This window comes from Scyliorhinus canicula, chromosome 20 (assembly GCF_902713615.1).
Source record: "Scyliorhinus canicula chromosome 20, sScyCan1.1, whole genome shotgun sequence".
Taxonomy (NCBI): domain Eukaryota; kingdom Metazoa; phylum Chordata; class Chondrichthyes; order Carcharhiniformes; family Scyliorhinidae; genus Scyliorhinus; species Scyliorhinus canicula.
In genome coordinates, this window is record NC_052165.1 from 40098062 (window position 1) to 40161880 (window position 63819).

The following is a 63819-nucleotide window of genomic DNA, read 5'->3' on the forward strand; positions in this document are numbered from 1 at the left end:
AAACTAGTAGGGTAACACAAAGGAGAGGGATTGAGAGAGGAAGAAAATGATAAGATGGGATAGGGGAGAAGGACTGGGAGGGCAGAATTGACAGGTGGACTCCGGGGGAAGAATGAGGGAGAAATTATGGGGAATTAGGTATGTATGGGGAGGAAGAGGAAGGTAGGGGAAGGGGAATGAGGGGACAGGGAGAATCAGGGGTAAGGCAGGGGGGATGATGAGGCGATCAGGGGCTGTGGAGTGAGGGGTTACGAGGAGAAACAGGGGAGTGGGAGGACAGGGGAGTTGGGGGGGTGGAGGGGTGAGGGTGGAGAAGGTGGGGCGAAGTGATGGGCGCTATGGGCTGATGTCTGGGAGGACTGCAGGCTGATATCTGGGAGGACTGTGGGCAGAATGTCTGGGAGGACTGTGGGCTGATGTCTGGGAGGACTATTGCCTGACATCTGGGAGGACTGTGGGCAGAATGTCTGGGAGGACTGCGGGTAGATGTCTGGGAGGACTGTGGGCAGATGTCTGGGAGGACTGTGGGCAGAATATCTGGGAGGACTGTTGGCTGATATCGGAGGACTCCGGGCTGATGGCTGGGAGGACTGTGAGTGAATATCTGCCACCACAAGCCTCATTTTGCCCAGGTTGACTCTTCCAAAGGCCTCCAGGACGGTGCAGCTCTCCGGGCTTCAGTCAGCAATGACCAATCGGAGGCGGTGTCTGTGGAAAAGGGCGGGGCCAGATGGGCAAGCCACCTGTGCTGAGCCACCTGAGGAGCCAGTCACGTGTCCCTGGCATAGCCAATGGCGGGTTCGTGCGTCTGAAGGGGCGGGGCTGTGTCTGAAGGGGCGGGGCTGTCACGCGGCAGTCCGCGCGAGCGCCCTGACAGCTGGAGCGAGCGGGCAGCGGGTTTGACATTTTAGCTATTTAACGGTTGCCAGCTGCAGGCGGCAGGTGTCGAACTTGAGCCGCGGGCCCAGTTTGATTTCTGATCGGGGTCCATGGGGGGCCACTCGATCCACTGGTTTCGGAAGGGGCTCCGGCTCCACGACAACCCCGCACTGCTGGACGCGTTGTTGGGCTCGGACACCATCCGCTGTGTGTACATCGTGGACCCCTGGTTCGCAGGCTCCTCCAGTGTCGGCATTAACCGGTGGAGGTGAGTGAGTGGGGGTGGTGGGGAAAGAACAACAACGTCGCAGCCGAATCTGGACACCATGGCAACAGGGATGGCTCTGGTCACTGGCTACTATGGCAACAGCGACGTCACCGGCACGCGCAGACGTCGACCGGTGGCGGCGCGTTGCCATGGAGACAGACCCATTTCTTGTGGATCTGACCCGACCCGCACCATTGGAGCCATTCACATGAGTTTATCAATAAATCTTCCACACCGCAGACTTGGACATAATACTCCAGCTGAGGCTAAACCAGTGTTTTATAAAAGTTCACAACTTTCTTTCTATTTTATGACCTATTTATGAAGCTCTTTTCCTTTAGCATCTTTCTCAGTTTGCCAATCTTGTGATTAAATGTATTCTTGGAGGTTTCACCACACAATCTAATCACACTACAGCCATAGTCGCCCAACACATCCATCCTTATGATGCGCTGCCATCCTACACCAATTGGAAAGCAAAAAATACTCTATCCAATTGGATGATGCTTGACTGCTGGCCAAAAGGTACCCACACCCCAATCCATGCCACCTTCAATATCGTTGATTTGGTAAAGAGAAATGGTCAAGTATTGTAAAACTTTTTAAATGTCATAATGATTTTACTGCAGGGTTCCCCACAAAGGTGCCCTGGGGATTGATCTTCAATTCCTGGACACCAGGCCAATCCTGGAGAGTTGGCATCCCTATTGTCTCAACTTGTCCTGCCATCTTCAAAGATTTATGCGCATACTCCCCTAAGTATCTCCCTGTTCCTGTATCCCCATTAAAATCACACCATTTAATTTGGATTATCTGTTTTCTGCCCCCAAAATGCAGCACATCGTACTTCTTATGGTGTTGAACTGCATATGTCTGCCCATTTTGCCATCCCATGTTTTGTTACAATCTGCCCTTTATTAACTACATTTCCAAGTTTCTTACCATCCAAAAGCTTTGGAATTGTGCCCTGTAAACCCAAATCTAGGTTTTTAGTGTCAGTGTATTAGTGCCTTCAACACTGACCCCTGGGGTGCATAATTTCCACTGGTCTGTATAACATCATTCAGTATGTCCCTCAGCCACTATCTATGCTGTCATTGCTGCTTACTCCCATAAACTTCAATTGTGCAAAAAGGTCTATTACATGGTACTTTATTAAACACCTTTGACAGCTCACATACACAACATAAACTGTCCATTTATTTAATGAGATCTCGATTTGTAGGACATTATTTTCCTTTATCAAATCTGTGTTGGCTATAATTTATTAAACTTGTGCTGTCATGTAACAACTAATTTTGTTCCTGATGTTTTCTCAAAGTCTCCCTACCACATAATTTGTTACCTGGTTTATATTATGTTCTTTCTGTTCTCTTAATGTTTCAGGTCAATGATCTTTCAGTCCTGAAAGAAGATTATTAACATAAAATATTACCTTTTCATCTCCCCACAGTTGCTGTCTGCAGGGCCTGCTGAGAATTTTCACTCTTTTTTTTTGTTTTTGTTTCAGATGTATGGCATCTGCAGCATTACCTTTTAGTTTTAAATGCTACATTGATCTTGGCCTGATGATGGATCTCGTGGTTGATCTGAGCTTCCAAGAATTTAATGAATGTTCCTGGTTGCTAGTTTCTATCACTGTCATTTCGTTGAATACCCTTTTCACTGTGATATGGCTGGGATTAAGAGCCTTTTGAAGAATGAGACGACATATCACCCATTGACCTAAACTCATCATATACAGAACAAATGTTAAGAATTTGGATGATACATTTATCCCATTTATTATTGAATTGGTCAGTTGTCCAATGGTCTCAAACATGTATTAATCATTACCAGCTGCTTTATTGTACACCATGTCCATTTCCTAAAACCCATTTCAAAACTGGTTTAATATTCCATTGGAGGCTTTGAGTCCTGTAAAAACAGCAATCAACACCAGAACATGATCTCACTGGGATTGAAAACCAAATGTGAATGAATCCATGATTTCTAATCAAATGGAGCAGGAAGGAGGATTAGTTTCAAATATTGTGTAGTGGGATATGGTGTTAGTTTCAAACCTTTGTAGTGTGATCTCTTAGTTACTCAGTCATTAATGAGATATTCACATTGCTGTTTCTTTCTGCTCCCAGATTTCTGCTCCAGTGTCTTGAAGATCTTGATGCTAGTTTGCGGAAATTAAATTCTCGCTTATTTGTTGTACGTGGACAACCAGCTGATGTCTTTCCCAGATTGTTTAAGGTGTGTATTTTGCATTTTTTTTGTATCAAAATGCAAAAGGGTTTAAATGCTGCAATATCTTGTAATCATATACCCTGGTTAAAAAGCACTTGATCACTGCTGCGTCACGGCGCCGAGGTCCCAGGTTCGCTCCCGGCTTTGGGTCACTGTGTGCAGTTTGCACGTTCTCCCGTGTTTGCGTGAGTTTCATCCCCACAACCCAAAGATGTGCAGAGTAGGTGGATTGGCCACGCTAAATTGCCCCTTAATTATATATTTTTTAAGTATTTGATTTCGTATCTCTGGCTCAGGTATAAACATTGCACAATAGCCTTCATTATCTAATGATCTTGTTCCATCGAGGCATTCAAGAGGGAATTAGATGATTGAATACAAAGTGCTGGGGTATGGGGAAAAGGCATTAAGCCTTGAGGCTAGTTTGGAGAGCCGGTGCAGGCACGATGGGTCAAATTGCCTCCTTCTGCGCCGGAATGATTCTGAGATTTTTCGACCTTTATGAAACAAGCCACAGAAAAATAACACTAACACTTTAGGCGCCTCACAATTCCAAATGATGCAAAACAACCTCCAGCCAGCTCTGAATTGCCAACTTTAAGTCAATACAGAAAACTGATCCGCTTCAATTAATGGTAACTAATTGCATAAGAAATCGGAAGCCTCATTGCAAATGGGATTTAACTCACTTTATGTGATATTATGCATTTTGGGAGGACTAACAACTCATTGGAATACACAATAAACGGTAGAACGCTTCGAAGTATAGACAAGAGGGCATCTGGGTGCTTATCCATAGATCCCTGAAGGCAGTGGTACAGGTTTAACTATTTTGGGAGTTGCAACTAATTAAACTAAATTGAGGGATAAATTAAAAGGAGCTGCTCCTTAAAGGGGCACTGCCGAAACAAAAGCAAATAACAACTTAAAAACATAAAATTAAAAGGGCTGATAAAGCATCCCAGGCCCAGTAGGGCCCACCGGGCACAGAAGGCCTTTGTTGTGCCTGTGGACACTGTATGCTCCCTTTCCAGGGACACCCGGCCACAAATAAAGCAGTGAAAAGGGGCAGTCGGGTTGGACTGTGAAAATCCCCGAGTCGCCACACTCCGGCCCCTGTTCGGGTACGTTTTATAGAGCCCAATCAACTAAATAGAAGAACACAAATTAACTGGTGGATAAATTAAAAGATGCCCCTCCCATTGAACAAACAGAGCACAGTCCAAAAGGAATAAAGAGGAAATGGAAACTTAAAAACCATCAAACCAAGATGTCAAAATCTGGGTCTATAAAGCAGCCCTGCCCCTGCGGTGCCCACCGAGCAGGGAAGGCCTCGAGTGTGCCTGTGGACACCGTATGCTCCCTTTCCAGGGATACCTGGCCGCGAAGTAGGGTCAGACACTCTGGATGGATGACCCCCTCGGTCGCCCACTGCCTGGACCTATTTATGGCAAGTTTGGCCAGGCCCAGGAGTAGGTTCACGAGGGGGTCCTTCTCCTTCCCCACCCCTCTCCGCACTGGGTGTGGGACAGGTTGATAAGGTGGTTAAGAAGGCATATGGGATACTTGCCTTTATAATAATCTTTATTGTCACAAGTAAGGTTACCTTAACCCAGTGCTAACCACTCTGCTACCGTGTGTTAGCTGATGCATCGAAATATAAGAGCAGGGAGGTTATTGTGGAGCTGTATAAATCTCTTGTATCTTAATTATTGTCACAAGTAGGCTCACATTAACACTACAATGAAGTTACTGTGAAAAACCCCTAGTCACCACACTCCGGCACCTGTTTGGGTACACTGAGGGAGAATTCAGAATGTCCAATTCACCTAACAAGCATGTCTTTTGGGATTTGTGGGAGGAAACCAGAACACCTGGAGGAAACCCACATGGGGAGAACGTGCAGACTCTGTACTGACAGTGACCCAAGCTGGGAATCGAACCCGAGTCCCTGGCCCTGTGAAGTAACCATGCTAACCACTCTGCTTCTGTTAGGCTATAGCTAGAGTACTGTGTACAGTTCTGGTCACCGCACTATACAAAGAGTGTGATTTGCACTAGAGAGGGTGCAGGGGAGATTCACCAGGATCATAGAAGGGTCAATAACCAGGGGGCATAGATTTAGAATGAGAAGATTTGAGGAAACGTTTTCACCCAAAGGGTGATGGGAATCTGGAACTCACTGCTTGAAAGGATTTTGGAGGCAGGGACCCTCACAACATTTAAGAAGTATTTGGGTAAGCGCTTGAAATGCCATAGCATATATGGCTATAGACCAAGTGCTGGAAAATGGGATTAGAATAGATCGGTGCTTGATGGCCGGTGCACAAACACGATGCCAAAGGGCCTCTTTTTGTGCTGTAAAACTCCATGACTATGACTCGTTTCCATAGGAAAGATTTTAATATTGAACAATATCTTCCAAAAATTGAAAAACAATTTGTTATAGTACATTATCAGCTACAGTACCTAGACGGAGGCTTTGTAAAAGATTTAATTTTACACCTACTCTGAATTTACACTTCTTGCAAACATTTAATGTAATCATGGATCATACAAATGTTCTCTGTGCAATTGTTGCAGAGTTCTGATTTGTGCGGTAAATTCTTTTGCAAAAATGTGTTACATCACGAGACAAGAATGTTTATGGCAGTTGGATATAGTTTGCGGTAAGCGCGAGGATCACTCAACTATATAGTGTTCAGGGCAGTTAGATATGGTTTGCGGTAAGCGTGAGGATCACCCAACTATATAGTGTTCAGCTTTCAGAGAGTTGTAATCTGGTGTAAAGCGATCGTTTGAGGGACTACTTTTTGTTGCTTTTCTTAATTTTTAATGAATGATATCTGGTTTTGTTAAACAGCATGTTGAGAAATTGGCATATGATTATCGATTGCATGAATTTGAGTAAAATATTAAAAAATATTCTCCAGGCCCAGATTAACTTTTATATTTGCTGTTTAAATTAATTTGAATGGTTTATTCCTTTCTGGTTTCCAAATGCCTTTAGAAATATCAGATGCCTGGGAGTCTGGATAAATGGAATAATTTGTTCACAAACCTCTGCAAATGTTTCACCATGATCAGATACTAGTAGGTGTAAGTAGCAGCCTGGAAAGATTGTTTATTTTAAAATTTAGAGTACCCAAATATTTATTTTTTCCAATTGAGGGGCAATTTAGTCTGGCCAATCCACCTAATGGGGACACCTTTCGGTTGGTGGGGATGAAACCTACGCAGACACGGGGAGAATGTGCAAACTCCACATGGACAGTGACCCAGGGCCGAGATTCGAACCCGGGTCTTCAGTGCCATAGGCTGTGGTGCTAACCACTGTGCCACGTGCCGCCCTACCTGGAAAGATTGTTATTGCCTGTTTTCCCAACTCCTAGAAATTTCTACTCCGGCTCTGTCAACATGAAGGATCATATATGTGAATCGTGGATGCAATCCATAGTCGATTGGTATCTGTTAAACTAACAATTCTTGTTTATTGAAATTTGCTCTAGGAATGGAAAATTTCCCGTATTACCTTTGAATATGACTCTGAGCCCTTTAGCAAGGAGCGAGATGCAGCTATCAAGAAGTTGGCCATTGAGGCAGGGGTTGAAGTGATTGTACAGATTTCACACACTTTGTACGATTTAGACATGTAAGTTTTTTTTAAAGTGTCTGAAAGTTTTTAGGAAGGTTCTGTTCATGTCAACCAACTTTGTGCAACAAACCTTTGGGGGCGGGGGGGGGGGGGGAGGGGGGGGGGGGGGGAGTCAGCATGAAAAGACCTCTTGAATATGAGAGCATACTCACTTATTGCCCTTGTCACCAGTGTTCAGAAGCTGTCAGTAACAACGATAATTAATTATGTATTTGTTGAAAGGGTTAAAAAGTTAACATTTAAAGATGACAATAGAATGTTTGATTGTAAATACTCAGTACCACTTATTTTGAAGCTGTGTTGAAGAATGTACTGGCATTCTTGCTCCATTTTGTTATTGTAATTCCTTTGCGGGCATTCCAATACTTTGAGATATAACCAGTTCGTACATTGCATTAACCTTGTATTCTTGTAATTATTTTTTTCAAAATATGTTTATTAAATTTTCAGAAACAAAATCATACAAAAAGATTAACCAAAGTTACACAATCAAAGAATGATACTAACGAACAAAAGTACGTATGAACGAACCACAAAAAACTAAACTGAACCCTCTACCAGCTGACGGTGACTAGCTTCTTAAAATGGAAATTAATAGCTGTGATCTTTGGTAGAACCCTTCTACTGACCCTCTAATACTGTACTCCATCATCTCCAAATGTAAGAAAGATATGAGGTCACCCAACCAAGCCGAAGCACTGGGCAGAATAGGGTCCCTCCACCCAAGCAGAGTTTGTCTCCGGGCTATTAACAAGGCGAAGGTGAGGACACCCACCTTCACCCCTGTCAGAAGCACCTGCAAGCCTAATAGCCCAAAAACTGCCACCAGCAGACATGGATACAACCAACATTAAGCATTTCAGAACTGATGTTGAAGAAAGAGGTCAAAAGCTTGCCAACTTGGGACAAGACTAAAACAGATGTGTGTGTGGTTAGCCGTCCCCCGAGAGCAACGCTCACTCTTGTCTTCCACCCCAGAGAAAAATTCACTCAACCTCGCTTTAGTCAGATGCGTCCTGTACACCCCCTTGAATTGAATCTGACTTAGCCGAGCACATGAAGATGTGGAGTTGACCCTGTGAAGGGCCTCACTCCATACCTCATCATTGAGAATGGGACCCAACTCCCCCTCCCATTTCACCCTCACCTCACTCAACGGAGTTGACTCTGCTGAGAGGATATGGCTGTACATGCCCTAAAGAGTCCCCACCAGATCCGGCCAAAGACATAATCCTCTTCAATAGGGAAGAGGGTGGCACCAAGGGAAAGGACGGAAAAGCCTTATGCGAAAAATCAGAAATCTGAAAAGACTGGAACCAGGCAGCTGGAATTTCTCCGTCAGCTCCTTAAAACTGGCAAACCTCCCCTCCACAAACAGTTCTCCAAACCTTCCCCTCCCATGACATAAACGTTGAGTCCAAACCCGCTGGTAGAAAAAGCTGATTATTGCAGATGGGTCGAGAAAAGAAACCAAAGAGAAAATGCTGGAAAATCTCAGCAGGTCTGGCAGTATCTGTAGGGAGAGCTTTGTTTTGAGCCCAGATGACTACTGTGGAGTGAGAATGAAAGATGAGTCATAGCCACAGAAACCCAGGGAAATGGGGTGCTAAAACCATAGAAACCAAGGGGAAAGAGTGCTGATGGCAGTCCCCAGAGATAATAAATGGTGTGAAAGGCCAAACAGCAGAGAAACTAACATCCGAGGGTAAACTGTGACAAATGTAGATGTGGGGGGAGGGCAAGGGGAAGCAAAGGGGAGAAAGGGTAAGGAAAGGTGGATAAGATGGGGGGGGGGTAAATATAATATATATATATATATAGTGGATAAGATGGGGGGAGGTGGGGTAGCGCTAATCATCTGAAGTTGTGGAATTCGATGTTGAGACCGGAATGCTGTAGCGTGCCTAACCGGAAGATGAGATGGTGTTCCTCCAGTTTGCATTGAGCTTCACTGGAATATTGCAGCAGGCTAAGGACAGGCATGGGAGCAGGGTCTTGTGTTAAAATGGCAAGCAAAGGGAAAGTCAGGGTCCTAAATGCGCAAAGACCAAAGGTGCTCAGCAAAGCGATCACCCAGTCTGTGTTTGGTGTCTCGATATAGAGGAGACCACATTGGGAGCAGCAAATGTAATAGACCAGATCTGCCAAATCAACAATATGTGGGGCATTGCCTGAAATCACTATCACTGAGTAACCAGCCGCCACCACAAAGGGAGGAGAGAACTATCCACCACAAAAAAAATAAATCTGCAAGTATAGCTGATGAGCATGTAAAAAAAAAAATTGTTTATCACAGTGCCAAAAAACAAGCAACACCCCCCCCCCCCCCCCCCCCCCCTCCCTCCAATTTGTTCCATGAAAAGCAACAAAGCTCTGGCCACCGCTGTTGGAGTCAGAGATTTGGGTTTGGCCAATCCAGATTAGGGTTGGGAACAGAATTTAAATCCCCACCCAAAATAAGGTGATGCGAATCCAAATCGGGGAGGGAGGACTGCAAATTATTGCTAAAATTCGTATTGTCCCAGTTTGGGGCATAGATATTAACCAGAACTACTGGAGTGCCCACCAGAGAGCCACCTGTCTGCCATTGGGGCCGGCCGGGGCCTTAGCAGCAGAAAGCTGTAACCTTTTATTAATATTGCCGCATCCCGGGCCCTACCATCAAAGCCTGAAAGAAAGACTTGTCCCACCAACCCTTCTACAGCCTTGTCTGAACCCACAAATGAGTTTCCTTCAGAAACACCACGTTGGAATTTAAACTCTTAAGATGAGAAAATACTATCAACCTTCTCACTGGGCCATTCACCCCTCCCTAACATTCCAGGTGACCAAACGAATTGGGGACCTCCCCTGCCCCCTCCATCTGGAGTCAGCTATTTCCACCAGAGAGATTATCCACCAGGTACATAAAAGGTACAGCAACCAGGCCCACCCAAGATGGCTGCCAAACCAAATCCATTTTGTTATTGTAATTCCTTTTGCGGGCATTCATGGGACAATATATGCATACAGAACCACAGAAAGGCGAACATAAACAACTAAAATCTACTTCTAACAAACCTAAACAAAACAAGAACCCTAAGCTCAAAAACTACTGTAATGAACTGCAGTCAACCCTTCAACTCCGCTCCCATTAGCTAACTCTTAGGTTAGCAGGGCGGTTCCCAACTAGAGTGAAGACAAATGATTACAAACAACAAAATATTAAAACCACATAAACCACTGCACTCCAACAGGGAGCTATATATTTTCATAACAATCAGAACGGAACCCATGTAAAACTAAACCCCAAACCTAAGCCCAAATTGTGAAACCTCAGCCCAACAAGAACAAGAAAACACAAAAATAAACATGGAACCCCCACAATTCAACATGCCAGTCCCCAATACCCATAAAACCCATGTTTCTTTACAAAGGAGTCGCCTCTCCTGGCACACCAGATGAATTGTCCTCTCCCTTAAAGGTCACTCTTAACCGCACTGAATATACCACACAAAATCGGACTCCACTATTGTACAGGGCGGCCTTGACTTTGTTGAATGCAGCCCTCTTCTTCACCAGCTTTGCTCCCATGACTTGGTAAAACCTGATGGCGTGGTCTTCCAATTTGAAGTTATGATGCTCCCTCGCCCATTTCATAGCCCTCTCTTTCTCCTTAAAGCAATGAAACATCACTATTACCACATGCAGTGGAACCTTAGGACAAGCCCTCTGCCGGAGTGTACAGTGGGCTCAGGCCAACTCAGGAGGGGATGTGAATCGGCCCCACCCCTCCGACTATCTTATTGAATATCTCTGCAAAGTAGTCTGTGGGCGGTGGGCCTTCAATCCCCTCTGGCAACCCCACAATTCAAAGGTTCCCCTAGACCGATTCTCTAAATCATTCATCCTTTAACGATTTATTTGCTTTGGCCATTAGAGAGGAATCTGATCACTGACTCGAAAGGGCCACTTCCATGTCTTTTATCGTAGCTCCATGGGCTTTCATTGTTTTGGTGGTCTCCAGAGCCACTCTGATGGGGCTAAGGCCTGCTCCATCGATTTGCGGAGGTCCCCGAACACAACCTGCCAGTGCTTGTTGAATTTTTTCGCCAAGGTACTTGAAAGCACCTTGGCCATTAGTGAAGTGGTCCAGAGTCTGCCATCATCTTTTCTGCCGATGAGCTCTGAGAGCCCTCTAATTCGGCCACCAAACGTTTATTGTCTACCTTTCGTCCCTTGGCGTTTCTGGGCATTTCACCATATAAGATTCTTATGCCATTAATTCTGTTGGCTTTCAAAAGAAAATGTCCCCTTAAACTAAGAGAAAAGGACAAAAAGTGCAGTACTTTAGCGGGAGCTGGACAGGCGCCGGAATGTGGCGACTAGGGGCTTTTCACAGTAACTTCATTGAAGCCTACTCGTGACAATAAGCGATTTTCATTTCATTTCATTTCATGCACAGGGCTAAATCGCTGGCTTTGAAAGCAGACTAAGGCAGGCCAGCAGCATGGTTCGATTCCCGTAACAGCCTCCCAGAACAGGCGCCGGATTGTGGCGGCTAGGGGCTTTTCACAGTAACTTCATTTGAAGCCTACTTGTGACAATAAGCAATTTTCATTTCATTTCATGCATGTCTTTCCCCTATATAACGCCACTGGAATTCACCCTGTTTTTATAATCTTTATACCAGCATTAAATAGCATTTGGGTATGAATCATTTTGTCAAGTTCATTTTTAAAGAATAATGTCATGAACTTATTGTGGTTGCTGACACTAGATGCTACTGGAGGATGTATATTCCTCATTTGCAGTTTCCAGTGCAAAGCAGTAGTACAATATAGCCTTGTCTTTGACTTTGTTACTTTTCAGAAACTAGTTTGAGTAGCTCCTTTTCACTTAAGAAAATAGCAATTATGTTCCCAATTAATAACACTCATTTACTATTTACACTAATAACCCTATTGTTAGTGTTTAGCAGACTTATCTAGTCCCAAAAGTATGGTTCATGAATCAAGTAGTATGCAGGGACAGCAAATAATTGGGAAGGCAAATGGAATGTTGATGTTTATTGTAAGGGGAATGGAATATAAAAGTAGGGATTTTTTGATACAGTTATACAAGGATTGGTGAGACCAAATCTGGAGTACTGTGTACAGTTTTGTTCATCTTAAGAAAGGGCATTATTGCATTAGAAACAGTTTAGAGAAGGTCCACCTGATTCCTGAGATGAAGGATTGGGGGGTGGGGGAAGAGAGAAGAGAGAGAGAAAGGAATGTGGAGTTGAGATCACAATTAGATCAGCAATCATCTTATCAAATTGTAGATCAGGCTCAAGTTGCCAAATTTGTATGTTTGTATTATGCTTTTAAACTTCCTAGTTAGTGTATCTTAGCAGAAGTTGATCTGAATTGCCTTTTCATTAAAAGCTGATGTGGTTTAATTAGTTTCTTCGCTTAACCTGAATTGGAACAGTGGTCCAAATAATTGGGTTAATTTAGATCTATTATGGCCTTGTCTCATCAAATTGGTTTCTTTTAATAGGATCATAGATCGCAATGGTGGTCAGCCACCTCTAACTTACAAACATTTCCAGACACTTGTAAGCCGAATGGAATCTATAGACATGCCTGTGGGAACAATGACTGCGGAGACCATCGGAAAATGTATAACACCTGTCCTTGATGACCATGATGACAAGTATGGAGTCCCAACACTGGAAGAATTAGGTATGAAGCTCCCTCCCCCCGAATTTGGCACTGCTCTTACCTGTCACAGCTCCAGGGTCCCCGGTTCGATTCCTGGCTTGGGTCACTGTGTGGAATCTGCATGTTCTCCCTGTGTCTGCGCAATTTTGTTAATGCTGTGGGTTTGCCAAGATATTGATCTCCTGTAGCCATGCACGTGAGCTGCAAAGAGATCCATTTGTAGCTGATGGTTAGAAAACATGTTGTACTGATACTGTAAAACCTATTCTGCATCTTTGCCCACAATAGTGTCTGAGTTGGGGTTGAAGGGGGAACCACGGTGCAGTAGAGAATGGAGCTTATCACATTACTTCCTGCACTCATATAGTCATGCTTTTTAACCCCTACCTCCTGATATAGTGCACTATTACAGACTTTCCAGTTTACATGCCAAAACAACAAATCCTGCTTGAGTAAGTGTATATTGTATATTGGAAATTAGCAAACGTGACGCCACTGTTTAAAAAAAGGAGGTAGGCAGAAAGCAGGAAATTATAGGCCAGTGAGCTTAACTTCGGTAGTAGGGAAGATGCTGGAATCTATCATCAAGGAAGAAATTGCGAGGCATCTGGATAGAAATTGTCACATTGGGCAGACGCAGCATGGGTTCGTAAAGGGCAGGTCATGCCTAACTAATTTAGTGGAATTTTTTGAGGACATTACCAGTGCAGTAGATAACGGGGAGCCGATGGATGTGGTATATCTGGATTTCCAGAAAGCCTTTGACAAGGTGCCACACAAAAGGTTGCTGCATAAGATAAAGATGCATGGCATTAAGGGTAAAGTAGTAGCATGGATAGAGGATTGGCTAATTAATAGAAAGCAAAGAGTTGGGAGAAATGGGTGTTTCTCTGGTTGGCAATCAGTAGCTAGTGGTGTCCCTCAGGGATTCGTGTTGGGCCCACAATTGATCACAATTTACATAGATGATTTGGAGTTGGGGACCAAGGGCAATGTGTCCAAGTTTGCAGATGACACTAAGATGAGTGGTAAAGCGAAAAGTGCAGAGGATACTGGAAGTCTGCAGAGGGATTTGGATAGGTTACGTGAATGGGCTCGGGTCTGGCAGATGGAATACAATGTTGACAAATGTGAGGTTATCCATTTTGGTAGGAATAACAGCAAACGGGATTATTATTTAAACAATAAAATATTAAAGCATGCCGCTGTTCAGAGAGACTTGGGTGTGCTAGTGCATGAGTTACAGAAGGTTGGTTTACAAGTGCAACAGGTGATTAAGAAGGCAAATGGAATTTTGTCCTTCATTGCTAGAGGGATGGAGTTTAAGACTTGGGAGGTTATGTTGCAATTGTATAAGGTGTTAGTGAGGCCACACCTGGAGTATTGTGTTCAGTTTTGGTCTCCTTACTTGAGAAAGGACGTACTGGCGCTGGAGGGTGTGCAGAGGAGATTCACTAGGTTAATCCCAGAGCTGAAGGGGTTGGATTATGAGGAGAGGTTGAGTAGACTGGGACTGTACTCATTGGAATTTAGAAGGATGAGGGGGGATCTTATAGAAACATTTAAAATTATGAAGGGAATAGATAGGATAGATGCGGGCAGGTTGTTTCCACTGGCGGGTGACAGCAGAACTAGGGGACATAGCCTCAAAATAAGGGGAAGTAGATTTAGGACTGAGTTTAGGAGGAACTTCTTCACCCAAAGGGTTGTGAATCTATGGAATTCCTTGCCCAGTGAAGCAGTTGAGGCTCCTTCATTACATGTTTTTAAGGTAAAGATAGATAGTTTTTTGAAGAATAAAGGGATTAAGGGTTATGGTGTTCGGGCCGGAAAGTGGAGCTGAGTCCACAAAAGATCAGCCATGATCTAATTGAATGGAGGAGCAGGCTCGAGGGGCCAGATGGCCTACTCCTGCTCCTAGTTCTTATGTTCTTATGTATATTGTAGATTCTGATTTTCCCAATCATGTTGAAAAGTATACATTTTTTTGCTGTAAGAAAATATCCTATTTAGATCTCAAAGATTCAACAACAATTACATTTTTAGTGTAATAAATCATCCCAAGGTCCTTTACAGAGGAGCAAACATAATTTGACACCTAATTCAGATTAATTTGCATCTTGTTCTGCATAAGTCTTACTTTCAGGTGTGAGATCAGAATATATTGTCCCAAGAATTGAGAATAGTTTAATCACTGGACAAGCTGAAGTTGTAAAAACCCATCAAGTTCACTAATATCCTTTAGGGAAAGAATTTGAGGATTTTCTAAATTTGCGGATAATAAGAAACTTGGCAATATTGTGAACCATAATGAGAGGAAAAGTGACATGAAATTTACGGCAGAGAATTGTGGAGGGGGATAAATTTTGGAAGATGAACGAAGAGAGACACAATAATGGGTACAATCATAAATGGTATGCAGGAGGAGAGGGTTCATAGGTGCATAAATTATTTAGGTAACAGACGAGAGTGGTTAATAAAGCGTACAGCATTCGGGGCTTTATCAATAAGGCATAGAGCACAAAAGCATGGAAGTTATGTTATATGGTGTGGCATCAGTTTGAGTTTTGTGTGCAGTTATGCACGGTAGCACAGTGGTTAGCATGGTTGCTTCACAGCTCCAGGGTCCCAGGTTCGATTCCTGGCTTGGATCACTGTCTGTGCGGAATTTGCATGTTCTCCCTGTGTCTGCGCGGGTTTCCTCCGGGTGCTCCGGTTTCCTCCCACAAGTCCTGAAAGACGTGCGGGTCATTTGGACATTCTGAATTCTCCCTCTGTGTATCCGAACAGGTGCCGGAATGTGGCGACTGGGGGCTTTTCACAGTAACTTCATTGTAGTGTTAATGTAAGCCTACTTGTGACAATAAAAATTATTATTGTTGGCTCTTCTGGTGGAGTGGGCACGCAGGGTGGTGGTAGCAAGAAGAGCTACCGCCGGTGGCCACGAGTCGCGGCGAGTTTGGGGAAATCCCCGAGTCAACACTTACCCCGCCGACTATCGTCGGCCTCTGGGGCCGTTGCGAACAGTCAACGGGGCCAGTTTAAAAACCAGCGAAGAACCTCGCGCGGGTGTCGGGCGGCGGGGGCTGAGGTGCTGGGTACAGCGAGGCGTCGAGGCCAGAGCAGCGGGGACAGAGCTACGAGGAGGCTGAGGCGGTAGGCCCGAGACCAGGGCACAATGTAGGTGGGGTGTCCCACGTCGGATGGCTCCCACCTAGGAGGAAGAAAGAAGGCTGAAGCCTGGTCCCAGGGGAGCTCTGGGTGAATGCAGAGGAGAAAGAAAGAAGATTTAAGGAAGTTTGGTGAAGGTTTTCTTTTTCTCTCCCCTCTTCTTTTTTTCAAAAGAAAAAAGAATAATTCAGATTGTTGAAGGACGGGAGGGTGGAGCGGGGAGAGAGGAGAAGAGAAAGAAAGTAAAAAACAATAAGCCGCTAAAGGATGCGAAAAGCAGCGTCAAAGAAAGGAGGAAACGTGGATTTGCCGCTGAATGAGAAGACGAATAAAAGTGTTGACAGGATGGCGGAAGCCGAACTGCAAAGCGGGGCCGCACTACTTGCGGTGGAGAAGATGACTGAAGTGATGGCGGTGGAGCTGGAAAAACAGTTTGCGAGGCACATAGAGGCCTTGAGGAAGGAGATGGCGGTTGTATTGAAGTCATTGGTGGAGGAGGTAATCGCCCTGATGGAGGTGCCAAAGTCATTGGCCGAGATGAGTGAGCAGGGCGAGAAGATGAAGGAAGTGGAGGAGGCCGTGTCACGACACAGCGACCAGGTCACCTCGATGGGGGACAAGCTGCGGAGGGTTGTGGAGGTTAACAGAGGACTCCAAGCAAAGCTTGAAGAACCTCTCAAGGCGGCATAATTTGAGAATTGTGGGCTTGCCCGAAGGGACAGAGGGCCCAAGGCCAACGCAATACTTCGCTAAGAAGTTGGCGGAGCTGATGGGGGAGGGTGAGAACCCCTCCCGGTACGAGCTAGACCGAGCTCATCGGTCATTAAGGCCGAAGCCCAAAGTGAACGAGCCGCCAAGAGCAGTAATTATCTGCTTCCATAAGTTTTGCATGAAGGAGAAGGTATTAAGCTGGGCGAAGCAGAAGCGGGAGGTGCTATGGGATGGTACTGCGGTTCAGATCTACCAGGACTTGACGGTGGAGTTGGCAAAAAGACGAGCGGTGTTTGGGCGAGAGAAGGCGACGTTGTACAAGAAGGGGTGCGATTTGGTATGGTGTACCCAGCGAAGTTGAGGGTAACGTATAACGGCAAAGACTTTTATTTTGAGACAGCGGATGCGGCTGAGGCGTTCGTGAGGGCAGAAGGCTTGGGACAGACGTGAAGAGCGGAACTGGAAGAGAGACTGTGGACTGTGTTTGAACAGCTGGAAAATGTATAAATGTTATAACTTTCTTTTTACGGATTTGTATTGTAATTTACTTCTCTTTACATTGTTATTGAGTTCAAGTTATTGGTGGGTTGATTGGCGTTCTGTGTGGCGATGGTTAAATGTTATGTTAGTGAATGGTAGGGGTTGGATTGTTGGATTTGTTTTGTTTCTTTCTCTGGGACTGGGTGGAAGGGGATGATATGTCTTGGCGGGGGGGAGCCACCCGCACTAGCTAGTTGAAGTCAGCTAGTGAACGGAGGTGAGGTGAGAGGAGGGCTGCGGACGTTGGAGCCTGGATAGCAGGCTTCAATGGGCCTACGAGGCGAGCGAGAGGGGGGGAAGGGATGGATTTATTTCAGGGGGAAATGTGGGGGGGGGGGGGGGGGGGGGTTCCCGGGAGGGGGAGGAAGGGGTTCGATGTTAACAATGGGCAGGGGTGGGTCAGGCTTATGGGACAGGGTCCGGGGGTATGATGATGGTGGATAAGAAAGGTGGGGGGGGGATGAGAGACCCCAGTAAGGATAGTCACGTGGAACGTGAGAGGGCTAGGAGGTCCGGTCAAGGGTGCTTGCGCATCTTAAAAGTTTGAAAACCGATGTGGCAATGCTGCAGGACTCACTTGAGGGTGAAGGACCAGGTGAGACTTAAAAAGGGCTGGGTTAGCCAAGTGTTTACTCTGGATTTTATGGGAGGGCTCATGGGGTAGTGGTGTTGGTCAGCAAAAGGGTGTGCTTCCAGATGGAGAAGGTGGTGGAAGATCAGGGGGGTAGATATGTGATTGTGGCAGGGGCACTGGAGGGGGGATTAGTGGCGCTGGTAAGTGTATACAGTCCCAACTGGGACGATGTGGGATTCGGGAGGAAGGTGTTTGGGGCCATTCCCGACTTGGACACACACGAGCTGATTATGGGGGCGGATTGGAACTTGGTGCAGGAGCCAAGGTTGGACAGATCACGGCCGCGCTCGCTGGTCCCACTCGAGGGGGGGGGGGGGGGGGGGGGGAGCGAAGGCGCTGGCTGGGCTAATGGTGGAAATGAGAGGGGTAGACCCTTGGAGGTTCCTGCACCCAAGGGAACGGGAGTACTCGTTTTTCTCAGCAGTCCATTAGGTATACTCGCGGATCAACTTTTTTGTGGTGGGAAAGGCTTTGCTGGCTGGAGTCAAGGGGTCGGAACACTCTGCAATTACAGTGTCAGATCACGCTCCATATTCGGTGGATATGGTGCTGGAGAAGGGGGTAGCACAGAGGCCGGGGTGGAAACTGGATGTGGGGCTTTTGGGGAACCAAGTATTCTGTGAGAAAATTGAAAAGGTAATTAAGGAATATGTAAGTTTCAACTGTACGGGTGAGGTGTCGAAGGCAGTCGTCTGGGAGGCTCTAAAGGCGGTGGTGAGGTAATTTTGTTCAAGGCCAGGGTGGACAAAGAGGAGAGGTTGGAGCAGCAGACGGTAATAGATGAGATGTTGGAGGTAGATAAGAGTTATGCAGAGGATGGGGACCCAGCGAAGCTGGAAAAGAGGAAGGAACTACAGGCGAACTTCGACCGACTATCCACCAGGAAGGCGGTGCGCCAACTGAGACAAGCAAGGGGTGCAGTTTATGAACATGGAGATAAGGCAGGGCATATGTTAGCAGGTCAGCTCGGGAGGGAGGCAGCGGCAAGGGAAATGCTTCAGGTGAGGGATAGGGACAGGAAGTTGCTCCGGAGCTGATTAACAAGGTTTTTGTGGAGTTTTACAAGAGGTTGTACAGGTCAGAGCCACCCGGGGGAGACCGTGAGATGCAGGAATTTCTAGATGGGTTGGTGTACCTGAGGCTAGGGGAGGGGGACAGGGCTACATTAGAAGGAGCAATACTGGAGCAGGAGATAAAAGATGCGATTGGGAGGATGCAGTCTGGGAAGGTGGCAGGGCCGGATGGGTTTCCGGTGGAATATTATAAAACATTTAAGGATAAGTTGGCACCCCGATGGTGGGAAGTTTGAAGAGGTGATAGGGAAGGGAGTGCTGCCACAAACCTTGGGGCAGGCATCGATTTCGCTGTTGCTAAAAATGATAAGGATCCGACGGAGTGTGGGGCGTTTAGGCCATATCACTTCTGAATGTGGACACAAAAGTATTGGCGAAGGTACTGGTGGGTTGGCTGGAGGGGTGCCTCCCGAAGGTGATAGGTGAGGATCAGACGGGGTTCGTGAAAGGGAGGCAGTTGTTTTCGTATATTAGGAGGGTTTGGACGTCGTTATGACACCGGCGGAAGGGAAGGAAACAGAGGTGGTTGTGGCATTGGATGCCGAGAAGGCGTTTGATCGGGTAGAATGGGGGTACCTGATGGCAGTGCGGGAGCGGTATGGGATTGGACCAAGATTAAGCTATTATATAAGGAGCCGACGACTTGCTGCTGTATTTGTCGGAACCGAGTGCATCGATAGGAGGAATATTGGAGTTACTGCGGGTATACGGGTCTTTCTCGGGGTACAAGCTGAACCTGGACAACAGTGAGCATTTTGTGGTATCTCGGCCAGGGGTGGGGGGGCTGCCATTCCGTAGGGCTGGGACTCACTTTAGGTATTTGGGGGTGCAGGTTGCCCCGGGAGTGGGGAAGGCTTCGCAGGTACAACATCACTAGTTTAGTGGGGAGAGTGAAAGCCTATCTGGCAAGGTGGGATGGTCTCCCTCTGTCACTGGCGGGTCGGGTACAGGCGGTTAAAATGAATGTGTTGCCGCGATTTCTGTTTATTTTTCAATGCCTACCGATTTTCCTGCCAAAGTCTTTTTTCAGGGAGATTGAGGAAAGGATTACCTTGTTCATATGGGGAGGGAAGGTGGCCAGAGTGAGGAAGGTGCTGCTACAGAGGGGAAGGCAGGCAGGGGGTTTGGGACTTTGCCAGGAAGGAGATACAGAGCTTCCCGGAGGAACCGGCTTCCACGTTGCTGGAGGAGGTGCTGACGGCAAGGGGAATGGAGAAGGGAGCAGTGTCAGCGGTATACGGAGCTACGTTGGAAAAGGATAAGGCACCACTGGAGGGGATCAAAGCAAAGTGGCAGGAAGAGTTGGGAGAGGTTATAGAGGGTCTGGTGTGAGGTGCTCCGGAGAGTGAATGCCTCCACCTCGTGTGTGAGGTTGGAGCTGAAGGTGGTGTACACAGCACACCTCACGAGGGTGAGGATGAGCCGATTCTTTGAAGGAGTAGAAGATGTGTGTGAGCTTTGCGGGGGGGGGGGGGGGGGGGGGGGGGGGAGGCTAATCACGTTCATATGTTTTGGTCCTGTCCAAAGCTAGGGGAGTACTGGAAGGAGGTGTTTAGGGTCATTTCCAAGGTGGTGTGTGTGAAACTAGACCCGGGTCCCCAGGAGGCCATATTCGGGATGTCGGACCAGCCAGGGTTGGAAATGGATACGGAGGCAGATATTATAGCCTTCGCCTCATTGATCGCCCGAAGGCGGATCCTGCTGAGATGGAGAGCAGCCTCTCCTCCCTGTGCCCAGGTGTGGCGGGGGGACCTGTTGGAATACTTGACCCTTGAGAAGGTTAAGCTCGGAGGGGTTTTACAAGTCATGGGCACTATTTATTAAGCACTTTCAAGAACTGGATAACATCGAACATTAGTTGGGGGTGGGGTGGGTGGGTGGGTTGGGGGGAGGGGGGCTGTGTATATTAAAGATGGCTATGGGTGGGCAGCACGGTGGCGCAGTTTGTTAGCCCTGTTGCTTCACGGCGCCGAGGTCCCAGGTTCGATCCCGGCTCTGGGTCACTGTCCGTGTGGAGTTTGCACATTCTCCCCGTGTTTGCGTGGGTTTCACCCCCACAACCCAAAGATGTGTAGGGTAGGTGGATGCGCCATGCTAAATTGCCCCTTAATTGGAAAAAAATTAATTGGATACACTAAATTAAAAAAAAAAGATGGCTATGGGTAATCCCTGATTCCTTTTTTGTCATTTGTTTATGTTAACATGCTTGTTTGGGGGTTGGTGGGAGGATGGGATCGTTGTTATTGTTATGGGGTTTGACATATTTGTTGTTGATTATTGTTTGTTGTTGATGGGTGTAAATTCAGGAGAAAATGTGAAAAAGGAGGAGAATAAAAATATTTTAAACAAAAGGTTATTATTGTTATATATTTGTTAAATGCCTTGAATAAAAATATATTTTTAAATTGTCCAGGGAAACCTCCTCTGATTACCCCCTCCCCCCCACCTCCTGTCCTCAACTGATGTATCAGTATTCCTTCCTCCCTGTTGAACACCACTTGGGAGAAGCACTGAGAGTAGCAAAGGCACAGAATGTACTGTGGTTGTTCGATGTCTTTCACCTCTGGAGATCTTTGCACCAGGTCTCCAGCCTTACAGTGAAGTAATCCTGAACACCCTGATTCTACTTCCTTCCAAGATCTACAAACAGGATGGTCTTGGTAGACCCATTGTTTCAGCCTGCTCCTGCACCACTGAACTGATTTCTTCTAATCTCAATTCTACTTTATTCTTCCCAACTACTTTGTGACTCTTGCAGTGCCTTCTGACACTTTAACAATTTCTTGTTTCCTGGGTCTCCTCTTCACCAATGGGAGGAAGAGATTCCATGAACATTCCCATCCTCCATGATGGGGAACTCTTGCAAAAGGCAAGGTTGAAGTGTTTACAAACCGCTTCAGCCAAAAGTGCCAAGCGAATGATCCATCTTGGCCTCCACCTGAGATTCCCAACATCACAGATGCCGGTCTTCAGCCACTTTGATTCACTACACGTGATATAAATAATTGGCTGAAGGCATTGGAGACAGCTAAGTCTATGGACTCTGACAACATCATGGCTATAGAGCTGAAAACCTGTGCTCCACATTAGCTATGCATCTAGCCAAGCTGTTCCAATACAGTTACAGCACTGGCATTTACCCAACAGTGTGGAAAATCATCTAGACGATGTCCTGTCCACAAAAAGAAGGATAAGCTTAACCTGGTCAATTGCCACCCCATCAGTACCCCCTCGGTCACAGCAAAGTGTCATTGACAGTGCTATCAAGCACCACTTACTCAGCAATATTCTGCTTGTGCTCAGTTTGGATTCTACCAGGGTGAATTGCCTCCAGACCTCATTGGGACCTTGGTCCAAACATGGACAAAAAGTTGAATTCCAGTGGTGGGATGAGAGTCACTGCCCTTGAGACCAAGGCATAAGTGGGAATGAGAGATTAAGCTTGAGTAGAAGTAGCAAATCAAAGATGCACGCAGGAGACAATAATAATAAAATGAGAAACAAGGGTCATAAAAAAGAAATTAAAAAGACAAAACTCAAGGCTCTATATATGCATAGGATTCATAACAAAGTAATTGAATTGAAGTAAATAAATTTGATCTGATGGCTATTACAGTGACATGGCAGCAGGACGACAAAGCTTGGGTCCTGAATATTGAGGGGCATGTAACATTCAAGAAGAATAGGAAACAAGGTAAAATGGAGAGCTAGTTCTGTTGATCAAAGATGGTATTGGTGTAATCGTGAGAGATTACCTTGGTACAGAAGATCAGGATGTAGAATCGGTTTGGGTGGAGATGAGAATTGTAGAGGAAAGAAGTCACTCCTGGGAGTGGTCCACAGGCTCCTTAACTGTAACCAATATGTAGCACAAAGTATACAAAAATAAATATTGGGTGCTTACGATAAAAGGATGGCAAAAATCATGAGTCATATTTAATCTACATAAACTGGAAAAATCAGATTGGCAGTTGTAGCTTGGATGAGGAGTTCATAGAATGCTTTCAAGATATTTTCTCAGAGCAGCACATTTTGGAACCAACCCAGAGAGCAGGTTATATTAGATAGACTTGGTATTGTGTAATGTGATGGGATTAATTAATGACCTTGGAGTGAAGGAAAATGAAGGCATCCTAGGGTAGTAGCCACCCACAATATGATTACATTTTACATCTAGTTTGAAAGGGAAAGTAGTGGGTCAAAGATTTTAAACTTAAGGGCAAATATGTGGGCATGAAGGCTGAGTTAGCTGTGGTGAACTGGGACACTAGGCTTTCAGATACATCAATAGAGAAGCAGTGGCAGACATTTAAGGGGACATTTCAAAATACCCAGTATAAGTACATTCCTACTCTAAAGAAAAATCCTAAGAGGAGGACCCACCATCTGTGGTTAACTAAAGAAGTTAAGGAAAGGATCAAACTTGAGGAAAAAGCACTCAACCGCGTAAAGATGAATGGCAGGTCAAAATAAAAAGAACATCAGAGAATAACCAAAAGCTAATCAGGAGAAATAAATTAGAGTATTAAAGGAAGCTAGCTTGAAATATAAAAATTGATAGCAAATGTTTCTATTGGTATTTAAAAAGGAAAGTTGTATTACCATCGCTGAATCCCTCATCATCAATATCTTAGTGGTTCACATTCACCAGGAACTTTACTGACCAGCCATATACTATGGTTACAAGAACAGGCTGAAAATTCAATAGTGGAATTTCTGACTCCCCAGCCCCAGAGTATAGAGACAAGTGAGGAATGTGATGGAATACTCCCACTTAGACTGGTGAATGCAGCTCCAACACTCAACCATTCAGAACAGAGCAGCCTCGCTTGATCGGCACCACATCTACCATATTAAACATTTATTCCCTCAATCAGCAGTGCACAGTACCCGTACTGTGCTTCAGGAATATCCTCCAAATCTGCAACCTCTACCCCCTTGAAGAACAGGGACATAAGATACACCAACAGCCAAGTTTTCCTTCAGGTCGCATAGCATCCTGACTTTGAAATTCATTGTTCCTTCACTTGCTGGTCAAAATCTTGGAACTCTAACAGCACTGTAGGTATACCAACACCTCATGGACTGCAGTGGTTCAAGAAGATGGCTTACCACCACCTTCTCGAGGGTAATTGGTGATGAACATAAATGCTGACCTTGTCTATGATGTCCACATACCATTAACAATTTTAAAAATAAAGTGGATCTGTACCCACTTGTCACAATGGACAATTAAGTCCTCTAGTAGCAGATATTTGGTACTGTAACATTGCACTTTTCTTCATTTCTGTTTCGTTTTTCTTTTAAATTTCTCAGAGATTTAACAAAATAAAGTTGTCAGTCAAGGAAAATATAACATTACATTCTGTTCTTAGTGAAAATCGGATGGCTGTTTCAGTCTTGCAAAACAAATTCTTGCACACCATTTTTGGTTCATTCCTTGTGATATTTTACCTTGCTTTGTTTATAACTCAGTGGTTTTCTAAACAGAAGATCGGGAAACAAACCAAACTGACTATTGTGAGATACGGTAAAATGCTTTCTTTCTACCGATAGTCTTTTAGCTTTACTGTTTATACATGTACATGACATAACCTAATAACCTCCTTTTTAAGCAGAATTAAGTTTAGCAGAATTAAATAATTACTCGTCTAACTAATCCGTTTTGACCAAGGTGAGAATTGCAGTGAATCGTGGATACATCTTCAGCTGCCCATTTTTTGAGGAAGTCAGCAACTTTGCTTATTGAGAATAGGCAAGGAGTGCTCACTTGAGTATTTCTGGCAGTGTATTTCTGCAGTCACCAGGTCAATAATTGGTTCCATTTACGATAACCATACACTTTTGTAACCTAATCTCTGCAAACTATCAACACTCTACATAATTAGTTAACTAAGTGGATATTAAGAAGTAAAAGCAAAATACTGCGATTGCTAAAAATCCGAAACAAAAAAAAAGTTCTGGAAATACACAAGTCTGGTAGCATCTGTGGAGAGAGAAAGTTAATATATTGTCGGATATGACTCGTCTTCCAAAAAGTGTCATTTTGACTCAAAACATTAACTCTATTTTTCTCCCCACAGATGCTGCCAGACCTGAGCATTTCCAGTTTTTGTGTCATGTTAAGAAGTTTGTCCATGGATTTTAAAGTTTTGTTTTATACTGTTGCTCAGTGAGCATTAGTCTTCACTCGTTTTTGACTCCGTTGGTATCAGACTCCATTTTTGATTATCGACTAGATTCACATTACCAAATCATGTGAGGAAGTTGACCATATAGGATTGAATTTACTTGGGTATTTCTTGGGTTCCATCTAACCTCATCCATCCAACTAGTCCCGTCTAACCCTCACCTATTCGATCATTGTATTAGACTCTAGGGTGATTATTAGCAGACTGCAACTGCGGGGAAAATCAAAACTGGAGTTTGATTGCATCCCTAGCACACCCCTCCAATAACAGTTATTGGTTAGTGAGTCAGAGCTGTGAGCGTGATTTTTAAATTTTTCATTAATCCAGGGATGATGCGATGAATTATGACTCTAGTCATAATAGCAGGCAGCATGGTAGCACAGTGGGTAGCACTGTTGCTTCACAGCTCCAGGATCCCAGGTTTGATTCCCGGCTTAGGTCATTGTCTGTGTGGAGTCTGTACGTTCTCCCTGTGTCTCGGCGAGTTTCCTCCGGGTGCTCCGGTTTCCTCCCACAAGTCCCGAAAGATGTGCTGTTAGGTAATTTGGACATTCTGAATTCTCCCTCCGTGTATCCGAACAGGTGCCGGAGTGGGGCTTTTCACAGTAACTTTATTGCAGTGTTAACGTAAGCCTACTTGTGACAATTAAGATTATTATTGCTAGTCCTATCAAGTCTAAGATCAGCAAAGACTGGGACCCCTAGAAATCCCTCTTTACCTATTTATATTTAAAGCAGGAGTTTAATTTTTAACCACGCTTTTCTATTCTTAGGCTTTGATACAGAAGGCCTGCCTTCAGCTGTGTGGCCAGGTGGTGAAACAGAGGCTCTGACACGATTAGAAAGACATTTGGAGAGAAAAGTAAGAAACAACCCTGCTGTAAAAGGAAAACAAAAACAATGAAAGCTATGGGTGCAAAATTACTAATGCGAAGATAAGCCTGCAGTGAATACATTGAGAATTCCCTTGGTTGTACATTTGACTGAATGATATAAGAGTGATGCAGAATTATGTTGCGTGTTTAAATCAAGAACATCACATCTTTTCTTTTGTGTACTTTCTTTATGCTCTGTACGTAAGGTGGTCTCTACAAAAGTGGATCATTAGATTTGTTAGCCTGTTTTCTCTTTTCTGTTTGTTGACTTACTGACACATTATTGCTATCAGTTAATAAAGACATTTACCGCAGTGAAGTACTGACTCACTTTTCAGAAGTGGGTGTCACTGAAAGTGTTACTAACATTTGTTGGCAGTCTCCCAGACGTAGATTGAAAATGTTGCCATAGTACTATAAAATTATTAGTTTATTTGAATGTCACTGGAGCTTGAACATATTTTGTCTGTATTCCTAGAGCTGATGAATTAAGTGCACAGTTCATTTCTCCAGGAAACAAAACCTGAGACGGAGAATTATTTAGCAAACCTTTCCAATGTTTTTTTTCTTTTTCAGGCCTGGGTGGCAAACTTTGAAAGACCAGGAATGAACTCCACTTCACTTCTTGCAAGTCCTGCTGGGCTAAGTCCGTACCTGCGATTTGGTTGTTTGTCCTGTCGTCTGTTTTACTTTAAGCTAACCGACTTGTATAAAAAGGTATGGCTTGTAAGGATGTACCTGGATTGTCTTTGAAATGCACAAAAGAATCCCAACAGTTTTTCCAACCTAAAGCCAAATGGGAGGTGCATGTTGTCAGTTGTATACCCTGCAACAGTGAATTTCAATATTTATTCAGCTTCCTCCAAACAACCAAGCTGATTGACATTCTGGTTAAGCTAATTGGTGACTGATACGTCTGGTGATGTTTCTGATATCAATGTCAGGCAGAGCTGGCCTACATTGTACCCTATATGTTATTTTGATCTTTAGTACAGAGGAAACAATACTGCATGCATTTGGTGCAGGAAGTAGACAGTGTGTGGAGGATACACCATAATCAAAGAATAAGGAAGACCAATTTGTTTTTCCCAATAACATGTAGAGCAACAACATAGAGTAAGCTTAGTTTACAGAATACCACTGGCTGCACTGACTATGGGTGATAATGCTTCTGCTGGATCTGACTTTACAGCCGGTTTCGTGCCCCTCTCTATCTTCTTGTATTGGTTTTTTAAAAAAAATTTTGTGTACCCACTCCATTTTTTCCAATTAAGGGGCAATTTTAGCGTGGCCAATCCACCTAACATGCACATCTTTTGGACTGGGGGGGCGAAACCCATGCAAACACGGGGAGAATGCGCAAACTCCACACAGACAGTGACCCAGAGCCAGTGGCGGACTGGCCAGGGTGTCAGCTTGCCCGATGGCAAGTGGGCCCCTGATGAAGTGGGCCCCCTATATCAAATAAAAATGCAATAAAGAAACAAACACAGACCACTGTTTTAGTAATAAAAAGGAATAAGAAAAAAAAGAGAACAGGACACAAATAAGCAGTGCATGAAAAGGAACGAAGCAGGGGAGGTAGTGGAAGGATGTGGAATAGGGGGGCCCGGGTCGGGCATAATTAAGGAAATTCCATGTTTTCAGCAAGTGTGTGTGAATTTAAAGATAAAGTTACAATTCGTGATTTGAGATGGTCGGCAACTTGAAAGGATATCAAGCAGTACATAGGGTCGTGAGGTCACCAAAAAGGAGAAGCGGTACCTTTGACCGTGAATCATCAGGTCAAAGATATTGAAGTGAAAAGCCATGATCGGTAAACTCAAAGGGTTGCGACTTGTAACACTACACTGGTATCAAACTGGACATGTTAACTTTGGTCGTGGGACCATTCTTAATGTCTTACTATAGTCGGACCAAACTTCTAAGTGTCAACAGTTGTCTCAGTTGCTTGCTGGTGTGAACAGTGGATTGTCTCCTCTTCTGAAGCTGCATAGGCCACAGTAGTATTGACTAATGAACATAGCCTATTGAAGTGTAAGTAAGTTATTTTATATTTTTTATCAAGTAGAGGTTTATCTGGCGTTCCTTCAAGTTATTCTTGCAATCATCAATATTCATTTTTCCCAATGTGGGCTATTTTTAATTACGTTTTTATTTCAGGAATATTACCCCTACCAGCATGGAAAAGAAAAAGCATAAATCTGGGTCACTAAAACGCAAAGAACAAAAAGAAGCAGAAAGGAAGGAATCAGCCAAGCGATGCAGGCCTATTACAGAGTTTTTATAATACCACAAGCACAATCCACATCAATATCCAGTTCTGCAACAAATAATCAAGAAGCAAGAAACAATGCTCATGGTGATGATGCAATGACATGCGAGTTACAAGAACAGAGAAGAGCTACTTTGAATGTAGAGACAAATACAAGTGCATCCATTACTAATCAACCCAGGCCCAATATTTCTTCTGGCTTCCTTGTTCCGGTATCTGTACTGCCTGTAGTTGCAACATCTGAACACATAGCTTCAACTAGTGACAGGGAATCAGATATTCCTTCAAGCATAAATTACTTGGTTTCTGAAGCACATCCTGTAAATGAACCTGCGCAAGAAAATGAAAGATCAATTACTGGAATCTTCCAATATCCATCACGAGCAAAGCTAAAACAGTTTTTTGCTGAACATCCACTTCAGCCACTTGATGATCTGCCATTTGATGCTCGTTTGTATGAGAGGAAAATTATGAATGACTCAGTCCCAAGAAAATGGCTAACATATAACAAAGAAAATAGATGCTTATATTGTTCATACTGCTTAGCCTTTGAGTTTCCCAACACTTGTAATCCATCACCTTTTGTACGTGGCTTTAGTGACTACAGGCGTATTAGCCAGAGCTTGACTTTACACGAATCGACAACAACACATGTCGGAAATGCTCAGCAATATATCAGTGTGGTTAATGATGGCACCTTAGATAAATTTTTTGCAGCATCACTAATTAAAAGGAAAGAAGAAGTATTGAAGCAGAGAAGTATTGTCATGAGGATTATAGACATCATAAAGATGTTAGGCAAGCAAGCACTTCCTTTTCGAGGTCACAGAAATGAATCGGCCTACACTCTAGATAATGAGGTTCTGAATCATGGCAATTTTTTAGCTACAGTGCAGTTGATGGCAAAATATGAACCCATTATGGCAGCTCACGTTTCTGCAGTGCAAAACAAGTCTAAACAAAGAATCAAACGATTAGAGCAACAAGGAAAGGCTCAAAGTAAAGGCGGTGGTGGACTAGTTACATACCTGAGTAAAACAACTATAAACATGTTAATCAAAATTATGAAGAATATGATACAAGAAAGAATTAGTCATGAAGTTTCTCAAGCAAAATATTATTCTATTCAGGTTGATTCAACACAAGATAATTCATTCATCGATCAGTTTAGCATTATTATTTGGTATGAGCTTAAAGGTATTATCTGTGAGCGACTACTTTCAGTTGTGCCAAGTAATGATGGTACAGGACAGGGACTTTTTGATCTATTGATTGAAACATTACAGCATCTTAAAATTGACCCCCAAAAATGTTTATCTAATAGCACAGATAGCGCTGCAAGCAACCATGACCAGTATAATGGTTTACAAAGTAAAATTGCTGATGTGGCTGATCAACATGTTCATATATGGTGCTATGCCCATGTCTTGAATTTGATGATAACTGAAACAACAAAATATTGTGTGCCTGCAGTTTCTTTTTTCAATTTGCTCCAGAATATAGCAACTTTTGTGAAAGCATCATACAAGAGAATGGCTGTATGGATAGACGTTGTTGGAAAACATCTAGGTCTAGGACAAGAAAAAATGGAACGATTAAAGCTAATTGGTGAGATCAGATGGTCAGGAAAATCCAATGCAGCAACAACTATATTTGGATGTTTTGATGATGCCGCTGCCAGTACTTTCGTAAATCTATTGACATGCTTATCAATGATACAAGATTCAGAAAAGTTTGATGCAAAAACAAAACATGAAGCAAATGTTTTACTTCAAAGTCTTCTAAAGTTTGAAACCATATTGACAGCATTTATTTACTTGTATATATTTGAAACAATCAAGTTATCTACAGACAAGTGGTTTAGATATGTTTATTGCATGGAGTTTGGTAGATTCAGCTACAACAAAGTTGAAGGAACAGACAAGAACATTTGATAACGTTCACAGCAAGGCTTTGGAATTTGTAAATAAATGTAATGACAGGATTTCACAGATGAATATGGATGAAAATCAAACATTGGAAATTGATGCGTTGGAAACAGCATTGCCAGTTAAGAGGCAGCGGAAGAAGAAAAGAATGGCAGATGAGCTTACTGATGTTGAAAGAAATTCCTCAGATTCTCTAGCTGATTTTCGAGTAAATGTGTTTAACCTCATAATGGATCGCATTGTCCAGTCACTAGAATCACGCTTTGTACAACACAAACAGTTGTATAAAGATTTGTCCTGCTTGGACCCAGCAAAGTTTAAAACTATTGCAGAGAAGGGCCTTGAAGATGAAGCATTGGAAGGTATTATTAAGCTGTTTCCACAAATCAGCAAAGATCAAGTAATATTGGAATTGTTTTCTTTTGCTTCAAACTTTGATGTATTAAAGCTATTGCTTAATGATGGTGAGAATATGGATTCCAGTTGCAACAATTGTAAAATTTGCAGCACTTGCCCATCGTGTGTACTAAAAATTCTGGCATCCAACAGACTTCATGACAAGACATATGATAACCTTTATGAACTTTATAAAGTCATCTTCACACTATCAGTTACTCAAGTCCAATGTGAGAGGACATTTTCAAAGCTAAAGATCATAAAGACAAGGTTAAGAGATTCGTTGTCTGAGGAGAATTTGGAATCATACATGTTGCTATCCATTGAAAAGGAATTGTTAGATGAATTGGATGAAGAAGCAATTATTGGCAGCTTCGCACAATCATCTAGCGAACACAAACGATTGCTCTTAATATAGTGGACTGCATGCAATGCTCTATTGTGCTTTTGAACTATCTGTTAATGTGTAAATTGTGCAGTAAACTATTTAAAAATATCAACCAATTACTTAAAATTAAAAAAATAAATAAATAATTCAATTTTAACATTCTGTATTTACATTTCGTATCTACTGCCAGTAATATGGACAGTACATGTACACTGTAATTACTAAGAAATACATATTTTTTCCACAAAAATTTTAATTGTACCTTCTTTCCATATGTATTTTTTGAAAATTTTATTTATTCGTTATGAAAATTAAATGATAGCATTGTAGTTGTGGGTGGGCCCTCTTTGTCTCCTGGCAACCAATATTTTTAGACCCAGTCCGCCACTGCCCAGAGCAGGGATCGAACCTGGCACCTCGGCGCTGTGAGTCAGCAATGCTAACCACTTCTTCCTTTATTTTATAGTCCATCAATCCTTCCATCATTGGTGCTATCAATGAGCATGAAGTATAATGTGTACTACTTCATTTACTCTGCGTTGGAATCATGTGGTACATGTTTGAGTCTGAGTTTTTGGGGGGGAGATAGATTCATGGTTATGGTGTTCGGGCCGGAAAGTGGAGCTGAGTCCACAAAAGATCAGCCATGATCTAATTGAATGGCGGAGCAGGCTCGAGGGGCCAGATGGCCTACTCCTGCTCCTAGTTCTTATGTTCTTATGTTCTTATGGTGTGCTCGAGATCCAATATTTGCAAACACACATCTGAAAATAAATCAGAATAAATAATTCTTTAAAAAATGAAGTGACTCCCAGAAAGTTGGAATAAGTTTAAATAATGGAAATAAGATCAGTCTCTATTGATCTCATCCCTGCTACAGTGGTGCTGGCAATCAAAAGGAGATTGAGCAGAAATCTGGTTGGCATTTTTGCCATGATATTGGAAATGTTTTGGCATAGGTGGCAAATATAATTGACTTTACACAGGTGTAATGTGCTGATATGTGAGTAATGTGTTTATGTTAACAATTTCCCACTCCTTTCTCAACAGGTGAAGAAAAACAGTTCCCCTCCTTTGTCTCTCTATGGACAGTTATTATGGCGTGAATTCTTCTATGTAGCAGCAACTAACAACCCCAGGTTTGATAAAATGGAGGGAAATCCTATTTGTGTGCAGGTTCCATGGGACTGGAATCCTGAAGCTCTGGCTAAGTGGGCAGAAGGGATGACAGGATTTCCTTGGATCGATGCTATAATGACACAGCTGCGCCAAGAAGGATGGATCCATCACTTAGCCCGCCATGCAGTGGCTTGCTTTTTGACAAGCGGTGATCTCTGGATTAGCTGGGAAGAAGGAATGAAGGTGACGGAGTTATAGTGGAATGTAAAGTTGGGTTTTGTATTCTGTGATGTTCTTTCATTACAGCTGATGACATTGTTTATAACTTATGGGCAACAGAGCACTTCCAAAACTATCTGTCAAGGCATTTTGCCTGAAACCACTTGTCATTTACAATATAGACTGTTCTTGCAGTAATTTTGATTTCATTTTGTTTAATCCAGTTTTCTCTGCTGAAAGCTCTGTATTTCATGTTAAGATTTGGTTCCAATGTATTGATAACCCAGTGCTTTGCCCATGTGTAATTATTCTTGTTATAACCGGCGAGGACACATGCAGGACTCAACCTTTCTTTCCCACTCCTCGATTGATAGTTACAGGGGTTTTTGGGGGGAATTTTATAGATGAAGCTGTTAATTTGGTGTCTGTACTTGGCCATTTACAGACATTGCAAAGAACTCAGTCTGACATACTTTCTTGAGTTTAAACATAAAGACGATAACTTTTATTGATCTAAAAACCCATCCAAGTAAAGATATTTGAAAAGATATACCCATGTTCTGACCTTCACATCACTTCGTCACACTGTCTCTCACACACACACTTTAAAACTCAATGACAATTTATGAGTCCTTCACTGGTGTTTGTGGCTGAGACAGATTTTTTCTTTGTTAGTCTTGAAATTCCAGTGGAGTTTTGCAATTTTTGGAGACAATCTATTTTTATATGTAATCTGTCTTTTCCAAAAGTCAATGTGATTGTCCCTGAGGTTCCTTTACTAACCCAGCCATTACATCTGAATGGACCATTCTTCCCTGTGATGTGCTCGGAAGGACATCTATAAAGCTATTGTCCCAGTGGACTTTGTCTCTCCCTGAAAGGTAGCTTTATAGAAATGCAAAATGGTGAGAGACAGAAAGGTTTCAGTTCAAGTAACTGTTGCCATCAGCATGTATGAAATTCCATAGGATGTTGTCTTGGCATGTCCTAATTGAAATCCACATTAGAAACTTCTAGATTAGGTGGATTGGCTATGCTAAATTGCCCCTTAATGTTCAAAAGGTTAGGTGGGGTTATAGGGATAGGGCAGCAGTGGGCCTAGGTAGGGTGCTCTTTCAGAGTGTCTGTACAGGTTGATGGGCCGAATGGTCCCCTTTCTATGATTTCTAAGATGACCAACTTGTAATGCCTGACATTTCAGATGACTTATGGCAACCATCTTAAGTCAGTGTCTTTGTTTTCTCAAAGTCCTTTTAAAGCAGTTCAATATATATTTGACCAGGTGATGAAATTAAAGATTCATACCACACATGCACACATCACATGACATTCTTCTTGCAGGTTGTTTGACTGTGGGTCATCACAGTCTAACTAGTGCTGTTTAAAGGAGCAACTCCGTCTGCAGAACCTACAGCAGGTCTCTGGGTACGGAGATGCAAATTTTCAAACTTTACTCTTGGATTTAGGGTTTTTATCCCTAGGCAAAACATTTTGTTGCTGCTCAAAATTTAACCGTTCATTGAGAGAACTTGTCACACTTCTTGTTTCTATAGATATTTGAAGAATTATTACTAGACGCTGACTGGAGTGTAAATGCTGGAAGTTGGATGTGGCTATCTTGCAGCTCCTTCTTCCAACAATTTTTTCATTGCTACTGTCCTGTGGGTTTCGGACGTAGAACTGACCCAAATGGAGATTATATCAGGTACTTAATACATATCTGTGAGAAGGTAGAAAAATATTTAAAGGATGTCATCTGCATTACATCCCAGTTTGCACAAACCCGGCTGTTCCTTCGCAAATCTCCCCTGCCTGGCAATACCTTCTGCAGTCTTCCCACCCAAACCCCTGCAGTGGTTGTGTGTCCCTCATCAACAGGTTCGGCATACTTTGATCACTTTCGACATCTCTTCTCCCAGCTTCATCTCCTTCGAGTGTCTCTCCTCTAAAATACCAGCTATCACCCATTTCTTTCCAAGATCAGGCCCCGACTGAATGACTCCTTATTCTCAATCATAATTTCTACCTACGCTGCTCTTTTCTCTCCCTGCAATTCACTGCCTTCCTCTCTCTACCTCTTTGCTTTATAATTTTTCCTACTCCTATTCACAGCCAGTTCATTGATTTTACTATCCCCTTGGCACTTCTACTCTTGTAATCTTGATCATTGAAGTCAGACATTTGTACTTTCCTCCTCTGCTTTAGTTGTAATGGTGTCAATCGTGGTGGCTGATGTACCAATGGACCGAGTTTCAGTATCTCTCCTACCATATGCCAACAAATATTCTACTATCTCTGATTAGACTTTTTGTACCCTGAATACAACCCAACTTGCAACTAGTTAACCCATCTACAGGGAAGGTTAACCTAGAATGCATGTACATGTTCTCATATTTTACTAAATTAATTTTTAACATTCTATTTGCATCACTACTGTATATATATATATATATATATATATTTTTATTTAGAGTGTACAGTTTTAACGGTATGTAAGTTGTATGGTTGTTGGCATTCTTCTGAGTGTTTGTGCCTTTTGCAATTTCAGGCGATATCTTCCAGTTCTCCGAGACTTTCCTGCCAAATATATCTATGATCCCTGGAATGCTCCAGAGAGTGTACAGAAAGCTGCAAAATGCATCATTGGTGTTCATTATCCAAAACCCATGGTGAACCACGCCGAAGCTAGTCGTCTGAATATTGAACGAATGAAACAGATCTACCAACAGTTTTCCCGCTACAGAGGCCTGGGTGAGTAAGAAATAACTTTGCATAGTTTGATTTTTCTTTTCCTTAAAGGTACTAAGCGATAGTTTAACCACCTGCATTATTTTTCCATGCACAGAAATATGTCTGTAGGCTGAGCAAGGACTGCAGGAGTTTTGGAAGAAAGCTTTGTAAAGGAGGGAATACAGTTGTACAGTTAAAGATATGGGTTCACGGGACTTCTGGTGGCGGTATGCAGAAGAGCAGTTGACCATGACTGCCAGAGTACTTTTATTTTGGCCCTTTTCACCTGGTTTTCTGGGGAACTTTATTAGTTTGATGGGATAAGAGTCCCACGTAAAAGGATGCCCAAAAAGTACAAAACAAGGCAGAGACAAGTAAAGAATCGTCATCAGACTTGAGATCTTCCTTTGCTGAGAAAATGGCAGAGGCTCCAACTGAGACTTTGGCCACTCCTCTAACGGCTGGGATGCTTACAGGCAGGCTGTCTGAAAATCTCGGCAGAGCAATTGTAGGAACACTGTCCCAAATTCGTGTGGCCTTGGCAAAAACGGCCCAGACTGTAAAGGCGCAAGGAGGTGGCCCTTTAGAGGCAGAGTGATCAGATCACCTCCCTGGAAGCGGAGAGGCATGGGCGGCCGGTTACAACAAGGTGGTATGAGCCAAGGTGGGCAATCTGGCGAATCGTTTCAGAACTTGAGAATCCTAGGGCTGCCAGCGGGTCAGGACGGTCCGAATCCAACAAAATATATGTTGCAGATGTTTGAGAAGATGTTGGGGAAGAGTGGAATGGAATCACCATTCGAATTGGATCAGGCCCACAGGTCGATCAGGCCACTGTGGGCGATCATTGTGCACTTTCATAGCTACCAAGAAAAGGAAAGTGTCCTACGGTGGGCGAAGTGCCACCGGGACTATAAATGGGAGGGATATGCCAATTGGTCTCTACTAAGATGTGGGAACAGAGCTGGCCAAGAGGTGTGCGGGATTCCACAAGGCCAAGGCCGCGTTGTACAGGAACAATGTTCGATTTGGTGTGATTATGCACTGCATGCCTCCGAGTAACTTACGAATCGAAAGATTACTATTTTGATGTACCGGAGGAGGCGGTGGTGTTTGTGTATAAGTATGGACACGGGTTGAGCTGAATGTGTATAATAATAATCTTTATTAGTGTCACAAGTAGGCTTGCATTAATACTGCAATGAAGTTACTGTGAAAATCCCCGAGTCGCCATACTCCGGCGCCTGTTCGGTTACACTGAGGGAGAATTCAGCCTTGTGGGAGGAAACCGGAGCACCCGGAGGAAACCCACGCAGACACTGGGAGAACATGCAGACTCCGCACAGAGAGTGACCCAAGACAGGAATCGAACCCGGGACCATAGCACTGTGAAACAACAGATCTAACCACTGTGCTATAGCCCGGAGCCGAGTTCTCCTTGGGTGGAGGTTCAGTTTCCCCCCCCCCCCCCCCCCCACCTCCAGTGCTTCGGTTGAGTGACCTTATGGAGTTTTTGTAATCGGAGACGATCAAGTACATCATGAAGGGGTCGGCAGAAGGGTTCCACTCGAGATGGCAGCCTTTCATTTTCTATTTCCGGGAGCTGGTCACTGTCAGATGTTAGGGGGGGTGGTGGTGGTGGTGGTTTCTGGTTCAGTTTTGTTTTGGTTTTTGGGGGTGGGGTTGGGGTGGGGAGGGTGGATAAGTTTGGATTCATATTTGTTCTGTGTTAAGATTTTACTGTGTTATAATGGAAAATTTTCTCAATTAAATTATTTTTAAGAATGACACGTGTTCACGAGCAGTGAGTTTGGTCCAGTGATCAAGCTGTTTAAATTACCAGACAATATTAACTCCCTTGTTTCTGCTTGGGTACTTTGAATACATTAACTTAAAGACTCCTGTATCTTCTGACATTGAAATGTGTCAGCCTAATCTTATGCCAAACCCTCTCTGGTGTGGATTCATAGATGTTTACAACAGGTCCATCATTTCCCTACAAGTCAACAAAGATCTGACTACACGAATCCCATTTTTCAGCGCTTGGCCCATAGCCCTGGAGGTCGTGGCAACATAAGTGAGATGAGATAGTTCACTGAGTGTAGGCAGCTTCAACTAATAGCTTGACGACAACTATCAGGCAAAGACCAGCTGTAATGGGCATCATGCTGGATTTATATTATCCTCCTCTTAACATACAAGTGGAAGAAACAGCCAAATCTCATAGTAGTCTTGGGGCATATACGCATCCTATGAGTGCGATCCATGTCCACGCTGAGCCTGCAAAGCAGTTCAACTCAGCGTGGCCGATAAAAGCCGGGAGACCCCATTCCCAGGATCTACCTGGCTCGCAATGCATTACGAGATCCAAAACAATCTCACGAGACGTTGTAATGTAAATCCCCCCCATTGTGGATGGGATCACTTGGCAAATCTGCATATTAGAGCAAGACAGTTAGTCTCACTCTAATGTGCAGATTCCTGAGGTACCTGAGGCTTTGGGATTCAGCCCCTTCGCCTCAGTGAACCCGAGCAAGCTCCGGTCAGCACTGGACCCCACAAACGGGGACAAGATGGAGCGGCACTCCTGGAAGTCTCCCAAGGGATTGGAGGGCCTCAGCTTCATGACCTTATGGGCAGGGTGGTACTCTGGCACTAGTGCCACTGGGGTATCTTAGCAGTACCAGCCTGGCACCCTGGCAGTGCCACCTGGATCCAGTGCCCAGGTGGCACTGCGAGGTTGGCAATGCCAAGGTGACATGCTGGCATTTTTTTGCACACGTGCGATCAGGTGTGGGTCTTTTGGGGGGGTGCGGGTACTCTCAGTGTGTCTGAGCTTGGGGGGGTCGTGTCGGGGGCCTCTGAGATCAAGACACCATTTAAAAATGGGATCCCGATCTCTCGCTACACCCAGAGCTCCCCAGTGGACAAAATGAGGCTATGTGCGGCCTTGGCCACGAGTTCCCCGCTGAGACCCCTTATACAATGCTGCGAGTGCCGGGAACCACGCAGCTAAACATGCTCGCTATGGGACTTTGCTCCTGTTTAGTTAAATCAAGCCCTAGGATACTTTGACTTCTAAGCAATAGCCATAAATTGGGTAATATATCCTTGCTGCTGTCATCTCTTGATTGGAAAGTCCCTCTTCCTAATCTGCACTGCGTTTAGGACCTCTTTTAAAATGGGGTTGTTAATTGGCAATATTTTTAGAAGCAGTCTATATTTCTTGGCTTTGATTTGTGGCTGGATTTGATCTTCTCATGCAAATCCCTTCACCCTGACTATTGCCATGTCAGTCTCAAGTACATGTGTAGATACCAAATAAAGAAATAGATTAATAACCTTTTTTAATCATTCACTAGGAAGCATGCTCTGCACATTGTGTTTCACTCTTCAGACATGTGGGGACTTAAGGGGCCAACTTCTCTTCCATAACAAATGGCACAATTTTTATATCATACAGGAATGCCACATCAAGAGATTCTTACTCATCCTCAAGTCCAAATGTCTTGAAGGGAGATTGTCCATTTAGCAATTTATAAAAAAGCAATCTTTCCCAGTCACAGTTCGATATGGATCATGTTTTCTCATGGAAAATGAAGATATCCCCACAAAGTGGGTCATGTTAAATATATTAGGATTTAGAATAAATATAAAGATAGTGATCACCTTTATTAAGAGGACATATTTTTAGTCTTGCATTTTTGTTTTAACAATGTCTAGAGGTAGTCTTCAATAGAAATAAACCATTTTTGTTTTCTGTTGATTTAACAGGCGAAGTTACATAAAATATACAAACAAAAAGAGACTAGTGTTTATTGTCGTGGAAATCATAATAAAGACAAATTCCTCTAGGTTCGATTTAAGGAAATTTATTTACCCAAATATATTGTAAAGCCAGGGCACCGCACTCTGAGATTCGATTGAAGACAGCATGTTTTTATAATCTGAAGTAAACAGGCATGTTTATGTTAAATAGACCTTAGAAAGTACGTACAATGAAAGACGTAGTACGTATGTTCTTACCCTTGGCTAAAAACAACTCTAGTACACACTTTGTTATCTTTCGGAGGACAATGTGTTTTCATAATAAAGCCGAAACCAGAATATTTCAGCGGTATTTCATTTATGTTAATTTCCCTTCCACATTTATGCTATACACAGATAATATGCTGTATTGAATGAAATGGCAACCTGTATTTCAAATGGAATGCAAGTCACAGAAAACATTGCCTTCACTCTTGTTTAATGTTTCATATTATACAGAAATTAAATAAATGGACAACTTTATTAATGAAAGTTTACCTTGTTTTTAGGTCTTCTCGCGTCAGTGCCTTCTAACCCCAATGCAAGTGGAGGAGCTATGGGATATTTTCCAGGAGAGAGCACACATGGATTCAGCAGCATAACAGGTAGATGGCCCAGCTCAAAGGCGGTTGATGTTGTTTCCTGAGTGCGGAGGCAGTTGTGGAGGGGGATGTGGGGAAGCTCCAGTTTTACAAGTGAAGGCATATTATCATTTATAATACAGAACTTGAATATTGCTGAGAAGGCTTTTCATCTTGCACTTAACAGGACAATTTGCAAGAATACCAATATCAGGGCAAACAACACATTTATACTGTAAGAGAAGAGTGTTGATTGGTTGGCAAGTGGACTTGGATTGGTAGAAGTGTTGTGATGAAGAATGCACCAGTTGATAGTGAATAACTGTCTTGATATGTGCAAGACGAAAAGCTTTGACATTAAATGTGTATTTTTTCAGCAATACTCAAATGGAAGCATGTTCTTTTGGTTCCCCCTCCCATTGTGTAAACATGTATAATTTGTTGTCCAGAAAAGCAAATAGAATTACCTACTTGTATTTTTCAGTTGCTTTCCAATTACATGTCAAATTGGCTTATAATCACTAAGAAAATTATTTAAGAATAAAGAGGGAAGATAGTAATGTCACTGGACTTGTAGACTCCAGCTAATGATAATAAGTACAAATCCCACCACAACAACATTTAAATCTGGATTGGAGAGCTAACCCCGTAAACCAAAGAATCCCTACAGTGCAAAAGGCGGCCATTCAACTCCATACACTGACCCTCCGAAAAAACAATCTACATTAGGCCCACTCCCCTGTGCGTGGATCATGGCCAATCCACCTAACCTACATATCTGTGGACTGTGGGAAGAAAGCAGAGCACCTGGAAGAATCCCACGCAGATGCAGGGAAAATGTGAAAACTCCACCCAAGGCCAGAATCAAACCAGGGTCCCTGGCGTTGTGATGCAGCAGTGCTAACCACCGTGCTGCCCCAGTAATGGTGATCATGAAACTATCATTGATTATCATAAAGACCCAGCTATTCACTGATGTCCTTTTTAAGGAAGGAATTCTGTCATCCTTCCCTGGTCTGGCCTTCATGTGACTCCAGATGCACAGCAATGTGGTTGATTTTTAACTGCCCTCTGAAATGGGCCAGCAAGCCACTCAGTTCAAGGCCAATTAAAAAAAAAAATTCATTCTTTTTCCAACTAAGGGACAATTAACGTGGCAAATCCTGAACATCTTTTGGTTGTGGGGGTGAGACCCAAGTAGACAAGGGGAGAATGTGCAAACTCCACACGGACAGTGACCCAGGGCCGGGATCGAACCCGAGTCCTCAATGCCGTGAGGCAGCTAACCACTGCGCCACCGCCCCAGTTCAAGAGCAATTAGGAATGGGCAACAAATCATAGAATTTACAATGCAGAAGGAAGCCATTCGGCCCTTTGAGTCCTTGGAAAGAGCACCCCACTTAAGCCCACGCCTCTACCCGATCCCCTTTACCCCGTAACTCAGTAACGCCACCCAAATGTTGACTTTGCCAGCAATGCCCACATCCTGTAAAAGAATAAAGAATGCAACCTTTAGAACATGATTAATATTAAGTGAGGAGGACATGTCTTCAATATGTTTTCGCTAAACTAATAATGCATTTTAATGTTATTGTTGTTGAATTTATGGTAATTGGTTTGACTTTGCAATTTAGAATAAAATAGTGTTGGAAAAAAACAACTAACCTTAACACAATTAAACATCCTAAGGTGCTTCACAGATGCATTATAAAACCAAAATACAGAAGAAAATATCAAAGACGTATATTTTAGGAGTGTCCTAAAGAAGGAAAGTGATATAGAGAGGTATAGGGAGGGAACTACAGAGCTTGGGGCCTTGGCAACCAAAGGCCCAGCCACCAACAATGGAGTAATAACGTAGGCATTGGTAAGGGTTTCAGCAACAAGAGGAGGGAAGGAGATGAGCGATGGTACGTAGATGGAAATAGGTTAAAAACAAAAGTGAGAAAAGTAACGTGGAAGGGTTCTTAAATTGTTTTGCTAGTTATGCTGGGATAATGCAGATAATGGGGAGTCCAATCTAATTAACGAATAATGTGCAACTTCGTAGCTGTTTGAAATACATTTGGTCCATATTCTCATCTCTCCTTGTTACCTATCACTTCAGATATGTCCCATCCCAAATTTCTCCCTAAAATACCTTCCCGCCTTTTCTCCGATGTTGCATAAAACAATTCATTTGTTGTGATTTTGATCTTAATCTCTGATGCCCTTGTGTTCTCTTTTGAATTCATCACCCTCTTGTCTTCCCTAAGCCCTTACAAATAGGCTTGCATTGACACTGCAAAGAAGTACTGTGAAAATCCCCTAGTTACCGCACTCCAGCACCTGTTCGGGTGTATTGAGGGAGAATTCAGCATGTCCTATTCACCTAACAAGCACATCTTTTTGGACTTGTGGGAGGAAACCGGAGGAAGCACACGCAGACACGGGGAGAACGTGCAGACTCCACACAGGCAGTGACCCAAGCAGGGAATTGAACCCGGGTCTCTGGCGCTGTGAAGTAACAGTGTTAACCACTGTCATACCGTGCCGCCCATTGCTTAAGGTTATCCACAAGTTTATTTGTAACCTATTTGAAACTTTTTTTAAGGATTTACAAAAAGATAATAATTTAAAGAATCTATCTAAAAATATATCCAGTAAACTTTCTGTAGCTAGATCAATGTTTTTTTTAAAAATAATTTTTATTGGAACTTTTTGAAAAATATATATCAACAGAACAATAATAACAATAACAATGATAATAATAAACACCCCTCGGCACCCGTAACAACGCATATAACAAACCCCCCCCCCCACCCCCCCAAACCCAATAAACAACAAAATAAATTAACAATAAGCAAATGAACTTAAACACTATCCCCCTTTCCCCCCCTCCCCCACGGGTTGCTGCTGCTGCTGACCTAGTACCTTATCGTTGAGCCAGAAAGTCGAGGAAAGGCTGCCACCTCCTAAAGAACCCTTGTACCGACCCCCTCAGGGCGAATTTGACCCCCTCCAGCTGAATGAATCCCGCCATGTCATTAATCCAAGTCTCCACTCTCGGAGGTCTCGCATCTTTCCACTGTAGCAAGATCCTCCGCCGGGCTACTAGGGACGCAAGGCCAAAACATCGGCCTCTTTCGCCTCCTGCACTCCCGGCTCCACCCCAACCCCAAATATCGCGAGTTCCCAGCCTGGCTTGACCCTGGATCCCACCACCCTCGACACCATCCTCGCCACCCCCTTCCAGAACTCCTCCAGTGCCGGGCATGCCCAGAACATATGGGCATGGTTCGCTGGACTCCCCGAACACCTGACGCACCTATCTTCGCCCCCAAAGAACCTACTCATCATAGATCCGGACATGTGGGCCCGGTGCAGCATCTTGAACTGGATGAGACTAAGCCTCGCACATGAAGAGGAGGAGTTCACCCTCTCCAGGTCGTTCGCCCATGTCCCCTCCTCAATCTGCTCCCCAGCTCCACCTCCCACTTAGCCTTCAGCTCCTCTACCGACGCCTCCCCCACCTCCTGCATTACCTGGTAGATGCCAGACACCTTCCCATCCCCGACCCACATCCTCCGAAAGCACCCCATCACTTACCCCCCGCGGGGGCAGCAAAGCGAACCCCTCCACCTGCCGCCTAGCAAACGCCTTGACCTGAAGGTACCTGAACATATTCCCCGGGCAGAGCTCAAACTTCTCCTCCAGTTCACCAGGCTCGCGAACCTCCCGTCAATAAACAGGTCTCCCAACATCCTAATGCCCGCCCTGTGCCACCCCAGGAACCCCCCATCCATGTTCCCTGGGACAAACCGGTGGTTCCCCCGCAGCGGGGCCTCCACTGCTCCCAAAGTTTGAGGGTAGCCGCCACCACTGGGCTCGTAGTGTACCTCGTTGGAGGGAGAAGCAGCGGCGCCGATACCAGTGCCTTCAGGCTCGTGCCTCCACAGGACGCCATCTCCATCCGTTTCCATGCTGCCACCTCCCACCCATTACCCACTTACGTACCTTCGAGATGTTAGCCGCCCAATAGTACCCAGAGAGGTTGGGCAGCGCCATCCCCCCTCTATCCCTGCCCCGCTCCAAAAAGACCCTCATTACATTCGGAGTCGCGTGCGCCCAAAGAAATCCCAGAATGCTGCTGTTCACCCTCCTAAAAAAGGCCCTCGGAACGAAAATGGGGAGGCACTGAAACAAAAACAAAAACCTCGGGAGCACCGTCATTTAAACGGACTGTACTCTACCCGCCAATGACAACGGCAGCATGTCCCACCTTTTAAATTCCTCCTCCATCTGCTCCACCAACCTAGTAAAATTGAGCTTGTGCAGAGTCCCCCAGCTCCTAGCCACCTGAACCCCCAGGTACCTAAAACTCCTCACTGCCCTCTTTAGCGGGAGCCTACCAATCCCCTCCTCCTGATCTCCCGGGTGTATGACAAACAGCTCACTCTTGCCCAGGTTCAATTTATATCCCGAGAAACTCCCGAACTCAGCAAGGATCTCCATCACCTCCGGCATTCCTCCCACCGGGTCTGCTACATACAGCAGCAAGTCGTCTGCATACAGCGACACTCGGTGCTCCTCCCCACCTCGCACCAAACCCCTCCACGTCCTCGACTCCCTGAGAGCCATGGCAAGAGGCTCAATTGCCAACGCAAAAAGCAAGGGGGACAGGGGCACCCCTGCCTCGTCCCACGGTGGAGCCTGAAGTACTCGGACCTCCTCCCATTTGTCGCTACACTCGCTATCGGGGCCTCGCACAGCAACCTCACCCATTTAATAAATCCCACCCCAAACCCGAACCTCTCCAACACCTCCCACAAGTACCCCCACTCAACCCTGTCAAAGGCCTTCTCTGCATCCAATGCCACCACAATCTCCGTCTCTCCTTCTGCTGCCGGCATCATTATCACATTTAGCAGCCTTCGCACGTTAGTGTTCAGCTGCCTCCCCTTCACAAAACCTGTCTGATCTTCATGTACCACCCCCGGCACCCAGTACTCTATTCTAGTGGCCAAGATCTTCGCCAGCAACTTGGCGTCTACATTCAGCAGTGAAATCTGTCTGTATGATCCGCACTGCAAGGGGTCCTTATCACGCTTCAGGATCAGGGAGATTAGCGCCCGAGACAACGTCGGCGGTAGAACACCCTCCTCCCATGCCTCGTTAAAGGCCCTGACCAACAGGGGGCCCAGCAGGTCCGCGTATTTCTTATAAAATTCAACCGGGAACCCATCCGGCCCCGACTGCATGTGGCCAATCCCACTGACCAGCTCCTCCAACTCGATCGGCGCCCCCAGTCCCTCCACCTGCTCCTCCTGCACCCTTGGAAATTGGAGCCTGTCCAAAAAACACTCCATTCCCCCTCCCACCGCCGGCGGCTCCGACCGGTACAGTTCCCTATAAAAGTCCCTAATGGCCTCATTGACCTCTGCCCCCTGCCGCACCACATTCCCATCTCTATCCTTCACTCCACCAATCTCCCTAGCTGCGTCCCGCTTACGAAGCTGATGCGCCAGCATCCTGCTCGCCTTCTCTCCATACTCATAGACCGCTCCCTGCGCCTTCCTCCACTGTGTCTCTGTCTTTCTGGTGGTCAATAAATCCAACTTGGCCTGCAAGCTACGCCGCTCCCCCAGCAATCCCTCCTCCGGGGCCCCCGCATACCTCCTATCCACACTCAACAGCTCCTCCACCAGTCTCTCCCTCTCCCTCCTCTCCCCCTTCTCCCTATGGGCTCGGATGGAGATCAGCTCCCCCCTAATCACTGCCTTCAGAGCCTCCCACACCATCCCCACCTGGACCTCCCCAGTATCATTGACTTCGAGGTACCCCTCGATACAACCCCGAACCCTCCTACACACCTCCTCATCAGCCAACAACCCCACGTCCAGACACCAAAGTGGGCGCTGGTCCCGCACCTCCCCCATCTCCAGATCCACCCAATGCGGAGCATGGTCCAAAATTGCAATAGCCGAATACTCGGCCTCCTCCACCCTCGGGACCAGTCCCCTACTCGAAACAAAGAAATCAATGCGGGAATAAACCCTGTGCACATGGGAGAAAAAAGAGTACTCCCGAGCCCTCGGCCTACCGAACCTCCAGGGATCCACTCCTCCTATCTGGTCCATAAACTCCCTCAACACCTTGGCCGCCGCCGGCCTCCTGCCTGTCCTTGAATTAGAACAATCCAGTAGGGGATCCAGCACCGTATTGAAGTCCCCCCCATGATCAAGCCCCCCACCTCCAGGCCAGTAATGCGGCCCAACATACGCCTCATGAAACCAGCATCATCCCAATTTGGGGTGTACACATTAACCAACACCACCCTCTCCCCCTGCAGCTTACCGCTCACCATCACATATCTGCCGCCACTATCAGCCACAACCTCAGACGCCTCAAACGCCATCCTCTTCCCCACCAGGATCGCCACCCCCCGGTTCTTCGAGTTGAGCCCTGAGTGGAAAACCTGCCCCACCCACCCCTTCCTCAGACGGACCTGGTCCGCCACCTTCAGGTGGGTCTCCTGGAGCATGGCCATGTCCGCCTTCAGCCCCTTCAGATGCGAAAACACCCGGGCCCGCTTAACCGGCCCATTCAACCCCCTCACGTTCCACGTAATCAGCCGGATCAGGGGGCACCCCGCCCCCCTCCCCCGTCGACTAGCCATAGTCCATCGACTGCTCGCCCCTGGCCAGCACCCATTCGGCCCGTTTCCCACGGCGATAGAACCTCACCCCGACCCCCCCAACCCGCACCAACTCCTCCCTGGTCAATCCAGCAGCAACCTGGTATCCCCCCCCCCCCCTCCCCCCCCCCCCCCCCAAGGTTAGGACCCCTCCTGGCCGCGACTCTCCCTCCACTGTACTCCCGTGAGCGAACTGACTTCTGCTGACCCCAGCAGCTCCCGCTCTAACTCCGACCCCTCCCGATATGAGGTCCCCTCTTCTCCCCTGCATCAGCTCCTTGGCACCGCTTCAGCGCGGGAAACCCGGTCTAATAACCATGCCCCTCGCCACCAGCTCCACCCCCTCGTCCCGCAGTGCGGGAAACCAGAGAAAAGCCCGCGCTTTCACACTGCCCCACCCCACCAACACAGCTCCCAAACAGCAGTCCCAACCCAACCACCAACTCCGTACTAACAAAGACACAGATCAACCACAAACCCCAGTATCCCCCTTAGAACACAAAACCATAACCCACATCGTCCGAAAGCGAGAGAAAAAACAGAAACAAACAGAATAACCCGCTACAGCATAAACAATGATACAGAAATAGAAAAACTCCCACAGCCCCCAATCTCTAGTTCGAATCCAACTTTTCAGCCTGCACAAAGGCCCACGCTTCCTCCGGGGCTCAAAGTAGTGATGCCGGTCCTTGTAGGTGACCCACAGGCGCGCAGGCGGCAACATGCCGAACTTCACCTGCTTTCCATGGAGCACCGCCTTCGTCCGGTTAAACCCGGCTCTCCGCTTGGCCACCTCCGCACTCCAGTCCTGGTAGACACGCACTACTGAATTCTCCCACTTACTACTCCTCACCTTCTTGGCCCATCGGAGAACACACTCCCGGTCACTGAACCGATGGAACCGCACCAGCACCGCCCGCAGGGGTTCATTCGCCTTAGGCCGCCTGGCCAGTACGCTGTGGGCCCCCTCCAGCTCCAGGGGCAGATGGAAGGATCCTGCCCCCACCAGCGAGGTCAACATCACAGCCACATAGGCCGGCAGGTCCGACCCCTCCAGCCCCTCCTCGATGCCCGGGACTAGATCAATGTTTTCTGGTGTAGGCTCATTTAAATATGCACTCGCCCAATAAATCTGGTGTCCGGGATTCACCCGACCTCGCCAGTGAGATGTCAACTGGGTATCATTTGGTACGGGTTCACAAAGTCGTGAACCAGTGGTGATGGCCCCTTTGGAGGTCCTGGAAAGATCGGGGCTGCCTTTAAAAATGGTGCTCCAATCCACAAGTCCTCCTGCACTGGTAAAGAGTGGCCTCATTGTGTTCCTCCCTGAGGCCCAAAAAAAATCAAGTGTCGTTGAATAGAGTGGTCTTTCTCAGTGCTGCAGGCGCTAAGGAACACCCTGCTAAACGTGCTGTTAAGTAGACGTTAATATTGCGCCCTATGCCTAAGTCCTGGGTAGCTACACAACTGACGGCCCCAGCTTCGACTCCTGTATCCCGAGTCTCTTCTCCCACAATCTGACCCTGCCATCCTACCCAGCTGGTGTCCATTTCACTCACACACATTCATTAACACAATGAAAAGCTTTTTAAATGTCTCAGGGGTTTTCACGTTAGTGATACGAAAATTTATCAAAATATGATGGCTAGAGAAAGGGGGCTGTCCCTTATGATTCTGCCTAAAGAAGGATTCCCAGAACAGGTATGCTCTGCACTTCTGAAAGGGCCTCGTTTGGAAGTCCATGCTAGAAATGCAGAGTTCTAGTACTATGTTAAAAAGAAAAGGCGCAAGTGGCATTCCAACGGTGGTTGCCATTGCTCTGAAAATCCGGCTTAGCGTAATGTAAACTAAAATAATACACTGTGCATCAGCTGATCAGTCTTCAGGTTGCTTCACAAATAAACATGAACAAGGGCACAGTATCTGTGATATACATAGGGAGATTTGAAGCTTGTTAGTGTTTATTTGATAAAAGTACAAGCAAGATAACGTAGCCAGTGGATCCAAAGAAAAGGAATTCATGGAATGCTTACAAGATGGCATTTTGGAACAGCTTGTCATGGAGCCCACAAGGGAGCAGGCTATTCTGGACCTAGTGCTATGTAATGAACCAGACTTTATAAAAGATCTTAAAGTAAGGGAACACTTAGGAAGCAGTGATCATAATATGGTTGAGTTCAGTCTGCAGTTTGAAAGAGAGAAGGCAAAATCGGATGTAATGGTGTTACAGTTAAATAAAGGTAATTATGAGGGCATGAGAGAGGAACTGGCAAAAATCGACTGGAAGCAGACCCTAGTGGGGAATGTGGTGATCACAAGTTAACTAGATGCAATACAACTGAGCAAACACTAGAGGGGGCACGGGAGAGCCATATAAATAGACGGGGACAGGAAGTGAGGACACACTTCACAGAGGGCAGAACTTGGGGCAGGACACATACACCCACACCAGCTAGGAACACTGAAGGTAACCTTAGGAAACAGCTCTGAAGAGAGAACGAACTCACAATAAAGCATCTTCTCCACATTTGAGACTACGAGCTTTATTAAGACACGAGTAACAACACATGGTACCCAGGAGTGGCTTCAGACGCTTACTACAGGACAACTCAGTGGCAGATACAGAAAGCTCAAAATGGCATGGAAATCTCCTACTGGACATTTGACTTGGGAAGACATCGCTAATTCGAGGATGTGGCTTGGACACCCAGAGCAGCTAGACCTGACCGGCAATGTAAGAGGTGTCTGGAAAAGGTTTAAACAAATGTTTGATTTGGATCTCGTAGCTAATGAGGTACAAGAAGCCTCCGACAACATTAAAATAGCAATTCTCACCGCAGGGCCTGTAAATAGGAAAGTGTATAATGGATTTAAATACTCAAAAGATGAAGACAGAAACAGCTTACAAACGTTACTAAACAAATTTGAAGAGTACTGTGAGAAATTTGAACAGCAAGACATGCTCAGAGTCCTAACTGCACAGAGACTGAGTGATGCAAAACTTAAAAAATCACGAAAAGAGCAAAAAATCACGAATGAAAAGTACAGATCAAAAAGAAGAAATGACAAGAATTTCTCACAAAGCCAAAACGCTGAAACCCTGTCCAAATCGGGAAGAGAAAATTACTTACGAGTTTTGGAGAGAGAGTCCTGGTGAGAAAGAAAAATCCCTGAAATCCGCGAAAAACGCCAAAAAATGGCGTTGGAGCACATTTTGCAGTCTCCGGTAAGCAAAGAACTACAAATGGCGTCTGCGCATGCGCCGGAACCGGAAGCCGCGCATGCGCAGTTTAAAAAAGATCGCGGTGCCGATCGTGATGCCGCGCATGCGCAGTCAAAAAAGTCTTGGTCGCGGATCGTCATGCGCATGCGCAAGCCGCGCATGCGCAATGGACACAGAACCGCACAGGGGAGGAAAGCCGATTTGCGCATGCGCAATTCATTCCTACGCGTGACGTCATGACGTCTGAGCATCCCGACCACGCCCACTTAAAAGGGAAATGCCCAAAAATTGAAATTAAGGCACTTAAAGTGGTAAACACAAATTTTCTTGCCTCAGAACACAGAAAAACGCCTGAACTTACACCAACAGTTAAAAACAACTTGCACAACACCCTGAAAAAAGCAGTCTGCACCACCCAAAGTGAAGAGAACAAAAAGAATTCCGAAACAACAAAAGATGATTTGTTTTTCGAAGAATACTACTCAGACACAGCTGAGTCAGTCGGATATGCTTCTCACAGCATCAGCGACACGGTCGCAAAGTTCAACACGAATCAACTCGTGGTAGAAGAAGCCAACGAAGATGAAATGGGTATCAAAGAATACTACTCAGACATGGAGGAGTTATTTGGACATGCTGATCACAGCATCAGCGACACCGTTGCAAAGCTCAACACGACTCTACTCATGGTAGATGAATCCAACACCATGATGCCATGGCAGCTCGTCGATACATTGGATGACAGCAATACCCTAGACGAAGACGACGCCACACAGAGAGCAGAGGAAGACTCCACAGAGCGAGCGATGACAGGCTCCACAGTGCGAGAAATGAAAGACTCCAAAAGGGATGCAAGCAAACACTCCCTGGCGAACACCATGCATGCGCAAGACCATGAAGGTCAACCTGCCATATCTGAGCAACCACAAGCAGACTATGAAAGTCTAACAAGCTCACATGAACAAGAAGAAGACAATGCACCTCTACCCACTGCATGCGAAGACAGTGACAAGGTGATCACACTCGACGTACAGGATCACAGCGAGACTGACAGTTCTCAGCTTGTCTGTACCGAAGCACAGAGCGAAAACAGTAACAAGGTGATCGCACTCGACGTACAGGATCACAGCGAGACTGACAGTTCTCAGCTTGTCTGTACAGAAGCACAGAGTCGGGCCACCCAACAGTCCAGAGCGACGATGCCGAAAGAAACCATGCAGATTCTGACTCCAGAAGAGGAGCACCTGGAGTCCAGAGAGACCAAGCCAGAAGAAACCATGCAGATTTTGACTCCAGAAGAGGAGCACCTGGAGTCCAGTGAGACAACATCAACGGAAATCATGAAGATTTCAACTCCAGAAGCGGAGCACCAAGAGTCCGGAGACACCACGTCAACTGAAAACATGCAGATTTGGACTCCAGAAGAGGAGCGCCAGGAGTCCACAGACATCACGTCAATTGTAATCATGGAGGTTTTGACTCAAGAAGAGGAGCGCCAAGAATCCAGAGACACCGCGTCAAACGAAATCGAGAAGAATTTGACTCCGGAAGAGGAGCACCAAGAAAGCAAAGATGAGGAATCCAATTCTCCACAAATGATTGAGGTCACCTGCACCGATGCAACATCAGATCATTCGCACCACTCTCGAGACGAAATGCTCAATGACTCAAATTATCCACTCGGGACACGAATAGAGTATAACAAGAAAAACAAAAGTCAAAAGAAGCACAGCAGAAACGGGACAAACAACAGCAAGAACAAAAGCAACATGAAGCGCGACAAGACCAACAACAATAGCAAGAAGCACAGCAGAAACGAGAACGACAACAGAAAGAACAAAAGCAACATGAAGCGCGACAAGAAAAACAACAAAATCAGGAACAAAGATAGCGACAACACCAAAGACGGAAACGACAAAAACAGCAACACGAACGGCAACGAAAACAACAAAGTCAGGAACAACGACAGTGCCAACACCAAAGACAGAAACGACAAAAACAGCAACAAGTACGGCAACGAAAACAACAAAAACAGGAACGACAGAAACAACAGCAATGAAACAACGACTTGTACACAATGGTGCTACTCGGCACATGAAGGACAATGCCACAGCACACTGCAAAACGATGACAAGACTACAAACATGTCATGGGATGACAACGAATCGCACAAACTCACGTCTGCTCCAGAACGAGCAAGCACACCAGCATCCAAGGCGGATGAGACAATAAATCAACACCACAAGCACAGAAAAAAGTCCATGCCAGTCAACATCAGTGAGGTGACCATGCAAACACCTCGGGATGATGCATTGGGTACTTAAAATAACAAGGAACACCAACAACAGTCACAGCGGACTTGCAATATCAATATCACCACGTCATCAACAACAAAAAAAGAAAAAAAAAGCTCTGAACAAATTCATCAAGTTTGGACTCATAAATGTTTTTATTAAGATTGGACATATAACTACATTGGCTTTGTACAATATGCAATAGCACCATCACCTGTATAGATACGCATATCATAAGTAACTGTTTTCTATAATTTTCTTTAATGATGTACAACAAATATGTAAAGAGAAAAAGGGGGATGTGGTGATCGTAGATTTACTAGATACAAAACAACTGAGCAAACACCAGAGGGAGAGCTATAAATACACCGGGACAGGTTGTACAATTTTCTTTAACGCTGTACAGAAAATATGTAAAGAGAAAAAGGGGGATGTGGTGATCACAAGTTAACTAGATGCAATACAACTGAGCAAACACTAGAGGGGGCACGGGAGAGCCATATAAATAGACGGGGACAGGAAGTGAGGACACACTTCACAGAGGGCAGAACTTGGGGCAGGACACATACACCCACACCAGCTAGGAACACTGAAGGTAACCTTAGGAAACAGCTCTGAAGAGAGAACAAACTTACAATAAAGCATCTTCTCCACATTTGAGACTACGAGCTTTATTAAGACACGAGTAACAACACAGGGAAGACAGCAGAGCAAAAATGGCAGGAGTTTGTATGCATAATTGAGGACACTGTACAGAGGTTCATCCCCAAGAAAAGAAAGATTATCCGGGGAGGGATTAGACAGCCATGGCTGACAAAGGAGGTCAGGAAATGTATCAAAGAAAAAGAGATCCTATAAAGTGGCCAAAAGCACTGGGAAATCAGAAGATTGGGAAGGCTACAAAAACAAACAGAGGTTAACAAAGAGACAAATAAGGAAGGAGAGGATCAAATATGAAGGCAGGCTAGCCAGTAATATACGAAATGATAGTAAAAGTTTCTTTCAATACATAAGAAACAAACGACAGGCCAAAGTAGACATTGGGCCAATTCAAACTGATTCCGGAAGGCTAGTGATGGGAGACGAGGAAATGGCTGGAGAACTTAATAAGTACTTTGCGTCTGTCTTCACAGTGGAAGACATGAGTAATATCCCAAAAATTATAGAGGGTCAGGGGGCTGAGTTGAGTATGGTTGCCATTACAAAAGAGATGGTGCTAAAAAAGCTAAAAGGTCTTAAAATTGACAAATCTCCTGGCCCCGATGGGCTACACCCTAGAGTTCTGAAGGAGGTGGCTGAAGAAATAGCGGAAGCGTTGGTTGAGATCTTTCAAAAATCACTGGAGTCAGGGAAAGTCCCGAACGATTGGAAGATCGCTGTTGTAACCCCCTTATTCAAGAAAGGATCAAGACAAAAGATGGAAAATTATAGGCCAATTAGCCTAACCTCGGTTGTTGGTAAAATTCTAGAATCGATCGTTAAGGATGAGATTTCTAAATTCTTGGAAGAGCAGGGTCGGATTAGAACAAGTCAACATGGATTTAATAAGGGGAGGTCGTGCCTGACGAACCTGTTAGAATTCTTTGAGGAGGTGACAAGTAGGTTAGACCAGGGAAACCCAGTGGATGTGGTCTATCTGGATTTCCAAAAGGCCTTTGATAAGGTGCCACACAGGAGGCTGCTGAGTAAGGTGAGGGCCCATGGTGTTCAAGGTGAGCTACTGGCATGGGTTGAGGATTGGCTGTCTGACGGAAGGCAGAGAGTTGGGATAAAAGGTTCTTTTTCGGAATGGCAGCCGGTGACCAGCGGTGTCCCACAGGGTTCAGTGTTGGGGCCGCAGCTGTTCACCATATATATTAATGATCTGGATGAAGGGACTGGGGGCATTCTAGCGAAGTTTGCCGATGATACAAAGTTAGGTGGTCAGGCAGGTAGTGCTGAGGAAGTGGGGAGGCTGCAGAAGGATCTAGACCAGGGGTGGGCAAACTTTTCCGTGCAAGGGCCACATTCAGAAATTCACAATTTTAAAGGGCCGCATAGTATATTAAGTAAAATAATTACTTCACCCGGTTATGATTCTGGGCGCCTCATATAGAACATAGAACAGTACAGCACAGAACAGGCCCTTCGGCCCTCGACGTTGTGCCGAGCAATGATCACCCTACTCAAGTCAACGTATCCACCCTATACCAGTAAGTAACCCAACAGCCCGCCCCCCATTAACCTTAAAAAAATAATTGAAAATTTAAAAAAAAAATTAAAAAAAATTTTTAAATGTTTTTTTAATGACTTGGTGGGCCGCATAAAAACCTTTGGCGGGCCGCATGCGGCCCGCGGGCCGTAGTTTGCCCACCCCTGATCTAGACAGTTTGGGAAAGTGGTGCAGGAAATGGCTGATGCAATTCAACGTGAGAAAATGTGAGGTCTTGCACTTTGGAAAAAAGAATCCAAGCATAGACTACTTTCTAAACGGTGAGAAAATTCATAATGCCAAAGTACAAAGGGATCTGGGAGTGCTAGTCGAGGATTCCCTAAAGGTAAACATGCAGGTTGAATCTGTGATTAAGAAAGCGAATGCAATGTTGTCATTTATCTCAAGAGGGTTGGAATATAAAAGCAGCAATGTGCTACTGAGCCTTTATAAGGCTCTGGTTAGGCCCCATTTGGAGTACTGTGTCCAGTTTTGGGCCCCACATCTCAGGAAGGACATACTGGCACTGGAGCGTGTCCAGCGGAGATTCACACGGATGATCCCTGGAATGGCGGGTCTAACATATGATGAACGGCTGAGGATCCTGGGATTGTATTCATTGGAGTTTAGAAGGTTAAGGGGAGATCTAATAGAAACTTACAAGATAATACATGGCTTAGAAAGGGTGGACGCAAAGAAACTGTTTCCGTTAGGCGAGGGCAGCAGGGTAGCATGGTGGTTAGCATAAATGCTTCACAGCTCCAGGGTCCCAGGTTCGATTCCCGGCTGGGTCACTGTCTGTGTGGAGTCTGCACGTCCTCCCCCTGTGTGCGTGGGTTTCCTCCGGGTGCTCCGGTTTCCTCCCACAGTCCAAAGATGTGTGGGTTAGGTGGATTGGCCATGCTACATTGCCCGTAGTGTCCTAATAAAAGTAAGGTTAAGGGGGAGGTTGTTGGGTTACGGGTATAGGGTGGATACGTGGGTTTGAGTGGGGTGATCATGGCTCGGCACAACATTGAGGGCCGAAGGGCCTGTTCTGTGCTGTACTGTTCTATGCTCTATGAGACAAGGACCCGTGGGCACAGCCTTAGAATTAGAGGGGGTAAATTCAGAACAGAAATGCGGAGACATTTCTTCAGCCAGAGAGTGGTGGGCCTGTGGAATTCATTGCCGCGGAGTGCAGTGGAGGCCGGGACGCTAAATGGCTTCAGGGCAGAGATAGATAAATTCTTGATGTCGCGAGGAATTAAGGGCTAGGGTGAGAATGCAGGTAGGTGGAGTTGAAATGCCCATCAGCCATGATTGAATGGCGGAGTGGACTCGATGGGCTGAATGGCCTTACTTCCACTCCTATGCCTTATGGTCTTATGGTCTTAAGATACTGAAGAGATATTCTATACATTTAAAATAAGCTTGATTTTAACATGAGTTACTGTGAGTTTTGTATTTCAGGAAGGAGTTGCTTGGGCAACAGCCCAAGCTCTGGAAAACAGCCCAGTGCATGGAAAGAAATGCCAGGATTAGGGCCTAAAGTTCAGAGGCAGAGCATTGAATAGGTAAGGACATACAGACAGGCACAATACGAGTCCTTTCGGATACATGCATGGACATTACGACAAGAGATAGGCTGTTGGCTTCCACGCCAACACATGACCTTTAATCATACTTATCCAGCCTGTTCCCATATTTGGTACAAAGTCAAGGAGAGCAGTGAAAATGGAATGCACTTTTGGATCTGCATTTATTGAAATTGACTACAGCTAATAAGTTTTTAAAAAGTCGAAATATGTTATGTTGGAAAGAATTAAAGTGTTGGATTTAATATTTTAGAAATTATTTTCAGATATCTTACAGAACAAAGCCAATAGTTGGCCACAGCACACTGCTAAATTCCACCTTTTTCTTTTCCAGCGCATTTGAACGAAGGGGGAAAATAAAAGGATACCGTCAGAAGAATTACAATTAGGAAAGATTCCAGTGCAGATTGAACAACCTCAACGTTCATTTTTTAGAAAATGATTGATCTGATTCATGGAGAGGAAAGAATGAGAAATGCATTTTGTAAATGTTTGTGAGCAGCGCCGGCTCTAGGGTTGCTGGCGCCCCGGGCAAGCTGAACTTCGGCGCCCTTGGGGGGGGCGGGGCCGGGGCCGGGGGGGGGGGGGGGCCGGGGCCGGGGGGGGGGCGGGGCTGGGGCCGAGGGGGGGGGGGGCGAGCGGGGGGGCGGGGCGGGGGCGGGGCCGAGGGGGGCGGGGGCGGGGCCGGGGCCGAGGGGGGGGGGGGCGCGGGGGGGGGGGGGGGGGGGGAGGGAGGGGGGAGGGAGGGGGGCGAGGCCGAGGAGGGGCGGGGGGGCGAGGCCGAGGAGGGGCGGGGGTGGCGGACCCGAGGGGGGTCATCCAAATAATCTGCTATTGTGGGGGGAGAAAACAGCAAACTACCCTTCTTTGAACCATCTAGTTCTAACCCTGTTTCACAGGTATGGAAATTCCAGGATTCCAGATGATGGTCCCACTCCCAGACCAGAGAATACATAGACAGGAGTTGACACTGAATGTTTCACTGTCTTTCACGTATAAATTATAACAACCAACTCTTGGACTAAGATCTCACAGGTTGTTCCCCTGGCAATGAAGGAAATTACTGAGAGTAAATAACTGCAAATGGAAATAGTCAACTCCCACCATTCACGGGAATTCCACTCCCACTAGATCTCAAGGTTAAATTGCAAATGGTGAACACAGTTTATAATGGGACGGAATTGAAAAGGCTCAAGGCAAAGTAAGCACAGGGTGGAGAAGCACGCAGTCAAGGGTAAGAGCAAATACCTTCAGATGGGAGGGGGGTGGGAAGAGAGATGTGAAAGAGAGAATAAACAGGACTTCTTTCCTCAGTGAACTGGGTCGTGCACAAATCCAAGAGACAACCAATGTGGTTTGAATTAGCACAAAACCATTGCAGTTAATTGTTCCCTGTTGCATTCTCCATGTCGTCACATTCTCACAATCCTGTTGTTCTACGGTCTATCATTCCTGTTTACGAACCACCATGTGATTCCTCCGCACTCCATCATTCACTGATCTGATCATCGTAGCAGTGAAAAGGAGACAAATATTGACAGGATAAATTAGGTTACTTTCTTTTACTTCATGCCTGCAACTGCCTGACTCCAGGAAATATCCACAGTACACATCAAAATGTTATTATTACTGCATGCTTTCGGCACATTTAATGTGGGTTACACATTATCTGACCTCACTGGCTCCATCCTCCCCGGTTACACACTGTCTGATCTCACTGGCTCCATCCTCCCCGGGTTACACACTGTCTGATCTCACCGGCTCCAACCCCGCGGACCCAAAGGGGGGGGCGGACCCGAGGGCGGGGCGGGGGGGGCGGACCCGAGGGCGGGGCGGGGGGCAGACCCGAGGGCGGGGCGGGGGGGGACTGAGGGGGGGGGGGTGGACCGAGCCGGGGGGCCGCCCTGGGGGCGGGCGGCCACCGCGCATGCGCTGGTTGGCACCGGCCCAACTGCGCATGCGCGGGACCCGAGTCTCTGGCGCCCCCGAGCACATAGCGCCCCGGGCGACAGCCCGAGTTGCCGGTGAGAAATGTTTGCACAAGTTCAGGAAAGATTATGTTGAAAGTTTGGAGTGAAAGGTCATTAAAATCTCCTGTAAATAATTAATTTGAATTTCCCAAGTTAAATCCTGTAAATTATTGATACCCTGTTTAGTTTTAGACATCTATTTTTATAATATTCCATCCACATACAAAATTTAATGCTAAACATTTAAATATTATAAATAAAAAATGCAGATGCTGCGCGTTGTGTATCTGGTTGTGCCATCATTATTTGGGCATCTGCCTTTGTCCCTTTCACACCTCATAGTTCCTCCTTCCTGCCTCCTTTTCAATCAGACCCAAGTGTAAGCTTGGACCAAAATATAAGTAAAAATAATATGTGGACCCGAGACTTCCGGTAGCGGCCATGGTGTGAGCGGTCGCACTTTTGGTGGTTCGCACTCGTGGTGGATGTTTTGGACCTTTTCCCCGGTTAACAGCGGAACCGAGTGATTGTAAAATATGCAGGAAGGGTGGAAGAAGAGAGTATCCCACTAGTGTATGGATTCATGGACCAGAACTGGTCACAAAAAGAGGGAACAATTATTGAAAGCTTGTGTGGAGCCTGCGACACGGGAAGATGATGGAGGGTCAGGGTCCGAGCCTGCCTGCTCAGTGGTCGACGGATCAGCTAGTGAGCTTCCTCCATGAGAAATTTTCCCAGCAGAGGAAGAAGAACTAGCAGGACTAGACTTTAAAATGAGGGGGGGTGGCGATTCTGATTAACATGCGGGTGTTGTTTAAAGTGAGTATGATAGTGGCGGACTCGGGGGCAGATACGTTATGGTGAGTGGGAAGTTGAAGGGGATGCCGGTGGTGCTGGTGAACATTTATGCACCAAACTGGGATGACGTACAGTTCATGAGGCGGATATTGGGGAAGATCCCTGATCTGGACGAGCATCGGCTGATTATGGGGGGGGGGGGGGGGGGGGAGAAATTAATACGGTCCAAGGCTGATTCGGTCATGTTCGAGAACAGTGAGAGTGTCAGCGGCTGCAAAGGAACTAAAGGGGTTATGGAACAGGTGGGGGGTGGATCCGTCAAGGTTTGGTTGTCCGAGAGCGAAAGATTGCTTTTTTTCCCCCTATGTACACAAAGTGTACTTCAGAATTGCCAACACCCACACTGGAGGTTAGATGTAGAGCTATTAACTGAGGAGGAGGTGTGTGTACGGGTGAGGGAGGCCATTCAGAGGTATGTGGAGATGAACGATACGGGGGAGGTTTCGGCAGCTACGGTATGGGAGGAGTTGAAGGCAGTGGTGAAGGTAGTTTATCGCGATATGGCCACACTGGGAGAAGGCGGAGCAGACGGAGATGGATTCGTTAATGAGGGAGATTCTCCAGGTAGACCAGAGGTACTCGGGAGGCCCCGGAGGTGGGGTTGTTGAACAAAGAAAAGTACAGCGCAGGAACAGGCCCTTCGGCCCTCTAAGCATGCGCTCACCATGCTGCCCGTCTAAACTAAAATCTTCTACACTTCCGTGGTCCGTATCCCTCTGTTCCCATCCTATTCATATTTGTCGATGCCCCTTAAATGTCACTATCGCCCCTGCTTCCACCACCTCCTCCGACAGCAAGTTCCAGGTACCCACTACCCTCTGTGTAAAAAAAAAAACTTGCCTCGTACATCTCCTCTAAACCTTGCCCCTCACACCTAAAACCTATGCCCCTAGTAATTGACTCCTCTATCCTGGGAAAAAGTCTCTGACTATCCACTCTGCCTATGCCCCTCATAATTTTGTAGACCTCTGTCAGGTCGCCCCTCACCTCCTTCGTTCCAGTGAGAACAAACCAAGTTTATTCAACCTCTTGTGGTGAATGTGTAACCACTATAATTCACACTACATTACTGTGTCCCTGTGGGCTCCATCTGTGAGCAGTTGCGCGGCTCTGCCCACGGGATGAGGAGTATGTACAGGGCTCCGCCCTTGGCTCCACCCCCTACAGGAAGTATAAGTGCTGCGGTCCTGCGAATCCGCCTCTAGTAGAGCACAATTGCAGGCAGGCTCAGTTGTAAGCCGATTAAAGCCACAGTTTATTCCAACTCGTGTCTCTGGTTGAATTGATGGTCGCATCAATTTAAACGGCTTAAAGAACCACGCTGGAATCAGCCCTCAAACCTGACCGACTGGAACTCAATCCACAGGCCGCAGAGGCAAAGGAACTTTTTTTGCATTGACTTTGTTGCTTCAAGGCCTACCTGGCTGTGTCGACGACCTCCTCTGTTACAGATGAACAGAAACTAAGTCTTCTCCACGCATGGGTGAGCCATCGTATTTCTACTCCACTGAATTAAGCCAATTCTTACACCGAGGCCCTCGCGATGCTCGACCGCCTGTACGTGCAGCCCGTGAACGACGTCTATGCGTAACACATCTTCACAACTCGTTGCCAGCGCCCTGGGGAGTCGCTAGATGACTATCTGCGTGACCGCAAAGCCCTAGCACGCGACTGTAACTTCCAGGCCGTGACAGCCTCTCAACACATGGAACTCGCCGTCCGAGACGTGTACGTTGCGGGGGTCCGATCAAATTATGTGCGGCAGCGTCTTCTTGAGAAAGGGGCCCAGGACCTGGAGGACACGGTAAAACTGGCGACCTCATTAGAGGTCACTTTCCAAAGCATAACTCCGTTCCCGGCCGATCACGCTACCACATCGTGGACCCCCGACCAACGGCTGCCCCAGGCCTGCGCTGCGCGGCCACCCGCCCACCACGGAGGACTATCGTGCTATTTTTGCGGCCAGCCCTGACAGCAATGCCCGGCCCGCAACGCAACCTGCAACAGATGCGGGCGAAAAGGGAACTTCGCTAAGGTCTGCCTGGCCAAATCCAAAAACTCGAACCCCAACTTGAACACTCGCTCCTCCGACTCTCTGGCTCGCAGACCCCGTAACGTGGCAGTGTGTCTGCCGACTCCGCCTCCGCACAACATGTGCGACTCACTGGGGCTGCCATCTTGGCCATCCCCACGCGGCCGGCCACGTGCGATCTATGGGGGCCGCCATCTTGGACGGCATCTTCCTCGCCGCCCGCCATGTGCGATCCATGGGGTGGCCATCTTGGATGCTATCTTCCTCGCCACCCGCCACGTGCAATCCATGGGGGGCGGCCATCTTGGACGCCAGCTTCCTCGCCGCCCGCCATGTGCCATCACCCGCTACCCAACTCAAACAGTCATCGCGGGGCCACTCCAGCATCGCCGAACACGCCGCCGTCTCCCCTCAACTCAGCGCCGTCACCGTGGACCACTCGCGGCCCAAGCACCTCAAAAGCTCCATGATGGTCGTCCAGATCAGCGGCCACGAGACACCGTGCCTCTTCAACTCTGGGAGCACCGAGAGCTTGGTTCACCCGGACCTGGTAAAGCGCTGTTCGCTCCCGGTATTCCCAACGCGGCAAACAATCTCTCTTGCCTCGGGGTCGCACTCAGTCCAAATACAAGGACGCACCTCAGCGACTCTAACAATACAGGGCGCCAATTATACAAATTTCAAATTGTACGTGCTCCCCGACCTCTGCGCCCTGCTCCTCCTAGGACTGGATTTCCAGTGCAACCTCAGGAGCCTCACACTCAGCTTCGGCGGGCCCCTGCCCCCACTCACTATATGCAGCCTAGCAACCCTGAAAGTCGACCCCCCGTCACTCTTCGCTAACCTCACCGCCAACTGCAAGCCAGTGGCCACTCGAGGCAGGAGGTATAGTCTGCAGGACAGGGTGTTCATCAGACCTGAAGTCCGGCGCCTATTGCGTGAAGGAGTCATAGAGGCGAGTAACAGCCCCTGGAAAGCTCAGGTGGTAGTCGTCAAAACCGGGGAAAAGCTCCGGATGGTTGATTACAGCCAGACCATTAACTGGTTCACGCACCTTGATGCATACCCCCTCCCCTGGATTGCGGACATGGTAAACCAGATCGCACAGTACTGCGTGTTCTCCACGGTAGATCTGAAATCCGCATACCATCAGCTCCCAATCCGCACGGAGGACCGCCAATACACAGCGTTCGAGACAGACGGCCGCCTCTTCCATTTCCTCCGGGACCCTTTGGCGTCATAAATGGGGTTTTGGTGTTCCAAAGAGCAATGGACCGAATGATGGACCAGTACGGGCTGTGGGCCACTTTCCCGTACTTGGATAATGTCACCATCTGCGGCCATGATCAGCAGGACCACGACGCTAATCTCCACCGATTTCTCCAGACTGCCCAAAAGCTCAACCTCACCTATAATAAGGAGCAATGCGTTTTCCGCACCACCAGGCTAGCCATCCTCGGCTACGTCGTGGAAAACGGAGTCCTGGGACCCAACCCTGACCCTATGCGCCCCCTCTTACAACTCCCTCTCCCTCACCTGTCCCAAGGGCCTCAAGAGGTGCCTCGGATTTTTTTCGTACTATGCCCAGTGGGTCCCCCAGTATGCAGACAAAGCTCGCCCACTATTTAAGGCCACCCTCTTCCCACTGTCAGCTGAGGCTCGCCAGGCCTTCGACTGTATTAAGGCGGACATCTCTAAGGCCGCCATGAGTGCAATAGACGAGTCTGTCCCATTCCAGGTGGAGAGCGACGCCTCAGAGGTCGCTCTCGCTGCCACTCTGAACCAGGCAGGCAGGCCGGTAGCGTTTTTTTCCCGAACCCTTTCCTCTTCTGAACTTCGATACTCCTCAGTCGAAAAAGAAGCCCAAGCCATTGTGGAAGCCATGCGGCACTGGAGATACTACCTCACAGGTAGGAGGTTTATCCTCATCACCAACCAAAGATCGGTTGCCTTCATGTTTGACAATTCGTAGTGGGGCAAGATCAAAAATGACAAGATCTTGAGGTGGAGGATCAAACTCTACAATTACGATATCGTATATCGTCCTGGGAAGCTCAATGAGCCCCCGGATGCCCTGTCCCACGGCACATGAGCCAGCGCGCAAGACGACCGCCTAAAGGCTATCCACAATGACCTCTGTCACCCAGCTCGCCCATTACATCAAGGCCCGCAACCTGCCCTTCTCCACTGAGGAGGTTAAAGCCGTCACCAGGAATTGCTCGATCTGGGCTGAGTGTAAACCACACTTCTATAGACCAGATAAGGCCACCTGGTAAAGGCATCCCGGCCCTTCGAACGCCTGAGCATCCCTTCAACTAATTGCAACATTTATTTCCTCAACGTTATAGATGAATTCTCCCATTTCCCGTTTGCTGTCCCATGCCCCGATATGATCTCCCATACAGTTATCAGAGCCCTGCACAGTGTCTTCACCCTGTTCGGTTTCCCCAACTATGTCCACAGCGACAGGGGTTCATCCTTCATGAGCGACGAACTGCGTCAGTACCTGCTCAGTAAGGGCATCGCCTCGAGCAGGACTACCAGCTATAACCCCAGGGGGAACGGGCAGGTGGAGAGGGAGAATGCGACGGTCTGGAAGACCGTCCTACTGACCCTACGGTCCAGGAATCTCCCGACCACCCACTGGCAGGAGGTCCTCCCCGATGCGCTCCATGCTATTAGGTCCCTCCTTTGTACGGCCACGAATCAGACTCCTCGTGATCGCCTATTTGCCTTCCCTAGGGGAACTACTTCGGGGGTCTCGCTTCCACACTGGTTGAGGACACTGGGCCCTGTCCTCCTCCGAAAACACATTTGGACACATAAGACCGACCCCCTGGTAGAGAGGGTCCAACTCCTGCACTCGAATCCCCACTACGCGTTTGTTGAACACCCCGATGGCCGACAGGACACCGTTTCCCTCCGGGACCTGGCACCCGCAGGCTCTATTACCACTATGGCCGATGTACCTCCCACACTACACCCCACCTGACTTCCCATGCCCTGCGCCCCTGCACCTATTTGCTTCCTGCGCTCCCTCCCACCCGACACACCGGTTCGTAGGAACAAAGCTCAGGAAGAACCGTACCCGGAGTCCACCCCCGGACCCGCACCGAACATCCTTCCACAGGGGGAGATGAGGAGCATATACAGGGTCCCATCCTTGGCTCTGCCCCCTACAGGAAATATAAGTGCTGCGGTCCTGCGAGTCCGCCTCCAGTTCAGCACAGCCGCAGGCAGGCTCAGTTGTAAGCCGATTAAAGCCACAGTTTACTCCAACTCGTGTCTCTGGTTGAATTGATGGTCGCATCACCTCTCCTCATAGCTAATGCCGTCTATACAAGGCAACATCCTGGTAAATCTCTTCTGCACCCTCTCCTAAGCCTCCACATCCTTCTTGTGGTGTGGCGACCAGAATTGAACAACACTCCAAGTGTGGCCTAACTAAGGTTCTATACAGCTGCAACATGACTTGCCAATCTTTATACTCAATGCCCCGGCCAATGAAGGCAAGCGTGCCGTCTGCCTTCTTGACTATCTTCTCCACCTGTGTTGCCCCTTTCAGTGACCTGTGGACCTGCACACCTAGATCTCTCTGATTGTCAATACTCTTGAGGGTTCTACCATTCACTG

General features: G+C 46.2%; 1 protein-coding gene across 2 annotated transcripts; it reads left to right on the forward strand.

Annotated features, from left to right (window-relative positions):
- The first annotated feature begins 840 nt into the window (after positions 1 to 840).
- cry1b (cryptochrome circadian regulator 1b) lies at positions 841 to 57580 on the forward strand. Of its 2 annotated transcripts, none has more exons than XM_038780690.1 (13): positions 841 to 1147; positions 3283 to 3391; positions 6895 to 7037; positions 12564 to 12748; positions 25821 to 25909; positions 26499 to 26639; positions 31960 to 32271; positions 33801 to 33952; positions 34796 to 34998; positions 39294 to 39389; positions 55202 to 55305; positions 55661 to 55820; positions 57351 to 57580. In XM_038780690.1, exons 1-11 carry the CDS (start codon positions 990 to 992, stop codon positions 55303 to 55305), a joined length of 1692 nt encoding a protein of 563 aa, XP_038636618.1. In that variant the 5' UTR covers positions 841 to 989; the 3' UTR covers positions 55661 to 55820; positions 57351 to 57580. The 2 variants fall into 2 exon arrangements, with proteins under 2 accessions (XP_038636618.1, XP_038636619.1); XM_038780691.1 differs by having other exon boundaries at positions 32086 to 32271.
- Positions 57581 to 63819: the final 6239 nt, after the last annotated feature.

Coding starts and splice junctions, on each gene's coding strand:
- cry1b (XM_038780690.1), top strand. CDS start 990: ATGGGGGGCCACTCGATCCACTGGTTTCGGAAGGGGCTCCGGCTCCAC. Junction 33,953..34,795: donor CCAAATGGAGATTATATCAG/GTACTTAATACA, acceptor TTGCAATTTCAG/GCGATATCTTCCAGTTCTCC. Junction 39,390..55,201: donor TGGATTCAGCAGCATAACAG/GTAGATGGCCCA, acceptor TTTGTATTTCAG/GAAGGAGTTGCTTGGGCAAC.